A 72,089-nucleotide genomic window follows, 5' to 3' on the forward strand; every position below is an offset into this window, starting at 1 on the left:
TGATATTGCTGTTTTCGATGGGGGCTGGGTTTGGGGAAACTTGAACTTAGTCCTGCTCAACGTCTGTTATCCTGATCAAGAAGGACTTCCCACTCGAATAGGAACTGATCTAGAAAATGAAGTATATGGATTAGGTAATTACACAATTAGCCTTATGATCCTCACTGTTGAATCTGAAACTGCTCCAGTTTTGCCCCATATGTTAGTGTTACCAGTCACAGGTGAATTATGTGTTAGCAAGAAAGGTTCAGTACACTTAGGTCATAGTAAATGCACTACTGTGGTCGAGTTCAGTGACCATGGTAAATCGTCTTTTAAAGCTACCAGTCATTCCTACTTTGTTTGTGGTCATACCGCATACATACGTTTGCCTCCAGATTGGGACGGTACCTGTTACATTGCATTCCTTCTGCCACCTGTTTTCCTAGCTCCTCCTGATTACCATAGAAACACGAATCTAGCACCGAATAGACCCAAAAGAGATATTCCCCTTGTCGACTACACAGAAACGGCATGGGAACAGTACACTGATTTCAATAAAGGATTCTTTTTCTTCCTAGGACCTGTCCAAAACAGTAAATTAATACGCAGATTAACGAGAACACTTGAAGCAGTAGTGAACGAAACTGCCTCCGCTCTAGGTAACCTAACAGAGGAGCAGTCCGCTATACGGACTGTTGTCCTTCAAAATCGTCTTGTGATTGACGTCATCTTGGCAGATAGAGGTGGAGCCTGTAAGGTCATCGGGTCAAGTTGCTGTGTTTTCATTCCACAAAATGCACCATCTGTCTATCAAGCTATCACCCGTTTACATAAAATTGCAAATCAGATACATCAGAATCCAGGCACCTGGACTTGGTCCGGTTGGTTCTGGACTACGTTAACAGCTTGGGGATGGAAGATCTTATCCTTCCTAGGCATTGGTCTTGTTATAGTATTCAGTTGTTGCCTATGCCTGCAGTGTGGGCCAGCGATATGTGGACTGTGTGCCACATCCTGCATTGAGCATTCCAGTTGCCTCTCAAACAGTCAAAGAAAGAAAGACGAACATATAATGTTACAAGAACAAACCGATCGATTTATGAGGATCGATATATCATGAAGGGTCCGTAGGGAACAAGGAGGGAATGAGGTAATATAAATTTTATGGTCATGTTGTGTTCCCTAGCGAGTACCCCACCGACTCCATGTACGAGTTAAAAGTGCATGTAACTTCCCTCCTGTACCAGCTATGAAGACGCAAATACATTTGCGTCCAACGTTAACTTGTCCTCTTTCAGACCCACCATGAATGGGTTTGATGGTCCGTTCCTGAGTATGCTATGCCAACGTCTTTTTGAAGTGTACTCCTACGTTTTTCAGCCTGGCTGAAAGTAGGCCCTGAATCTCTGCCATCGAGCCTCTTTTCTGGCTTCTGACTGCGAGGGCCTCTGCCCAAGCAGCCCCCGTACCCGTGAACTCTGACTTACTTCTAGCGCGGCCCTCCGTGCTCAGCTCAGCCTGCTGCCTGCCAAGATTGACTATAACCTTCGAGTTATCTGTTTTCCTCCCCGAAGATACATTCCAGCCTACTAGCTTCAGTAAACATCCTTCCTCAGCTACAGGGCTAAAGGGCCGACCTGTCTTTATGCAAGTAATTCATAGCCTCTGTTGCCATGCTTCCATGGAAGGCCCCGTGCCCCACGCTTCTCATACAGACACTCAGGCGCTTATACACGCACTCACAGCAAGTATAGAATAGCTTCTGCTCTAGAGACCTTTCTGCCCAGATAGCTTAGTTCCTAAAACATCAGATATCAGATATGATAGAAGCACAAGTTGATCTGACATGCCAGACTTCTGTCTCTTTCCGCCAGTGTAAATGTCAAGTCCCCTGCACCCCGTCTATCACACGTCATGCAGCTGCGCGCGCATCCAAGCTTCCGATTTCTGCTGACATTGCAACATTCTGTTAGCACCACCCCTTGGTGCCACCCACTTACGTCACCTATCAGTGACGTTTTCTAGCACACACGCCTAGTTCACGCCTAGTTTACGCCTCTTGATGATGTACTAGCACCACGTGTATACTGTTATCTTGTCTTCTCTCAGCTGTTACGCCTCTTACATTGAACATTATGATGTAAATCAAGTATATAAGCTATGTATTGTCAATAAACGTGGGCGCGCTCATCTATCCCTTCTGACACCCTGTGTGGTGGTCAGAACATGATATCCTGATTCCTTTATGAGGAATAAAACCCTTAGAAACTCTTGCACCACGGACTCTGTTTTCCTTCATTCCGATTGAGTTATTATTGATTAAGTACTTACCTGCATAGAAATTAAGAGAGTAAATTAATTATTTACATCAACCGTCAGAACCATTGTAAAGCAAATTTAGTGAAAGTAAAACAGATAATAAACTAATACCCAGTATCCACTGGTGATCCCTGTACTAATCATCAGCCTGTAGCAAAAATCACATTCAGCACCAACTGCATCGTACGCCCATAATCTCAACAGACTAATATTGGACCCTAATCTCCTGAGAATCATTACCATTAGGTGCATAGAGCACGGGGTGGAACAAAATCTCACTAGCATGATCAAAATGAGCACGACAACCACATCATCATAAAACCACCTTTAGGGGTACTCAGAACAGGGTGCGTAAATCATACTACTTGAAAAACATTTCATACTACATGACAAACATTTCCTAGCACCACAAAATCGTAATAGGGCCTGAAGCCATGTATCGAGAATGTCAGCTGGCACTAAGTGCTGCGCAGCTGTGAGGCAATGGGGCGAAGTCAAGCGTTTCACTGCTAACTCAATCGGAACTGACCCCACAGATAGAGTGGCCTAAACGGTGCAGCTGGCACTACTTGCTGCACAGCTGTTAGTGCCTAAACGGTGCAGCTGGCACTACTTGCTGCGCAGCTGTAGATGGCCTAAACAGTGCAACTGGCACTACTTTCTGCGTAGCTGTAAATGAGGGAGAGGCCACCAGGTCACTCAAAGTGTCCTTTAAGTAGATCGGACGAAACGTTGTAGCTGCCGCGCTGTTGCTGCACTTGAACTATTGTCCGATGGTAATGGTTTATCAGTAGCACAAGGGCAATGTTAAGAGGAGAGTTCCTGAACCAGATCTGTAGTGATTGTGTGCTATGTATTTAAAATATGGCAATGACATCCGTTACACAACCGTTACGAACCTGCATGCGTTAGCTTTGCAAAGATCTAAAGATACTGTGCCACTCTGATGTTGATGTTGAGGTATTTATATAGCACGCTGTCGCTCCAAGGAGCATCCTGGCGCTGCAACATCATTACTGGTAAATTGATACGTTTTAACTGATTGTAGATTTTTTGTATACAGGGGGATCAGACAAGTGATTTGCAAACTGATTCGGCTGGGCCATAGATCCATGTTTTAAGAGATTTTTTAAAGGTCTGTTCTGATGTAATTGTGCGAAGATGGGCGGGCAGTTTATTCCATGCTTTAGCTCCTAAAACTGCCAAAGATTTTCCTCCCTTTGTGGCAAGTCTGAACTCTGGGACAGTCATCAAATTGGCAGTAGCTGACCTGAGTTCTCTAGTGGGGTGGTTTCTGTGGAACTTGTTGGACTCTGTGGCATACTGTTAAGACCGCTCCGATCCATTAATTCGTTCGGTGTTCCCAATAGAAATATCTGAAAGAAGCCGCTCTGTGACAAAGGAAAAAAACAGCCGGGAGATCATGCCGCCATTTGCCATCTGGCAAATAGACGCTGGCTTGCATTCCGTTTACAAGCTACTCCAATCCCTGGTTGTTGTGTGGGTTCATCCGTGCTTGTCGAGGGTGCTAAGTAGCTACCGCGCTTTAGGCTTCCGGGAGATGCAGAGTCTGCCTGCTTCAACTTTTTCTAGTTGAGGTAAGGGGGGCCCGATTCACAGAATGAATTTAAGACTCAATTTTAAACTTAATACTATTTTAGTATTCACAAAATGCACTTATTACTTTTAGCATTCACAGAATGGACTTACTACTTTTGGTGTTCACAGAAGTTAGTATTTTGTCCTAAATTTGTCTTAAGACAGACTTAAGTTAGTATTTTGTCTTAAGACAAACGTAAGACAACATCCTAACTTCTGTGAATACCAAAAGTAGTAAGTGCATTCTGTGAATACCAAAAGTGTAGTAAGTTTAGGATTGAGTCTTAAGTTCATTCTGTGAATCGGGCCCGGTGTTCTCTGGTGCCCCCTTCCGTCACCTTACGATGGGAAGAGCGGGGTGAAGGATCTTCTACAGAGAATGTCATTTAAAAATTATTCGGTTTTGCACTTCTCTAATACGGGCCTCCAGGGTAATGTGGCATAAAAAAACAAGCACGTCCCGCCCGAAAACGAAAGAAAATCGCACCAGAGCTTATCTTTATGGAGCCATGTCTCTGAAACACATTGCCTCATAAAGAGAAGAAACCTTTCCCAGCAGAAGGAAGGCAGACGAGCCCCCGTCCAAGAGGGCCGTCTGCAAAAAAGAAAAGTCCACGTCACTAAAAGCTCTTTCCCAATGGCTGGCCACCGTTCAGCATAAACGGTGACGCCGGCCAATGGGAAAGAGGGGCGGGGCTTAAAGCCTGTTACTGAAAGCCCTCTAAATCATTATATCTCACCAGCAAGACTGCGCATGTGCACAGCCCATGCCAGCCGAGACCTCAAAAAAGAGGGGGAGGGGTTAAGAGGGTGAAAGCACCAACAGCAGGAGAGGGGGAAAGTAACACTAGGGAGGTGTGGGTGGAGGAGAAGGATGGGAAAAGTACCAGATGGGGCAGAAACACAGATCGGATGGGTGAGGCAGAAGAAAATATAGTACTTCAAACACAGTGTAGGCACTATTTAACTTGAATCAATCTGTGCTTGGGCCATGCTCCACAGAAAGGTAAGGAAGTCATATTGGTGTCTGTGCTGGTCAACTTGGAGGCAGCAAAGTAGAGTGACATGGTAAGCAAAGGGCAGACTCCAAGTCCTTTATCGTAAAGAATAACACAAGAACGCAAGAAGCGCATGTGCTGCCAGAGGCTCGACCTAAATAGAACAATCAGGTCACTTATTTGGTTTATTCTCTGCCACCTTCAACAATGCCACAATTCAACAATTCCAGTAACTAGGTTGATCTCTATTGATTTACAGTCAACTTCTGATCATCTTGATACCAAATACTAGTTGGAAACGAGATGCATCGCTAAATATGCATGGTTGTCTGCTACTGAAAGAGCCCATTCTTAATACCAGTCAATCAATCAATCAATCACGGCATTTGTAAAGCGCGCTACTCACCCCGGAGGGTCTCAAGGCACTGGGGGGAGGGGTAAGTTACTGCTCGAACAGCCAGGTCTTGAGCTGCTTCCTGAAGGAGAGATGGTCTTGGGTTCGCCGTAGATGGATGGGGAGGGAGTTCCAAGTCTTGGCTGCCAGGTAGGAGAAGGATCTTCCTTCGGGGGTGGTTCTGCGGATGCGTGGTACGGTGGCGAGGGTGTGGCTGGTCGATCATAGCTGGCGGGTGGGCGTGTAGAAGGTCAGGCGGTCGTTGAGGTACTTAGGACCCAGGTCGTGGAGAGCCTTGTGTGCGTGGGTGAGGAGTCTGAACGTGATTCTCTTGCTGACGGGGAGCCAGTGCAGGTCTCTCAGGTGTCCGGTGATGTGGCTGTGTCAGGGGATGTCCAGGATGAGTCACGCGGAGGCGTTCTGGATGCGTTAAGGTCTTTTCTGTAGTTTGGCTGTTGTTCCGGCGTAGAGGGTGTTCCCGTAGTCCAGTCGGCTGGTGAAGAGTGCCTGGGTGACTGTCTTCCTGGTTTCAGTGGGGATCCATCTGAAGATCTTGCGGAGCATGCGCAGGGTGTTGAAGCATGAGGATGAGACGGCATTGACTTGTATGGTCATCGACAGGGAGGAGTCCAGGATGAAGCCTAGGTTGCGTGTGTGGTCTGTTGGTTTGGGAGCGGTGCCCAGGGCCGGGGGGCACCAGGAGTCATCCCAGGCGGAGTGTGATGATCCCAGGATGAGGACTTCCGTCTTGTCTGAGTTCAGTTTAAGGTGGCTGTTCTTCATCCAGTCTGCAACGTCTTTCATCCCTTCGTGTAGGTTGGCTCTGGCGGTGGTGGTGGGGTCGTTGGTGAGAGAGAGGATCAGCTGGGTGTCGTCGGCGTAGGAGATGATGTTGAGGTTGTGTTGGCGTGCGATGGCGAGGGGGCTCATGTAGACGTTGAAGAGGGTTAGACTGAGTGAAGATCCTTGTGGTACGCCGCAGATGACTTCGGTGGCCTCGGATCTGAACGGAGGGAGGCGGACTCTCTGGGTCCTTCTGGCGGGGAACGAGATGATCCACTCCAGAGCTTTCTCTCGGATTCCGATGTTGCTGAGGCGCTTCACTAGGGTGCGGTGGCAGACAGTGTCGAATGCCGCAGAGAGGTCCAGGAGAATGAGGGCCGCTGTTTCCCTGTTGTCGATCAGGGTTCTGATGTCGTCGGTGGCTGCGATGAGGGCGGTCTCGGTGCTGTGGTTGGCCCAGAACCCGGACTGCGAGGGGTCGAGGGATTGTTCATCTCGAGGAAGGCGGCAAGCTGTCTGTTGACGGTCTTCTCGATGACTTTGGCCGGAAAAGGAGGGAGCGAGGTCGGTGGGGTCGGCCATTGGTTTCTTCAGGAGGGCGGTCAGCTCGGCGTGCTTCCAGCTCTCCGGGAAGGTGGCGGTGTGGAAGGAGGAGTTGATGATGTCTCGGAGATGGGGTGCGATGATGGCGTCGGCTTTGTTGAAGATGTGGTGTGGGCATGGGTCGGTTGGTGATCCGGAGTGGATGGAGTTCATCGTGCGGGTGGTGTCTTCGGTGCTGATCGGGGTCCAGTTGCAGAGGGTGGTGGTGGCGGACGTCGGTTCGGTGGTAGGGTGCGTGGTCTGTGCGTCGAAGCTGTTGTGTATGTCGGCGATCTTGCGATGGAAGAACGAGGCGAGTGAGTTGCATAGGTCTTGCGAGGGAGTGATGTCATTATTTCCGACGCTGGGGTTGGAGAACTCTTTGACGATGCTGAAGAGTTCCTTGCTGTCGTGGGAGTTGTTGTCCAGTCGTTCTTTGAGTGCCGTCTTCTTTGTTGCGCGGATCAGCTGGTGGTGTTTGCGGGTGGCGTGCTTGAGGGCGGTCCTGTTGTCTGTGGTCTGGTCGAGCCGCCAGGCTTTCTTGAGGGTGTGGCAGTTCTTCTTGGAATCCCTTGAGTGCGTCGGTGAACCAGGGGGTTTTCTTGCTGCCGGGTCTGCTGGGAGGTTTCTTTAGTGGTGCGAGGTCATCGGCGCAGGCGGTCAGCCACTTGGTGAGGTTGCGTGCTGCTTCGTTGGGGTCCGTTGTGCTGGTGGGAGTGTTCTGGTTGACGGAGGCGGTGAGCTGTTCGGCGGTGATCTTGCTCCAGCTTCGGTGGGGAACCTGTTGCGGGTGGTGGTGGGTCGTAGTTCTTCTGAAGCTGAAGTGGACGCAGCTGTGGTCGGTCCAATGGAGTCCGGTGGCGTGGCTGAAGGAGATGTACTTGCTGGATGAGAAGACGGGGTCAAGCGTGTGTCCGGCGTAGTGGGTGGGGGTGTTCACCAGTTGCTTGAGTCCGAGGTTGGCGAGGTTGTCCAGCAGGGCGGTGGTGTTTCGGTCGTTGTTGTTCTCCAGGTGGAAGTTGAGGTCCCCTAGGAGGATGTAGTCGGCGGAGGGAAGGGCGTGCGGGCTGATGAAGTCTGGGATGTCTTTGCTGAATTGCGTGCGTGGTCCCGGTGGTCGGTAGATGAGGGTGCCTCGGAGGGTGGTCTTGGGGTCAGTGTGTATCTGGAAGTGCAGGTGTTCGGCGGCGGTGAAGGTTTCGTCGGAGTTAGTCGAGATGCGGATGGTGTTCTTGTGTACGATGGCGATGGCGATGCCTCCTCCCGTCTGGTTGACGCGGTCCTTCCGGGTGATCTTGCATCCGTCCTTGATGGCTATGGCGATGTCGGGCGCTGAGGAGGCGTTCATCCAGGTTTCGGTGAGGAAAGCGACGTCCGGTGCTGCCGCGTCGAGCAGGTCCCAAAGTTCCACGGCGTGCCTGTGGACGGAGCGGGTGTTGAGCAGGATGCACTTCATCTGGTTGCTGCTGGTGCTCGTCTTGGCCGGGGGGGTGCAGGTCCGGTAGCAGGTGAATCGGCAGGCTTGGCAGGCGAAGGGTACGTGGGTGCGTCTCGGGATTGCTCGGTAGCAGGCAGGGTTTCGGCCTGCATTGAGTGCGTTGAGTGGCAGCGTCGTAGGTTCTTCGGGTGGTCTTGCATCGGCAAGGTCCACGGGTCCTGGCACTGGGCGTGGTCCGGGCGCAGACGGGCTTGCCTTTAGCGCACATTTGGCGCTCGTGTACGCTGCTCATGCACGGGGGTGACAACAGAGGGCAGCCGGGAGGAGGGTCGGCGGCGGGTCGGCCAATGGGCTGTCGGGGGCGGGGCCGCAGGGAGGCAGCGGCGGGAAACTCTGGTGCGGGCGGGCGGCTCAGCGGCGGCTGGGTCGCCCGGGCGAAGGCAGGCAGGCAAAGTTGAGGCAGCAGGAGGAGCGTGGGGGTGACCAGGCCACAGTAGTGGCACAGTACCAGACAACCTTTCTAGTATTAAGATGTTAAACTTAAAAAAAGGTACCTTGAAAAAAGTCAATAACAGTTGCGAAACACGTGTCAGCTGAAATGTGCATAATGCTCGTTCTGAGACGAAGGAATGAACTGGCAAATACTGATAAACTGAGTTTGGATTTGAATTCTTTTCATTCGATAAATGTCTTGGGTCCACTATACTTGAAAAAGTTGCATGCCGTGTTCCCTCCTGGGAATGCAGGCCTGTCTTTTGCTGGCTTAGTAAACCTCTTTTAAAAATTGTCAGGTGATCTTTGTAATGCGACTTCTGGAATTGCTCTACTGATTTTTTATTTTTATATTCCTTTCAACATTAAGAGTAAGCTGAATGCAACATCTTTTTATAACTTTGCCTGCAGTGTTCCTTGAGCTGTTTTTCGTACTTTTCCACCATCCTTTGAAGTGTTTTTCTGACCCCATAGTGAGTATTGTAGCGTCACAAGTAGGGGCCATTCACATCTTTTAATGTGGTTTAAACAAAAGTATTCTTTAATTGAAACTCTTATAGGTATCATGTTTGCAATACTGGTGACGATTCCAGTGTGTTCTCCAGTTCTGAATCCTGGGTTTGGGCTTTCTTCAGGTCAAGCAGCAACGGGGCGTGCATGACCCCTTCATTTTTAGAGGCGTTCACCCAGAAAGCAGCAATTGGCTTTGCAAGACTGAATCGTTCTGCAAGATAACATTTTCTTTCTGTGGCTTGTCCACCTTTAGTCATACTTACAACGTTTTAGCAGTAAATTGAGAGGATTCGGTTGGTAACGTGTTCAATCTTTCCACCTGACCATTTCAGTCTGGGTGGTAAATGCTACCATTTCATGCTTTGTACCTTTTCCTGAGAAATCCCTGCACCATAAATCTAGATAACAGCAGTTTGTTTGCAAATAATTATTCCAACATGCATTCTGTTCAAAACACAGCCTCTATACCGTATTGATGGTTCTGCTCCCGACTATGTGTACCTCTGGCCACTTAAAATAGTCTATTAACAAATGGCGTATGACTCTTTATGGGACAACACTACAAATGGGCCTATTAAATCAATGGTTAATTTTCTCCATGTCCTCACAATCATTACACTATACAGGAGGAAACAGTACAGCTCTTTCTGACTTAACACTTTTCCCTGATCCAATTATCAATCACAACAGCCATACTCTGGATCCTAATGTAGTCTCTACACCTTTCTTTAGCTGTAGGCTTGTCACATTGTCAACAATGATTTGATAGAACAATCAGGTTGTCCCCACATACCAAAACACAGTTCTACGTTAACTATTCTTTAATCTTGAAAAGGACCCTTCTCATTGGGCCAGCCCTCCTCCATCTATTTCATAACTTTTCTCAAAAGTCTACTTACTTCTCCGTCTGCTACTTATTCTGACAGTTCCCCATCTCTGCAAATGCAGTCAGTGGCATTGTGGCTCTACTGGGCCTCTTAGCAGTAACTCTACTTCATATGCCTCGTGGTCTTCCGCCGCTAAAGGCAGTCTTGCTACTCAATCTGCGAAACAACTGTTTTTCTGTGACACATGCTCTATTGCACCCATGATAAGCTTGACTACAAGATGTGCTAACCTAACTGTGAGCAGAGTCCCTCCATTGGGGGACAATATCGTCACTAAAGGTTTGTGATCAGCTTTTATGGCAAATCTTGTCCTCCACAAAAACATGTGGTAAGGCTCAGCATCCCATGTGCAAACCAATAGCTCTCTTTTTTTACCCTAAGTTTTATTATATTGGCCTTTTAACAAGAAAACCCAGTATGTTGGGTTATGTTATGTTAATAAAATGTGTACAGCACACGAATTCCCTCAGGTGTCTTGGCGTTTCCGGTGCAACATATTGTGCTAGGTCCTACTGCTGCTGAAAACGCCAGGTCTTCAACTGTGTCCTGAATTCCAGAAGGAGGAGAATTTTTCTGAGATAGGAGGTGAGGGAATTCCATTCCTTGATGGTGTTGAAGGTAAACCCGCCACCCCCCCCACCCCAAGTTCATCTTTTTGATCCTGACAGACTGCATCAAGTGTGCATTAGCTGAACGCATAGTTCTTTTTGGAGAATACCATCTGAACAAGTCCTCTAATAATTTCGGCCCTTCTTTGTGTAGTGCCTTGTGAGACATGCAGAGCGTCTTAAACTTTCTCCACTGGCAGCCAGTGGAGTTCTTGCAGTGCTGATCTGACAGACCAATATTTCGGTATGTCCAGAATCAGTCTTGCAGCAGCGTTGTACATTTCCTGTAACTTCCTAAGGAGGGTGGATGTACAGTCCATTATAATATTGTCAAGTTTAGACAAGACTAAAGAGGTTACTACTAACTTTTTGCATGGTTTGGGAATGAAAGGGAAAATGTTCCTATTAGTCTTAATCATAAAGAGCGAAGAAGACATAACCTTAGAGACTTGAGCTTTAAAATTAAGCTTTTCATCTATAATAACTCCGAGATTTTTTGCTTTATCTACCTGGGGGGGGAGGGGGCAAGATTATCTGGCCACCAAGCTGGGGACCAAGGAGGAAAGAGGTTTCCAAACATAATCACCTCAGTTTTGCTTGAGGTTAATTTTACGCAATGAGTGCTCATCCAGTGACTTAAGGAGAGCATATAGTCATGAAGTTTTAACAAGTGATTAATGTCCTTATCTATCAGCTGGGTGTCGTCGGCATAGGATGTAGGAATGAAGTTAAAACTTCTTATCAGTATGGTGTAGATCAGCTGCAAGCACCATATAGTCATTGCAAATTTACCTTCTCTTTAATTAGGTTTCATATGGTGGTATCTTGCCCCAGAATGGTCATATCTGCATACAACTTTTCTGTTAGGGCAAAAAATAAAAAAACAAAAAAATAAAAAAAGGAGGGAACAAAACTTCACATACGAGGGGGAAAAACAAAACTTCAGATACGAAAAAAAATCTGGCGGTGCTTGTAAGGTATCGTGGGTGAGACTTCTGAAAAAACTTTGTTTCTTTCTGGGCATAATGCACTGGTGCAAGGAAGACCACTTCTTTCGCATCTGCTGTGATCACTACAGTGTGTCTTCCAAATGTTAGACACCTTTGCTTCTGTAAGCAATTTCCAGTCATCTCGTAAACCAATCCAAACCCACAAATCACTGCATTTAGAGAGGAGCTCTATAACCAGCCTTCTACCCACCCACACCCAGGAGTTTTGTAAGTCATATGGAGCACACCTTTCAAAGATATATAATAATGGTTTCTTTAATCTGACTATATGCATTACATGTTCCATTCACTTAAGGTTTGCATCTTCTACTACCACTGCCTAGATCTGCAAAATGTAATCTTATGCTATAAAATGAGTAAAAAAGAGAATAGATTATCTATTTAACATTAGTCATTTTTAGGTTTTGCCTAGCCAATGCGTACGAAGTACGCATGTGCTAGGAAAAATCCTAATGAGTATAGTATGGGGGATGGGAATCCGCCCCCGTCTTTCATTGGCTAGCTCCATAAATGGAGGCTAGCCATTGGAAGACACGTTGTCCGTCAATGCAGGACCAGATTCGGGGTCGTTCCCGAGAATTTTTGGCTTTTGGCTACGTAACGCTACGTCAGCCAAAAGCCGGGAAAGCCCCCGAATCTGGTCCGGCATTGCCGGCACCTGCCTTCCTGCTCCTGTTAGCGTTGATTGGTTGAGCTGCGTGGACGTCACTGCTGGTCGAGAGCCCCCGCCCATCTCCGCTCAGAGCGATCCGCGAGGGAGCCCACTCCTCGGGAAACTTCGCCGCCCGCCTGCCTGAGCTAGAGACGGGCCGCCGCGCTGCCCGCGGCGACCCGGAAGTGACTAGCCGGCCGGCCAATCCTTGCGCGGCCGACCGGAAGTGCCCGCCCCCAGCAGCCCACGCTTCAAGTAACCGCTCTGGTTCCCGGAAACCTCTGCTGAAAACAAGGAGAAACTGGCTACTCTAGGTATGTCGCTACTTTATTTTAAAATGAAGTTAGACTCTTAAACACAGATTTTAAAATGTGTAATCTTTTTGCTGCCAAGGTAAGGGCCTTTTGCAACACACAAGACTCATATAGTTTAGTGACATGTGTATTTGTATACCGCAGAATTCATTCGGGAGGGTAGTCTGCCGTAGCCAGGATTCCCGATTTCCCTCGATTCTATAATTATATTCTGTCAAAATGTTATCCTCAAAATGTAGCAATCTCTATCAAAGTATTGGTGGTTGGTCGGAGCTCGTGATAGTTAAAAATCTTAAAAGAGCACCAGCGTGTTGATGTCTGTAGATTGTTGGCATTTGTTAGAGAACTTGAGCTTTGCACCACTAATAAATGCGCGTTTGTAGTTGACGTTTTGCATCTACAGAATATATTTCCCCAGTTTCAGGGCAATGTTGTTGAGTGTTCCTCGACTCGTGGAGTTTATTGGAACCAGCCCATGGTAACTTTGTGTCAGAATAGGAGGGGCTATCTGTATTATTGAGATTATGTGAATGTGCTGGTATTTTGGGAATGCTGTTAAGAGGTCCGTACAATTTATTTTATCACATTGGTGAAACAGGATTCCAGACAAGCGAATATTTTTGTAGTTACATTTTACTTGTGTTAATCTACTGTTTATATTACACTTAACCAGGCCTTTTTCCATGCATGCCTCTTAATGATCTAAACAACAACCACATATCAGACGTTGCAGCCCTTCTATTGTGGATGACAGATGCTAGCCTGACCTGCGGCATACCATTCTTCCTGTCCTATCCAGAGCTCACCGTATTAATGAACACATCTTCTGAGGGCCGGTGAAGTAACCTGGATGGCGTGGAGAACAGAGATTTCTTATGTAGCACCATCAACATACAACACCCTGCCTGCATGTAAAGGCTCTGAGGCTGTGTTTTGTGGCTGCTCAGCGGCATATACCACTGTTATCCATGACAAATTGGTGCTTCAGACTTGAGCGTCATTTCTCGCATTCTTCTCTCCCCCACATCTCATTATGGAAGAGGAGAGACTTCACCATTTGGAGCCTAAATGAGGCCTTAGTTATAACAAAGACATGACTGAGAAGCACCTAGAGGACAATCCACTTTCTGTGCAGGATGCCTGCTGGAAATTAAGGTTCCACACCATTATTTCCCGCCCCCCGCCCTGCTCTGCTGGGCCCTGCTGCTGCTCTGCGCCCCGGAGAGCTCCGCGCTGGTAGACTTCTCAGGTAAGACCCTCTCTGCTTCCCAGCCTGTCGTCTCCCAGCCTGCCCTCTCCCAGCCTGTCCTCTCCCAGCCTGTCCTCTCCCAGCCTGCCCTCTCGCAGCCTGCCCTCTCCCAGCCTGCCCTCTCCCAGCCTGTCCTCTCGCAGCCTGTCCTCTCGCAGCCTGTCCTCTCCCAGCCTGTCCTCTCCCAGCCTGCCCTCTCGCAGCCTGCCCTCTCCCAGCCTGTCCTCTCGCAGCCTGTCCTCTCGCAGCCTGTCCTCTCGCAGCCTGTCCTCTAGCAGCCTGGCCTCTCGCAGCCTGGCCTCTCGCAGCCTGCCTACTCCCGGCCTGTCCTCTCCCAGCCTGCCCACTCCCAGCCTGCCCACTCCCAGCCTGCCCACTCCCAGCCTGCCCTCTCCCAGCCTGTCCCCTCCCTGCCCTTTCCCAGCCTGCCCTCTCCCAGCCTGTCCCCGCGCTGGCAGACTTCTCAGGTAAGACCCTCTCTGCTTCCCAGCCTGTCGTCACCCAGCCTGCCCTCTCCCAGCCTGCCCTCTCCCAGCCTGCCCTCTCCCAGCCTGTCCTCTCGCAGCCTGTCCTCTCGCAGCCTGTCCTCTCGCAGCCTGTCCTCTCGCAGCCTGCACACTCCCAGCCTGTCCTCTCGCAGCCTGTCCTCTCGCAGTCTGTCCTCTCGCAGCCTGTCATCTCCCAGCCTGCCCCCTCCCAGCCTGCCCACTCCCAGCCTGCCCTCTCCCAGCCTGTCCCCTCCCTGCCCTTTCCCAGCCTGCCCTCTCCCAGCCTGTCCCCTCCCTGCCCTTTCCCAGCCTGTCCTCTTCCAGCCTGTCCACTTCCAGCCTGCCCTCTCCCAGCCGGTCCCCTCCATGACCTTTCCCAGCCTGTCCTCTCCCAGCTTGTCCACTTCCAGCCTGCCCTCTCCCAACCTGCCCTCTCCCAGCCTATCCCCTCCCTGCCCTCTCCCAGCCTGCCCTCTCCCAGCCTGCCCTCTCCCAGCCTGTCCCCTCCCAGCCTGTCCTCTCCCTGCCTGTTGTCGTGTCCTGGTGACAGCAGGCAGCAGGCAAGAGCGTGCACTGCGTCCCCGAAGTAACAGCCCTAAAGCAAGCAAGAAGTACGACCCCCTCCCACCAATCCCTGTTAGGTAGTGGAAACTGTCCAAACTGGGGTGCAGACAGCCCCGCTCACCTTTCGGCCTGGTACCACTGCACCAGCCGCACTACTTCCCTACTGACCGTTCTCCACTTCAGCCCCGTCTAAATTATAATTCCTGCTTGTGAACCTTTTGCCTGCTTGTGCTTGTTTTCGTGACCCTGTTGCCTGCTTGTGCCTCCGTGTGCCCCTGTTGCCTGCTTGTGCCTCCGTGTGCCCGGTGCCTGCTTGTGCCTCCATTTTCGTGCCCCTGTCGCCTGCTTGTGCCTCAGTTTTCGTGCCCCTGTTGCCTGCTTGTGCCTCAGTTTTCGTGCCCCTGTTGCCTGCTTGTGCCTCCGTGTGCCCCTGTTGCCTGCTTGTGCCTCCGTGTGCCCCTGTTGCCTGCTTGTACCTCCGTGTGCCCCTGTTGCCTGCTTGTACCTCCGTGTGCCCCTGTTGCCTGCTTGTGCCTCCGTGTGCCCCTGTTGCCTGCTTGTGCCTCCGTTTTCGTGCCCCTGTTGCCTGCTTGTGCCTCCGTGTGCCCCTGTTTGCTGCTTGTGCCTCCGTGTGCCCTTGTTGCCTGCTTGTGCTGTGTGGGTGTGTGTGGAAGGCTCTGTGTGGGTGTGTGGGGGGCTTTGTGTGGCTGTGTGTGTGGGGGGCTTTGTGTGGCTGTGTGTGTGGGGGGGCTCTGTGTGGCTGTGTGTGTGGGGCCTCTGTGTGTGTTTGTGTGTGTCATTTGCGAGAGATAAAGCTAGTGGCATTGTAAATGACAATGCCATTTATTTATGTTAAAAAAAACATAAATAAAAATAATGTCAAGAGCAATGCCAATAGCTCTAACTTTAACAAAGGCAAAACCATTGCATTGTAAATGCTTGTTAATATATCCAATTATGTAGCTAAAGAAAATTGGGGTAGTAGTGACCCAGAATAGGGACATATCGTACATCGCACTGATGTTTGTATTTAAGAAAGTTTTAACAGTGGAAAACACTTCGGGGCATATTCTCAAAAACGATAACCATTGCAAAAGTAACTTAATGCAATTTCCAACATCTAAATCTATCGCGGGAAAATGACGCCATGTTAACGCCATATTAACGAAGCATTCTCAACACGGCGGTACCATGTGATAGTCTGCCATGTGATAGTCTCCAGATAACAAGTCAAATGTCTGCGTAAAAATCGCCACTCTGCAAAAATGCGAAACGTGAATGCAAAAAATCCTGCGATTAAGTCAATAGCGGTACAAAAAGCAGCAAAAACCAGTGACATGCCACGTGTCTAGCGGGAAAATGCACTATAAAAGCTACAAAAACAACACATCAGAAACAATCCAAAGTAGGTAGCAACATGGATAAACCCTGACCGAGTGCAGAGGCTGACACAAATCCCACAGGTCCCACAGACCACAAGCAAGGAACAACGGAGTTGGGGAAGGCCAGGGAGAAGAGGGAGAGGAAGACTGGGTTCAGTCCGCAGGCGAGCCAGATCAGCGTCACGGAGGTGACAGAACACTACCATCAACTGACCCCCAATTAGACTACCGGGATTACAGTCAGAGTGTCGAGTGTCGAGGCCAATGGAGAAGGCCAAGAGGCACTGGCATGATGTGAAATTCGAAACCAGGCATAAAGCCGCTGCCAACAGGAAGGCAGCAACGGCGACAGGAGGCGGGAGTCCTGCGCCACAGGAGGAGTTGGAGGAAACAGAGGCCACAGTCAACAGTGTGGAGACAGTGCAAGGAGTCGGGAGTTCGGACACAGCTCAGGAGGACCTGACAGAACATCAACAGGTTGAGTAACGACCAGGGACGGTGGGAGATGGGCCCAATGGCACACATGCGCAACGAAGTGTAGCACACTGCACACCCACAATGACCCACGATCATGTCCATGATTCCTGTGACACACTCCAGCACACACACATAGCAAGAACAGCACACCCCATTGACGACAATGTGGTACAATGCGCAAACATGACTCTGCATAACAGAGGACACAACTGGGTCCGCACACATGGAAATGTACGCATACTTCACATCCGTCATGCAGTCCAAATCCTGCACCTCCCAAACAGTCACAATGTACATTGTCCGACAGTCTGCATGTAAACAAGAACAATGCGCCAACATACATGTCAACACAATCTCAACATACATGTCAACACAATCTCAACATGCATCTCCCCTTCACTTTCCAGAGGGACACACAACACCTCCAGCAGACCACACATCAGGGATGCCGGAGAGGACCACCACACCATCAACACCGACACCCTACAACAGCCCATGGACATCCCACCCAACCCACCAGGACCAAGGCAGCCAAGATACTCAGAGGAAAACACAGACCCTGCAACAGACCACACAGCAGGAAGCATCTGCAAGCACGGCTGGCTCACACTTCACAGAGCCACACTTGGCACCCCAATGCCAGGAGTCAGAACGCCAAAAGGAGGTGGCCGTACAGGGGCGGGTGAGGGCCCGAACAAAAGGAAGGTGAACTAGATCACAGACATGGGTCTCCATTATCCTTCAGGTACCACCTACACCACACAGAAGAGACCCTCACTGCCATTGACACATGCAGATGCACATACCCGCTACTGAACCATGCCCAGGGGCACACAAACATCAGTCACACACCCACGTTGGCACTGCATACGATGGCCCAGTCCACTCCCCTTACAAATTGAGTGGGGCACGACATCTCCAATCTCCAACCCTCTACCTGCGGTGACATGGTTGCATCCGCTGTACACAGCACATAGTAATGTTGTAGGGCTCGGGGCCCTCATACATACAAGACCACAGGGACAAACGCAGCTATCATGTTGAACTGGCTACGGGCACGTGCGCCCGACCCCTTTTATTGGCAGGGCCACATGTCCAGGGATGCCTGTGCTGGTTGTGTGTGGGGTGAGTGTAAGCTAGCCCTCACAGAGTGCATAGTGCAGGCAACAACCTGAACAGTGGACACCAGTGCAAAGGAAACATAGAAACCTGCATAACAGTCAACTGCTGAGCAACATGGAGAGAGCCGGAGTAAGTACTGACATCACCCAACATACAAACAGAAGTGTCAGTGAGTTGCAGTGCACGGAGGTTGGGGCACTAGCGCGGAGTGCGCCCATGTGACGAAAATGACTAGGATTGTGTCACTTCGGGATATTCCTGTTGCAGAACAGTGGGGTGTGTTAGACCAGCATCATCTTCTACATCAACGTCCCAGGTCACCCACACTGCCTGAGGTGACATTGCTGCGCAACCTCTTCACAGCACAAAACTCAATCAGTAATGGTCCATGGGTTGCTAAGCAGGGTAACAGGCAGATGATGGTATCCACGACAGTTGTGAGCAACTCCGTTAGTCTGCCAGTACCACTATTTCGACTCTGGCAGATGCCGATGGTGGCATGTGCCTCCTGCGGTGATGCCACGTCTGGGCAGAACTTGATTGGATGTGTGAGCCATGCTGCACCGCAGCGGAGTCCGGAGGCAGCGGACAGCGCCGGTCCACAGACTCACAGCCACAGTTAGTGGCCCCAGATGCGCATAGGCACCCAGCCACAGGACAGTGACTTGCGGTCCACTGAGGTAGGGCCACGTGAACTGAGCGAGTCCTGGTCGATGTCCAAGGAGAATGTGTCAGAGGGTTGCGGGTGAGAGTGGAATGTGTCCTCCAGGGCATGATGCAGAGCTCTGATGTTATCCAGAAACAGCAAATGAGGGAGTGGAAAGCGACAGCCTCGTTGCCACCACCAATTCTATTTCAGCTGCACGAGGATGATAACTACCCCCCAGTCCATAGACTCAGACGCCATAAATGTTCGACCAGAGTGTCATAAATGTCGGTGAAGAGACGTAGTGGCACCGGGGCTGAGAGGTGATGCAGTCTGTGATAATGCAGGTACACTGTAATGAACTCCGCCATAGCGAAATCAAGACTCTGTTACCTACTGGATCGCAGCGTAGGCCGGAGGCAGTGGTCAGCAGTGGCCCACAGCCACGTTTCATAGGCTCGCGATGCACAGAGTTAGACTCGCCAGGGCAGTTGTCGGTAATGTTCGATCACCTCCATAACCATGATCCTTTTTTCCTCCCAAATGCAACGCGTCATCCTCTTAAGTCTCTCCTTGCGTGCAATGATATGTACTCTGCCTTTGAAAAATCGATGTCCAGTTTCAATTCTGTGACCTACTCGAGCGCAGCGTATGCCGCAGGCAGTAGTCCACATGGGCCCACAGAATCTTGCGTTTGTGATGAACTAATAAGACCTGGTGGCACCACAGCAAAGGGAGTATAGTGATTTCAAGTCAGCCATGAACATGATCCTCTGCCATAGCGTAATCAAGACTCAGTTCCAAATGTGTGACCTACTAGTCCGCGGTGTCAGCCGGTAGAGTATGTAAACAAGAAAGGAGTACTGCGCGCCTTGCTCACGGAGGCCGTGACGGTCATAGCAGGTTGCCAGGGTCACGGGCATCGGGCTTGGAGCATGCACTGGCACGTGGTGGGCCCTCTGGTACCACGCCGGTGTCAGCAGGTGGGCATTGAGGCCTGTGTGCGCAGGGGCCGTTAAGACAGGTTCGGGGGCCAGCATCCCAGGGTGCAGCAGGTGCACAGGATCGTAGGCAACCCCGCTCACAGCAACAGCGTCAGCCTTGTGCCGGGGTGAGAGGCGCCGCCCAGGCAGAGACATGGGGCATTCCGGAAGAGGACCACGCCCAGAGTTACGTGGGTACGCCTTGCCAGCCCACTCCGCTCACGCTTACAGGGGGGAAAGTAACAAGCTACATTTCCGAGGAACTTCCCTACTGGCTTGGGTGACATGAATGTGCCCACTTTTCACTACACTCCAAACACCAGCACTGTGTGTCGACATGGATATGTGTGTGTGGTCTGCATAGTGTAGTCTGGCCAGCACATCCACGCCACACTTGGCATTATGTACATTCACATTCATGGGTCACTTGCTTCCTTCGCACATGCCTGGTCCCCACCTCTTCTGACATTCTGCTATTGTGTGGCTGAGGTGCCATGCAGTTGATGGCTAATGTACATGGCTGGTCCACTTTCCCAAAGTGAGTTATGCTGTCGTGTCTGGTGGGTTTGCATGCTGTATGTGAGCTTATGATGTGCACATTTCCTGTGTTGTGAGCTGCATGATTGTGGAGTTGTATTGTCTGTGCATTTGGTATTGGCCAACTAGCAGTGCATTTCCGTGGGTGCCATCCTGGTAGCGCAGGTTGAAGATGAACTGTTGGAGGTGTATGAATCATGCACACTGCCCGAGTGGTTGGCGGAGATTCCCCAGTGGTCACTAGTTCCTGCACATTGGTGGGATACATGTGCTTATTGTGTGCAGTGTTGCCAGGGGCACAAGTGGGACATGTGTGCAGTCAATTGCCCCCTGACACGTGCAGGAAGCCAGCTGTGGCGTAGATGCCTTGTTTGGTCTCCGGCTGTTCCTGCGCAGTGTGTGGAAAGTATAGATAGTGGGGTACCAAGCTGATGGTGTCATCCTTGACCGTTGTGATGGACTTGGATTGGCCTGGCTGTATGACTCCACCGATTCGGGCGGTTGTTGGTTGGAGGGTACCAGAGGCCAACAGGTGCATCACAGCCAGCAGCTTTGTCAGAAGTGGGAGGTTTGTTGTCCGCTGTGGCCAATGGTGGTCAGAATGCTGAGGTAGGTTGTCCCTTTCAGCCTGTAGTGGGCAATGACGTTCTCTGGTTTTGGGTCTGTAAAGTTGGTGCATTTTCTGGGGTCGCCGTTTTTGTCTGCGCTGCCTCAATGTTGGTCATGTCAATGTTAGATATACATACACAAGGACAAAAAGGTGCTCCAGCAGCCCCAGCACCCTACTACCCAAGGTTGCTCCTGCCCATTAGCGAAAGCTAATGTGTGAAATATGAATATATATATATCGGATCGGTGGTCATGCCTGCACAGACTTGGCATCTGCCGGGGTGAACTTTACAAAGCATCGGCAGTAATTAAGAGACACAAATTATAACGGCTGACATTTTCTTCTTTTTAACAATTACTCTTTTATTATGATTAATGTATAAAATAATAACACAGGATTACGAGTTTGGTGATGTACCTTTATATGCCCGCATTAATCCCATCTTGACAAATGTTTTATGCGATTTCCATGACCGACTAATTCATGCGGTCTACAATTTTTGGTGTTATGAGCAAACGAAAATTTAAGCATTGTGGGTAATATTTATTTTTATTGTTATGCCTTACCTGTATAAGTGCCGATTTTCGGCTGTGGACAGCATTTATATGACGCATTTGGGCCGTTAGTGATACACATATATCATAGTATGTTTTCTATGTTCATACATCAGTCAGGTGTGAAGGGCCTTATTAGTGAAGCATTACAGCATACCAAATTAGATTGACAAAGGCCTCTTGAAGGCTGAAACGAGTCTCTCCTGGTGCTTGGGTTTGAGGACGACAACAACTAAATAAAGCGATGCCGAATCCTGAACTTGTGTCCGTGCTTCCTTCCATTGTGTCGCCGTGGGAGGTGGATTGTTTGGTATATATATATATATATATATATATATATATATATATATATATATATCTATCAAGGGAGCTTGACTCCCGAAACGCGGTGATGTAAATGCTGTAACTTAAATAAACAAGCCTGAAACAACGATACCCGTGAGTGCCGGATGATTTCCATTGAAAAATTGGAGAAGAAATCCTATTTTGAATAAATTATATATATATATATATATATATATATATATATATATATATATATATATATATATATATATATATATATTATATATAACAAATGTCCACTACTGCTTTGGATTAAGTAATTGTTTTGAAGTGCTCTTTGCAGTTCCTATATGTATGTGTGTGTGTATATATATATATATATATATATATATATACACACACACATATATATACACACACACATACATATAGGAACTGCAAAGAGCACTTCAAAACAATTACTTAATCCAAAGCAGTAGTGGACATTTGTTCATATGACAATGTGCTTTAAATCATTCTTGTATTACTATTATATTATTGGAACACAGTTGGTGCATGTGAGTATATACAAGTTCAGACAATCAGTTATAATAGAGAGCACAATCCTGTTTCCATGTTAAAGTTGGTTTATTTCAAAGAAATAGCGCCTCCAGAGAAAATTCAGCCGACATGCGTTTCATCAATCTTGACTTTTACAAGGCTGAAAAAATAAGTACAGGTTGTTGCAAAGCACAAATTGTATATTGCTCAAATCCAATTAGACATGGTAAAATCTTAAATTCTCTTACTGAGAGGCCTCCTCATTCTTTGGAACAAGGTCACGCTAAAGAATAATTAAGTACATAAAGTAAGAGGAGAGAAAATGAGAGAAAAGTGAGATCCATAATAAGACCCTGATGCCCAATCTGGAGTCCTAATGATATGTATAGTATTGGGTGTTCACCCGCGTGTTTGGTGATACATACTTGTCACCCATGTATGGCGGTAAATAATATGTCAACTCAATAGTACACAGGTATCAAAAGCTAAAAAAAAACACCAGGTAAGTAAAACGTCACTGGTGTAATACAGATTCTTCCAAAAACTGTCGCACGCAGTACATGTGGAGGGTTAATCCCACAGCGGCTCTACAAAACGAAACCTCAACTACATACAGGGGGCCGCCGTCTTAAGCAAAGGCAGCAACATCGAAAAAGAACAAGGAAGGCGAGCGAGTCAGGCAGGGCGGGAGGACAAGTGCACCCAACGCAGAGGGCAACAATGGAAAAGGAACACACACACACTACATAGTGGTGTCTTAAAAGCTGGAACAGCCCAGCCCGCATAAAACAAGCATCGAACACCCTCCCCGGACAACACTTCAAGGAGTGTATGCAATACGAAGGGCTGCTTTATGCAGGACACACCCAGTGCCTGAAACGAAACAAAAACGAAACTGCTGTACATACAGAGGGCCGCCATCTTAAGAAGGGTGGACATAAGACAGTGTGCCCGCTCCCAAGACCAGCAAGAATAGGAGCGCTTAGAGGCTGATGCAAAAGGAGGGGGCACGCCGGGTAGAAGGTGAAACAATGAGCTGTATACAGGTACCAAGCCAAGCTGCGTTAGATAACAGATGTGGTGTCAACCAGATCATCGCAAAGGCGTCACGTGCTACAAAAGCGGCAAGTGAAACAGAGTTTGCTACATGGGGAAGTAGATCAAGGGTACCCCAAAGAGCACGCTGGTATAACAACACCTCAAGAGACACGGCGAGTGAGCAACAAAAAACCGCAGGTCGTGGCCCCACAAGGGAAAAAAGGCCAGCCCATAATGCAGAAGGCGGCCAGTAGGTTCGAACTGATACAAGCGTAGAGAGGTCTGTTAACCAATGCAGGGAATGATGGGAAAAAACTGCAGCCACAGAAAAAGATCAAGAATTGGGGGGGGGAGGGGGGAAAGGGACTCCATCACGGACTCACCAATCAAACAAAGAGCAGATCTCAACGTCACACTAGGCATGATCCTGAAAAAAAGCTAGCAGAGGTACATGACCGAGCCAAATCAAGCAAACCACGGATGCCATCCAACTTGAACTAGCTGCGGTCAGAGCTGACATCCATGCTGCAAACAACAGGCTAACAGTGCTGGAGCAGAGAGTCAGCGACAGAGGACAGAGACCAACACACAAACAAAACCATTGCTGCCCTGACAAAGACCACAGCAACACTGATGAGAGAGACGGTGGAGCTCGATGATCGCAACAGAAGGGGCCACATAGAATCCTTAGTGTCCCGGAGGATGAAGACAACCCCGGAAGATGAAGACAAAGCAGGGTCATGCATGGCCATTATTGAAAAGATGATACCCAAGATCACGAACATCAAACTCGACCATCTTTTTGAGCTAAACAAGGCATACAGGATCCCAGCCTTCCAAGCATCAAATAGGACGGGCCCACATCCAATTATGTGCAAACCTCTGCGATCACAACACACAGAGGCTATTTTTGGGGTAGCAAGGAAAAACCTAAATATGCAGTGGAACGGTCATAAGATAATCCTTACTCAGGACTACTCCAAAACCCATAGTTGACATAAGAAAGGGGTTTCCGGCCCAGAGAGACAAACTAAGAAAAGAAAACGTCCTGTTTTCATTTGTGGGCGCCACTAAATTCAAAATTACCAACAAGGGAAGAAGGCACGTCTGTGAGGATCCTAGAGAGCTGGGCAGATACCTACGAGGCCCAACACAACAGGATATGGAGACCACACAACAAGGATCAAGCAAGAGAAGAGAATCGCCGGATCCAAGAGTGGAGTGCGGTGGGGCGCAGCAGGCCATGCCTCAACCAGGACATCATCTGTTTCAACCGCTTCTACCTCAGATCAAAATCCCACCACAGCCCTATCCAAATACAACAAAGCTACCTCAAGACTTTGTGACAAGACACATTAGGAACTTTCTCGCCAGCACTACGGTGCAGAGTACACTCACAAAGGCATGCAGTAGGCCACAAGTTGGATAGAACGAGAACCTATTCGGTTTGCCTATATATCCTTTGCTTTCAATGCAGTCAGTGTGAGGACCACAGGGGGCGCTACAAGGCGGGGTGAGAAATGAGGGGGGGAGCACTATGCAAGATAAGGAAAGTACTTAATAACTGGGTAGCCAATCATTTGTGCAGTAAAAGAGGAAGTAGGAGTATCCTACGAAATTCCTACTAGTATAGAACCATAATACTCTCATGGCGTGCAGAACAGGGATCTTGCCGTCACATGTCCAGCATGCAAGGTACAGGGATGGGGAGGGAGGTGCTCGGGGGAGAGGAAGCTTCGGGGTCGTAGATCATGTTCGTCTTTTTTTGCAAGGTCTGTTTCACTTACCTACTCTGTCACAGTCCATTCTCCCCACCCGTACCTTCACCCTGCTCGTTTCAGTGCCAAATATATAAGCAAGATCTCGGAAAAATGGGGGAGCTGGCTCAGGTTGATAACAAAGGGAGGATTCCTAGGGAGCGCATACGGCGTTTACAGGGAATCACTAGCATTACAAAAGGGCATGTACATAACTTCACACAAGGGAGAGCGAATCCGGCGGCGTACATACACGATAAGATATGGCACATACTAACAGCCCCTCTTTGCTAGCAAATGTGAAAATCTCCCTCAATGTGAAGGGCCTCAACCACCAGGTTAAGAGGTAAAAGATCTAGCCAAGACCAAAGGAGACATCATATTGTTACAAGAAACCAAGATATCTCTTGAGGATGCAACAAGATGGATAGGACAGGTAGCTTGCTCACCGGCGACGGAAGAAAAGAGGAGTTATCATGCTGATAAACAACTCTAAAATATCAATTATAGACCAACATCACGATAAGGCAGGGAGGCTACTAATAGCACAACTGAAGATGGGGGACAAAACCATCCAGGTAGTGAACACATACGCCCCAAATACAGATGACACCGCATTCCGGGAGGGAGTCTTGAGGAGATTGGAAACAAGGCCCCAAAATGATATGACTGTGTTGGCAGGTGATTTTAACTTAGCACTAGACTACACCCTAGACAGACAATCGCAGGCCCACGCTCTCCCCCCAGCCTCACATAAATTTCTGAAGAACATATGTAATAGATTTGACCTGAAGGACCCTTGGCGACTTCAACACCCCGACACCAGAGACTACACATTTTACTCCAACCGACAACTCCTACAGTAGAATAGACTACATCCTAATCTCGGGCTCATATACCCACTTAATAGAACACTCGGAAATAGTGGCTAGAACAATCTCAGACCATTCATGCATCAGCTTACAATTGGCGGGGCGACTCAATGAGAACCTCACCCGCAGGTGGAGGTTCAACAATGAAGTTACGGCAAACCAAGAAGACCAGAGCAGAATAGAACAAGCCATTAAGGACTACATTAGTTACGACTACATGCCAGGTATGGACCCCATGACTCTGTGGGACGCGCTTAAAGCAACGGTCAGGGGGGACACTAATAGACAAAGCCAAATGGAACAAGAAAGCTAAGTTACACCTAGTCCAACTAGAAAAAGAGACCAAAACCCTAGAAGCTACTCACAAGTAGTGACACAAGGAACTATTAAGTCTTAAAAGAACTGACAAAAAAGAAATATGAATACAACAAAATCCAGAGTGAAAGGGCGGGTCTGTGGATAAATAAATACAAAGAGATTAACCTATGCGAGGCAAACAAGGCAGGCAAAGTCTTAACATCATACCTGAAGCACAAAGACAACACACCATCGCATCCATCACTGACTCCGATAACACACACACACTACACACAATGACATCCTAGGTACGTTCGGTGAATTTTACCAGGAACTCTACAAAAGGGACGAAACACTAGACCAGAATGGCTGCAACACATACCTAGACAGACTGGACCTGCCTAAAATAACAAACGATGAAGCAATAACACTAGGAAGGGAGATAAGCACAACCGAAATTGAGATGGCGATTAGGTCTCTTAAAGACAATAAGGCGCCGGGTCCAGACGGATACAAGGCCTCCTTCTATAAAAGCTTTCGTACACACCTACTCCAAACCATGAAAAAAGTTTTCAACCACTGTGAGGGGGAGGGAACAGTGCCAAAGACCACGTCGGAAGTAAATATAATAGTCATCCCGAAAGAAGCCAAAACTACAGGCCCATCTCACTTATCAATATAGACTGCAAAATCTATGCCAAAATCCTAGCAGTAAGACTTAACACAGTACTCCCCAAACTGATTAGCAACGCACAAGTAGGATTCCTGAAGTCATGCATGTCTCATGATAACCCTAGACTCCTGTGCCATGTTATCGAACAATCCTCCAAGTCTGATAAACCGGCGGTGGCAATCACACTAGATGCAGAGAAGGCGATCAACAGAGTGTCCTGGCACTTTCTAGAACAGTGCATACAGGTGTACAACCTGGGATATAAATATACGGGGAGGGTGATGGCATTGTATGCTAACCCCAGTGCGCAGACAGCTATCAACAGGACAGTGTCAGAAAAATGTACCCTATCCCCAGCGCTGTTCCTGCTGGAACCCCTGATCAGGGATATCGTAGCCAGTAGAGATATGCAGGGGGATCACCATCAACGGAGCCACTACCAAGCTTGCAGCTTACGCGGACAACATCCCCATTATCAGAGAGAACCCCACGCCCTCCATCTCTGCCCTAATGGATATCATTGGAACATACTCAACCCATTCCGGTTACAAGCTAAACAGACAAATCCGAATGTATGCCACTCAACATCCACACCACTAGAGAAGCACTAGACAAATCAGGATAAGTTTGGCAACCTGGGTTCATCAAGTATCTAGGGATTCAATTCGGCAAAAACCTCAAATCCACAATCGACCAAAACGTGAAACTTATCTTAGAAAAGATAAAAGAACTCCTGAAATCCTGGTCGCCCAAATTTATCACATGATGGGGGGAGGTTAGACACAATAAAGATGATGGCCACCCCGGTGATCAACTACCTGGCGGGAATGCTTCCACTTACACTCACGGAAGAATTCCATCGCAAAACAGACAAGATGATAAAACAAGTTCATATGGCAAGACAAAAAAACCAAGGATAAGCCTGAAAAAACGAAGATTAGATAAGAAACTAGGAGGGCTAAACCTGGCAGATTTCAGAACATTTCAGATGGCTTTTATAGCGAGACAGGGTGTGTACTGGATCCTGCCGAACCAGGGGTACACGCCGACCTGGCTCAAGATTGAGAAAGCCATACTAAACAATATCAACCCAATAACACTTCACACAGCAAACAAACGGGCACAAAAAGATAGCCCTATACTTAAAAAAATCTAGACACGCCCTGCTTAAAGTAGATCAAAAAATGGAGCACAGTGTTAATAATTCTAACTGGGAATCCCTGAGGGCAAACTAAGTATAGGGGGAAACCCCTAGACATGGACTCATGTAAAAGACTAGGTATCTCACATCCTGCCCAACTAGAAGAAGGGGGAAACCCCTACACCTTGAACATGCTAAAAAAACAACATAACCTTCCAGATATAGAACTCTGCAACTTCCTTAAAATCAGGACAGCCCTAGCCAAATCAAAAATAACAAGACACAACCCCTCAATCATCCAGTATATGGAGAACCTGAACAAAGTGGGCCACCAGGTGTCCCGCATATACAAACTACTCTGACCTAGCTCCTTCAAGCTTAACGATAAGACAACCAGCTTCTGGGAATCACAGCTAGACACCGCACTTAGCGAGCAGGAAAGACACTACGTATGGATGTCCCCATCGAAGAAAATTATCTCCCCGGTGTTAGCTCAGACAAGATTCTGGCTTCTGCACAAGGCCTACTGGACCCCGGTGCAACTAGCGGCCCTGGGTCTGAGGGAAAACGACCGATGCTGGAACTGTGACAAAGAGCAGGGGGACTTAGCACACCTCATCTTCCACTGCACAAAGGTCAAAAAAATTTGGGGAAAAATATTCACCTTCATAAATAAAGCTCTACGGTGCACACTTAAGAGAGTTCAAATCACTCACCACCACTTTCATAGGAGCTGATCTTGACACAACATGACAGACCTCCTAGATTTCCTACTAACGGCAGCAGTCAAAATAGTACTCACCAAATGGAAGGACACCTCCAAAGCCACCTTCAAGGGGTGCCTCAACTGGATGACATTCCTGAGAGGCGCCGACACCACAGCCTTAAGAAACTCACCATGGAGGAAACAGGAGTATGTGGGCATCCTTGGATAAGTTCCTTGACCTCTACGAACCCCCATAAATGCACAAGTCCGAATCAACCGAACGGCTCTTCTCCACACCACGCACTAGCCCGGAGCAGGACACCCCCTTCCCCCCTAATCTCTCCTTTTTTTCTCTTTTCCTCATAGAGTAGATAGGTGACGGGGGCCTGTTTAACAAATATTTTGTCATGAGCCGATTAGCCTGACGTTCACCCCAAAACATAGACACAGGGTATATATGATGTATGAGGATTTGTACTGAATCAGGGACGGTCAAGCCGATGTGCCCCACGTTTAAACTGTACCACCAGCAGCTAAGCCACATGGGCTGTCATCCCTGGAGGGAGATTACAACAGTGATTTCATGTTACATTTCATTTGCTGCAAGTGCAAAAAAAAAAAAAAAAAACAAGAAAAATATATAAAAAAAAGAAAAATCAGATGCCATTTCATGTGAGGGACTTACAGGGTGAGGAGAACATGGGGGCATATTAGCAAGAACCTCATTAAAATTATCGCCGTTTTAGTAACACGAAGCTGCCGCTAAAACGGCGATAACGGGCTTGCTAATATGAATTATAGAATTCCAATAGAAGCCCAGGTTAAATGTCCTGCACATCTAACATGTGCTTCTTTGGGAATTCTATAACTCATATTAGCAAGCCCATTATCCCCGTTTTAGCGGCAGTTTCCTGCCGCTAAAACAGCGATAATTTTGACAAGGTTCTTGCTAATATGCCCCACGGACTTTGAAGAGGAAGATGAATATTCTCAAACTATGAGAGCTTTAGATGATACATTTCAAAGCCAAACTTAATTAGGCTACTGCCTATGAGATCTGCCTTTCATAAAGATCTAGATTGATTGGCAGCGAGTAGCATAATTTAACAAATGGTGTCAGCTGAGTGAGTCCAGTGGCAAAGAATCCTGATGGTAAGATCCGCATGTGTATTTATTGCAAGAATTTTAACAAAGCTGTATGGGTGGATCAATACCCACTTCCCAACATCAATGAAATGATGACCACCATTGGCAAGGGAATAATTCCACTTGTGTTGATGGTCCGTGTGCCTCTGTGGAATCTCTCTGTACCAACGTTCTACTGCAGAGCAGCGTGCATCGCGACTCAGCTAGAGTGGTGGAGGAAAGAGGGACGCTGCGACGTCTATGTGCTTGAAGACAATAAACCTACCTCTGCTGTTTTCCTGTCTGTGTGATTAAATCATAACAATTTAAGAGTGGATTGATCACAAACCTATCACCAGATTAAATTACACCATTCATCAACTCATTTCACACCCTTCACTGCCCCTGAGGAATTATATAGGTCTGGGCAAATGCCATTTAGGCTTGTTTCAGCAGTTTATTTGCCATGACATGTAACATGAAATATTTCTAAGATGGTATCTTGCTATTTGAAACAGTGGACTGAACATGACCAGGTGATAAGGAGAGAGTCGCTCTTTTGTGAGGCAGGTTTGACTGGGCGTGAGTTAGAGTCCGTGTTCTGCACAAAGTATGGGACTTATTAAGAAAGATGGCAAGTGTTAATGGACCTTAAGTTGGGAGAAGGCTTTTGAACAGATTAAAGATAGCATAGTGAATGCTCGGCGTGGCACTGAAGCCATGTTATGTACAACTGGTCAAGTCTACTGCCAGTTTGGAAGGTAAAGACACTGATTTGAGATCAAAAGGGAGGGAGTTGAAAGAGTGGTCCCATTTGTACTCTTAGGAAATGTAAAAATCCTACAGTGTAATTGAAAACTAAGCATTCACCTATTTGTGGACAATTAAACACTTCAGAATTAATTATGGAAATGTTTTGAACTATGGACAGATCATAAACCTTAGTTGAAGATTTTTTTCAAACAAGGAAGCAGTTAGGACAACGACGAGACTAGCCAAGAGTTATCATCTATACTACTATTATAAAGAGAGAACTGTGTCCTTTGAGCCAGGTAAACTCGAAAAGTACACCACCAATCGCAACACCCAATACAGCGTTGGAAAGGGCAGTTGCAGCAGAAGGACATAGGCTATGCAGACGCCCACCATATACATTTAAAAAGTAAAAGAACCATGCCAGAAAAGTAGTCCCTTGTGGGCGTGTCTGCGTTGTGCTGTGGGCTTGTGCTTGGGGGGCGTGACAAATGCTGGGGGCGTGTGGTACTTTCCGCCCTTTGGGCTGGACTGTTCCCATGAGGCACTGGGTCAAGGCTGATTTGCATATTGCCATGTCTGAACTTGGGTGGTGTGGAGTGCAAAAAAACGATGTATTTAGGCCCAGATCTCTGTACTGGGGTGAATGTATGACATTGTACTGCATTCTGTCCATCAACTGTTGTTTTTGCATTTGACACCCCGAGTGGGATGGGTATGCTCAGACATAAGTCCCATGCTCTCCAGACCACTGGAATCAAGTTATCTTAGCTGAAAACGGCTGATAATCAGAAATTGGTCCTAGGATGCTTGAGCCTGGTCCAGGTAAGATATGGCTTGGCAGTTCAGCCTGGAATGTTCCCATGAGATACAGGGTGAAGGTTGATTTGCATATGGCCATGTCTGAACTGGGATGGTGTGGCGTGAAAGAAAAATGATGGATGTAGGTCCAGATCTCTGTATTGGGTTAAATATATGACATTGTTCTGCATTCTGTCCATCAACTGTTGTTTTTATATTCTGCCCTTCATGCCATGTCTTACATCGTGTGCTGGGGAGGTGCACGTTGTGTCAAATATTTCATTGTTTTTTCTTCCTAAGTTCTGTACATTCCAGCTCCGGGTGTCCACCCTGCTCCCTTTAAATACCCCTGCACTCCGTAATCAAAACCCACCCTTACTCCTTAAAATACCCCAACACCCTTAAACACTAAAAATAACCCTGTACCCCAGAACCCAAAACTATATCTGAACCCTTAAAATACCCAAACACCCCAAAACATATACCTCAGTACCCCAAAACATATACCCCTATACCCATACTTGCCTTATCCAAACATTTAAAAAAAAACATGCTTTTATCATTCATGCATTTACAACGAATTTCGTTTTAAATGTATGCGTGGTAAAAGCATATAAAATGTAATGCCACATGTTATAATGACATTGTGGAGTCATGGTACTTTCGTAATGAAAGTATGCGGAGTGATGGTATGCGGAAAGAAAGTTGCGGAATAATGGGTGTTTACCCTCCCCCGTAAGTACATTGGTGGCACGGCGGCTCACATCTCCAGCAACATACTCATATTTTTTCACCACCGATTGGAAAAATGCACAGGTCTCTCTCATTGATGGCCAGCACCGACATACACTTGTAGACACACCTCCCACCACAAGTTCTAGAATTACGAACTTTAGAGATAGGGAGCTACGTTCGAATCTCGGCATCAGCTCAACATCCTGTGATTCCAGACAAATCGCTTTGTCTCCCCATGCCTACCACAAATGAATGTGTTCTTTTGTAATGTAAATTGTGCTCATGCCATGTTGTCAAGCTCGCGCTATATAATATTGCAAGGAAAATAAGGTAGGGAAACTCGAGTTCACACACTACTGGACGCGCACTCTTAAGTGCATCAGCAGTGCACTGTGAATCGGAGCGTTTCACAGGCCTGTCACAGATAAGAAATGCTATCAAAACGAAATCCTACAAAACAATATACTACTGGCCGGCAGCAATTCATACCCGGACAACGTCGGGACGGGCTGCTAGTACTAATATAATACAGAGAAAGCCCAAACCTTTGAGGTGGGTAATCTGAGGAACCACAGCACCAATCACAACACCCAATACAGCGTTGGAAAGGGCAGTTGCAGCAGAAGGACATAGGCTATACAGACGCCCACCATATACATTTAAAAAGTAAAGAACCGTGCCAGCAAAGTAGTCCCTTGTGGGGGTGTCTGCGTTGTGCTGCGGGCTTGTGCTGGAGGGGCGTGACAAATGCTGGGGGCGTGTGGTACGTTCTGCCCTTCGGGCTGGACTGTTCCCATGAGGCACAGGGTCAAGGCTGATTTGCATATGGCTATGTCTGAACTGGGGTGGTGTGGAGTGCAAAAAAACGATGGATTTAGGCCCAGATATCTGTACTGTGGTGATTGTATGACATTGCTCTGCATTCTGTCCATCAACTGTTGTTTTTGCATTTGTTACCCCGAGTGGATTGGGTATGCTCAGACGTGAGTCTATGCTCTCCATACCACTGGAGTCAAGCTATCCTGGTTGAATATGGCTGATAGCCAGAAATCGGGCCTAGGATGCTTGAGTCTGGTTCAGGAATGACATGACATGACATGGCTTGGCAGTTTGGCCTGGAATGTTCCCATGACGCACAGGGTCAAGGCGGAGGTGGTGTGGATTGCAAAAAATATGATGGGTTTAGGCCTAGATCTCTGTATTGGGGTGAATGTATGACATTGTTCTGCATTCTGTCCTTCAACTGTTGTTTTTACATTCTGCACGTTGTGTCAATTATTTCATTGTTTTTTCTTCCCAGGTTCTGTACATTCCAGCTCCGGGTGTCCACCCTGCCCCCTTTAAATACCCCTGCACCCCATAATAAAAACCCACCCTTACTCCTTAAAATACCCCAACACCCTTAAACACTAACCCATCTTAACCCTATAAATATACCCTGTACCCCAAAACCCAAACCTATACCTAAATCCTAAAAATACCCCTGTACCCAAAACCCAAACCTAGCCCTGAACCCTAATATACCCCTGTACCCCAAAACTCAAACCTAGCCCTGAACCCTTAAAATACCCCTGTACCCTAAAACCCAAACCTACCCCTGAACCCTAAAAATACCCCTGCACCCCAAAACCCAAACCTAGCCCTGAACCATAAAAAGAACCCTGTACCCCACAACCCAAACCTACCCCTGAACCCTAAAAATACCCCTGTACCCCAAAACCCAAACCTACCCCTGAACCCTAAAAATACCCCTTTACCCCAAAACCCAAACCTAGCCCTAAACCCTAAAAATACCCCTGTACCCCCGAACCCAAAACTATATCTGAACCCTTAAAATACCCAAACACCCCAAAACATATACCTCAGTACCCCAAAACATATACCCCTATACCCATACTTGCCTTATCCAAACATTTTAAAAAAAACATGCTTTTATCATTCATGCATTTACAATGAATTTTGTTTTAAATGTATGCGTGGTAAAAGCATATAAAATGTAATGCCACGTGTTATAATGGCACTGCGGAGTCATGGTACTTTCGTAATGAAAGTATGCGGAGTGATGGTATGCGGAAAGAAAGTTGCGGAATAATGGGTGTTTACCCTCCCCCGTAAGTACATTGGTGGCACGGCGTCTCACATCTCCAGCAACATACTCATATTTTTTCACCACCAATTGGAAAAATGCACAGGTCTCTCTCATTGATGCCCAGCACCGACATACACTTTTAGACACACCTCCCACCACAAGTTCTAGAATTACGAACTTTAGAGATAGGGAGCTACGTTCGAATCTCGGCATCAGCTCAACATCCTGTGATTCCAGACAAATCGCTTTGTCTCCCCATGCCTACCACAAATGAATGTGTTCTTCTGTAATGTAAATTGTGCTCATGCCATGTTGTCGAGTTCGCGCTATATAATATTGCAAGGAAAATAAGGTAGGGAAACTCGAGTTCACACACTACTGGACGCGCACTCTTAAGTGCATCAGCAGTGCACTGTGAATCGGAGCGTTTCACAGGCCTGTTCCAGATAAGAAATGCTATCAAAACGAAATCCTACCAAACAATATACTACTGGCCGGCAGCAATTCATACCCGGACAACGTCGGGACGGGCTGCTAGTTAGAGATAAAATACATATTGGGGCACAAGAATCTGCCTTGCTTAAGGCAACGATCGGCCACGCAATTGTTTGTTTCCTTGCATTCGGGAGCTATTTGTCTCCCATTAAGCGGCTGCACCATTTTGAAAGGAAAATTTCCTTCATTGTAGATAACTTTAAAAAATAAGATGTTATGCATTTGGTGCCTCACTTTATTTTAACAAATTTTACTTTACCATTAGTTACCCTTAGCAGCAGGAGCTGGACACCCTTTAGAGGGGCAGATTTACAAGCCCTTTGTGGCACTTTTACCCTGCCGCTGCGTCACTTGACGTTGTAAACAAAGCACCACGTTGCGACACATTTACAACGTTATGCATCTAGAGCGATGCGTCACGTTGTAAAGCCCTGCATCACATTATACCTGGGTCAGATATAATGTATGCAGGGTGGTTGTTCCGACGCAAGAAAGCCTTGTAAAAGTGACGCAGTTAAAGCTACAAGATTTCACAGCCAAATTCAACCACTCCACTTTCTTGCTGCAGCTTCTTTTCCAGTCCAGCAAGGAGTGGGGTTAACAAGTCTTTGTCACTTCTACGATGCCACTGCGTCAATAATTTACGCCTGCTTGAAGCAGGGATAAGGAGTGACACAGCACAATTGGAATAGGCATTCTTAAGCATTGCTGGAGTTGCATTGTGCTTGCGACACAACCCCAGCAATGCATTACCTTTACGCCACGGTGCGCCACATTGTAAATGCAACGCATCCATGGTGGTGCAAGTTTTTTTTTGCTGGACGCAATTAAACCGACGTATCTCTACTAAAATGCAGTGTGTCAGTTCCTGCACATCTGCCCCTAAATTTCTTTTTCTCTCCACGTTCTAGTGGTTGGTTTCTGGGGCCTCTGCGCGTGTCTCACCACTCCCCCCTTGACAGGCCCCTGGTCGGCAACTCTTTTATAAGCGTGGCCACAGCGCTTGTAAATGTAAATGTAAATGTATTTGAGCTTATATAGCGCACAGCTACCCGCAGTGGGTGTCCCGGCGCTTGCTTAGGGAACCCGTCCTGGTATTCCCCTGTGAGATAGCCCCTGCAGGGTATCCACAAGGTGAAAGCCAGGCATCCCGCCGCGAGGGGCTGTTGTGGAGATTAAGCAAGCTATTGCCCAGAGTCGCAGAGTGTGAACCCGTGAGTCGAGTAGGCACCGGAGCGAGAATTATCGAGTCTGTGGAATTATTGAGCCCAACCCCCGTCGGGGCGGGGAATTGAACCCTGGTCCAGGGCCGATCTCAGCTTCCGGATCTGCCCCCTCTAACCCCTAAGCCACACTTCTCCACCTCTGTGCCGCTGGCACACCAGTCTGTGCCTGGATCACAACAAGCTTGTTTTAAGACAGAATCCACTTTTACAAATATATACAGGAAAGAAGGTCTTTTCTTAATGCAGCCTGCTGGTAGGTCTCATACTTTGATTACTTTTCATCCAGGGACAGATGATAACATAAAGTGTCCTTACTTCCATTTCTCGCTCAATAGCGTAACAATGCTTGTTAGAATCTATCCCGCTTAAGCGGCACAAGCTTCACCTCTTAGAGCAGAGGTCTTCAAACTGTGGGGCACGCCCCCCGGGGGAGGTGGCGTGGAAACAACTGGGGGGGGGGGGCGCCAACTTCACAGAAAGAATTGCCCTTTACCTCAGTAATTCGGACGTGTGAAGCACGTTTATTGCTGTTTATTTTTGAGAATCATGGCCATCGCAAACAGGACTCTCTGATTGGAGGCAGCAATCAGAGCAAATAATAAGTATGTTATGTTATGTTATGTTATGTTATTTATACACTTCTATAGCGCACGGCCACTCCCTGGAGTATCCCGGCGCTTTGACGAAGACTCCCAACTGAAGATGGGGAGAAAAACATAACACCAAAAGGGCATACAGACATAAAAAACAGCCTCAAAGATTACGGAAAGAGCCAAGTCTTAAGGGCCTTACGGAAAGACAGAAGACTGGAAGTCTGTCTTAAAGAGATTGGAAGATCATTCCATGCATGAGGGGCTAAGCACATTGTGACATTTCTTTAATCAAGCATTAAAGCACAGCAGCATAAAGGCAGGAAATGGCAGTGAATTTCACTTTCAAACAAAATGAAACATTTTTCTGCAGTATAATTTCCTTATTCCCGGTCTTCGCTCTATTTCTATTTTTTTACCACTGCCAGACATAAATTGAGTTTTGCCTCAGGGCACAGCACTTGTACTAACGTTTAACACTCAACAGGTGTTCTCACTATCAGGCAAGCCGATATTCATACACACGCACACAAAGGGCATGCAACAGTTCCATTGCCTGTCCACATACTTGAAACAAGGAAAGGTTCACAAAACTTGAGTGCGTTTAAACACCACTAGAAGGGGAAGGAATATTCGTGACGCTGAATGTAGTATCCAGAAACTTTACCACGCGCTGGCTTTCAGATTGCAGCCACGGAGTCACTCCAATTCTACTAATTCTGGGTCGCACCAAAAGGTACAATTCTTGAGTCACTTCTGTCGACCTTCTCAAGGTCTGGGTGATGCTTTCTTTGCTTAGAAGAGGCAGAGAAAAGGCAGAGGAACACCTTGATACCCAGACAAAAAGGAACCATTAAATAAAAACAAACTGGAGAAAAAATAGGGCGCATTGAGGTCTTACACAAGGCACAACTGCGCCGTGCAAATGCGGACGACCTAGCAACCTTGCACTTTGTTGTCCAGTGGTCTCAGTTTAGCTAACAGCAGTTTAGCGTCTGCAAATCTGCTGTGATGCATTTTCACAGCTTGAGGCAAAATTACATTTGACCATTTGCCATAGTATTTTCCATAATACTGCATTTTCGGGCAATTTGTTGCAGTTTTGCACCCATTCCTATTCATTTGTGATAGTGCTGTCAAGAAGCCTCCTGCCCAGCCTTAATGTAGTTTCAGCCTATTAAACCATAATATTTGCAGGGTATTCCTATACCTAGCTCTAGTCAAGGAGGTCATTTTCGTTACCTGCACCAGGGCTCATGGTATCTATATTGCTTCCACATGATAATAAAAAATAAACTTATACGGCAGTGAGAATTTTAATTGATTGAGCAAAGACCTTGCCCCGAGAATGATGTGGTTGCCAGGTCTGCCATCAATCTGCTTGTTCGCTAGATCAGGCTGCATGATATTATATGTGGAACTGAAAGGTGGGGGTGCATGTACTGACCTTGTGGTGGTTTTCCCCGAAAGAAAGTTTCCCAACAAGGGCGTTTAATGAGTTCCGTGGTTGTGGGCCAGATTTACAACTCACAAATCTTAACATTACAAAACCCTGCTAATGTTGTTTTGCTGTTGTGAAAATTAGTCGTCAGCTGACACCTCGGGGATAAACAGGTTGTCAAAGATGCTCAATCCCAGCTTCCCGAAATTTTTGTGATGGGGAGGCCCGGCCCCCAAAAAATATTGCCAGTGGGGGCTGGCCCTAAAAAAGTTTGAAGACCCCTGTCTTAGAGGCTTCCTCATCAAAGCAAGATCACTAGTTAAATGACTTTATTGTTCAATACGATATAGTGTTTATGACAGAAACATGGTGAAATGCTTCATCAGGATCCGACTTAGTTATAGCCACTCCCTAGGGCTACTCAGTTTATAACCATGATTGCATCGATCGTAGAAAAAGAAATTGCCAACATTCTCAGGAGCCAACTCACTGCTACATGCACGCCTCTTTCCTTTGAACGCGAAGCACTTGCTTTCAAGATAAGGCTAGAAGCGAGAAAAACTTAACGGAATTATTCTATATCATCCTCCGATTGCTAAAGTTCACTGTTTAGATTGTTTAAGTTCTTATTTAGAAACCAGACTAAACACTACAAATTTTACCATTCTTGGTGATTTCAATCATCATCTAGAAAACCTTATCGACAAAGGGGTCAGCCAACTGATTGAGATTATGTCCACTTTTGGTCTTGGTCGAGTACTTAATACCGCAACACATTTAGTAGGGCACACTCTGTAGGAAGGTGGATATCTGACTATGGTTGCCCCCAACTTTTTGCCTGGTGTTTTGCTGGTTTTTCGACTTAGTTGACCTGGGACCATGCTATTCAGGACCCCAGGACCACTGCTCTCTCTGTAAAACTGATTCCACGTACCTTAGGTACATATCTAATTGGATACTGAGTCACCTTATCAGTCCCTGTACAGTGTACCTTAGGTACCCAGGGCATAGGTGCACCCAGGGGCTGCATGTATTATGCCACCCCTGGCTGGCCATCCAAATCTGACACAACTGGCTGCACGACAGCTGGGGCAAGGTGGTGTAATCACCCTTTGCTTTAGACATAGTATCCCTATATCTAACCCTAAAATGGACACATATATTCCTATCAGCCACTCCTATGGCAGGCCTAATCAATCCTGAAGGCAGAGTGCTTGGAATTATGTGAGATGGTGCTCTGGCAAGAGCTGAGCCCGTTTGCAGCTTGCGGAACCAAGTCCTAATAGCTGTTCCATGATAACGCGTACCAATCATGGGTTCACACTCTGCAACTCTGGGCATTAAGCTTGCTTAATCTCCACAACGGCCCCCCGCGGCGGGATGCCTGGCTTTCACCTTGGGGATGCCCTATAGGGGCTATCTCACAGGGAAAAACCAGGACGGGTTCCCAAGGCAAGCGCGGAGATACCCCTTCGGCGGTCGATTCTGGCGCTATATAAGAAATATAATAATAATAATAATAATAATAATATACTCTTAAGTGCCTTATAATCCTTGCGGTTATTTGCCAACTTTGGTATCGCTTTATCAAAACATGTCGAGTAAGGTGTCATACGAATTGGAATACTAACCCCTCGCCAATTCTGGCGACGGGGTTAGCATTCCACCCTCCTAGAGGGACACGACATGTATGTAACTGTGAACCCCGGTTAAAGTTAACTCGAGCCTCAGCATCACAAAATGGATGCTGCCACCGCAGACACAAGTCTGACCTGCTGCTGGGAGTCCTTCAAGCGAGGAGAGCTCGGACAAAGGGTTTCCTGTCAGGGGCGGTGTTAGCACCATCCCAGACAGGACGTTGTGTATCCCAGGTAGGCAGGGCTGAAAGGAAGGTGACTGCAAGTGGCACCCCGGTGCTCACTGTGCATATGCCGGCTCAAACCAGTTCCAGGGGCACCCCAGCCCCTGAGCTGGGGAGAGACCGGACAAAGGAGAGGGGTGTAACCACCCCCCTATTGGTCCCACCCATGCGCAGGACCTAGTCGCGTGCCAGCCCCTTTTCTTAGGATAAAGGTAGGAGCGGGCCCCCTTCCCAAATTAGATAATCTTGAATCTTGAACTACTTTCCACGAAAGGAACTCTTGACTTTCTCTGAAGACTCTCCCTTGTGGCTAAGGAGTAGCCACCCTGCACCCGCAGGCACCACCTAAGCATCGCGGTTTGCTGCGCGCCCATCCTCCGGATCAAGACTGACCAGCTCGACGAGACCCGGATTCCCTGGCATCTCTGACCTCTACCTGCATCATCAGCCCAGCTGAGATTCGTGGGTGTGACGAGACCTGAGGGACCGGCCATCTTCAAAACCTGCACGATGCTTAACCAGCGCGACCGCCGAGGGATCCTCGAGTGAGTGCACTGGGGTTTGAGAAGCCCCAACCCAGAGCAGCTCCAGCACCGAAGTGCAGCCCCCCAGCATCCACGCGATCTGCGTGGGGCCCTTCTGCTCTTTGCTGCTTACCGCGTTGTCCGGTCACTTGCCCGTTGGCTAGTGGCCCTCCTGACGACGTACCACGACGGTTTCACCGCTGGTCTGGTTGCTTTAGACTGGCCCTTGCTCCCTCCCAAAAGAGGAGCACCCCGGACCCTCCTGGTCCACTCCAGACGCCATCTTGACTCCACCGCGTGGGCTTGCCTTTGCCAAGGCTTGTTGCTCCAATCCTGGTTCCAGCATCGCCGACAGCAGACACCCTCGTGGGACAGCTCGCACCTCCAGCCTGGTCACCGACAACGCCTCCTGGCCCGTGTGACTGCAGAGTCCAGCGTCGCCCACTCACCTGATCGCTGTGACCTCATCCGGTGCCATCCTGGTGCCCACACAATCACTGGCTAGTGATTAAGAACTGAGTCCCCTCTGCTTTCAGGTCGTCTCCATCACCGATGCAGGCTTGGATCACACCGAACATCTTCACTGGTCGCCTGCCAGCAACAACTTCTTTCAGGCTCCATAGACTACAACGAGGATTCCCGACATCTTTTGAACCCTATGCAGCCGCAGCCCCTGGGCTAGGTAACCCGAGCATTTCGGTGCTCCAAAGCAGGTTCACTATCCAAGTGTCCAGATCCTTTTTCGTTTTAAGACTACCTAGTCTGATTCGTCCAGAAACAGTAACTTTTGAAATACTAGCCTCCATAGACTTTATCCCGCATCCCGCGTGAGAGTGCACACTCTGCACCCGATCTCCCTAGGCCTCCTGCTCCTAACCTTAGAGTTTAGTAGTGTAGTCCTAGTGATCCTGAAGCCTCTGGATCGAGTTATTAATAAAGATCCCTTTATTTTTATAACAACTTGTGTGGTGTCCTTTCACTTGGTGTTCAAGGGGTATATGTGATGGTAAAACAGCTGGCTTAACACGCCCTCTAGAGTTTAGCCTAAAGACTGCTTTTGTCCACGCTACTAGGATAGCTGGTCTATAAGGTTGACTTACAACCAATCATCAATAAGGGTCGTTTGGTATGATACACAGTGATCACTAGAATAGTGAGCACTATATATCAGGCCAACTTCTCACACACTCTAGATGGGATTTTTACTGATCTAGCTTTCCTGCTAGTTCAGCAGGCTCTTCCACTTGTTTGGTCTGATCACCATGCCATTCTTTTCAATATGTTGCTGCCTGGTCTGACCCTTTTCTCATCTTCTACCCCTGCAACACACCCTTGGCACAAAGTAGATGCGGCCAGCCTTGTTAATACTCTATCCACTTCTGTACCTACCTTGGCAACTGACCCCAAAACAATGGCAGTAAACTACCACAGCTGGGTAGCTAACACCATAAATACTCTTGTTCCTGCCAAAATATCTACCAGCAACCTTAATACTCCTTCTGAACCCCGGTATTTGCCCAGTTCAAAGGAACAAAAAAAGTCTGCCTTAGTCTTGAGCGTAAGTGGAGACTTAATTTAAAAGATGATAAAGCAATATATAAGAAAGCTCTCAAACTATGTGAATTCATGATCATTGAAAACAAACCCTCCCACTTTTCAGGAAAAATAGCAAAAACCCTTCAAAAGAATTAATTAAAACAGTCAAAATGCTGTTAAACGTTGCTCAGAGGAAGACTATCAATGCCAGGGAATACTTTCTGCGATGTTCTAGCTAACATATTTCAAATCAAAGTACTTTGGGGCAGATTTACACAAGCCCTTTGCAACACTTGCGCGACACTCCGGCGGCGTAAACAATGCAGCCAATTTACAACTCAACGCATCTAGGAAGATGAGTCACGTTGTAAAGCCCCGAGTCACATTATACCTGTGTCACGTATAATGTATGCAGGGTTAGCGTTCCCATGCAGGAAAGCCTCATGAAAGTGACGCAGTGAAATCTTGTAGCAGGCATAAGGAGTGACAGTACAATAAGTATAGGCCTCAAAATGCAGTGCTGGAGTTGCGTCATGCTTGCGTCACGACTCCAGCAATGCACGACTTTTGGGCCAACAGATGCTTCTGAGTTTCCGACAATACTTCTGCCGCATTGTAAATACAGCGCATCCATGGTGGCGCAAGGGTGGTGCAGGCTGGCGCAGGGAAACTGACGCATCTCTACAGATGCTTCAGTTTCTTGTAAATCTGCCCCTTCGCGTTTTTAGGGCTCGCCTGCTGATGCGCATAGCGCATAGCTGGCGAAGCTCTATAGTGGCTTATCCAGGGTTTAACCAAGCACGATTCCACTGGCGATTCCTTGTTTCCACTTTCACGTCTAACCTTTCCAACCCATCTAGTAACCACAACAGTTATCCGGCAACGGATAGACAACACTTTTTTTTTTTTTACTAGTTCTCTCCTTTATACCAGGAGTAAGGTCACAATCCTGTCACCCAGTGCTAAATCAGGCTCACCAGATGATGCTTGTCCTCCCAAAGTATTGCATCTTGCAACCAATGTTATCTCAGCACATTACAACCATTATTTATTATTAAATATTTGACGCAGGAATTTTTCCTGATCCTTGGAAGAAAGCAGCTATTTTTCAATTAATAAAAAAAGGCCACTCTTCCAGCCTCAGATTCCACAAACTACTGCCCTATATCTCGCCTGCTAGCAAAAATCTTAGACAAAGCCCATAATTAGGAACTATCGGTTTTCATTAACGAAAATGGCCTCCAAAATTACTCACAATTTGGGTTTTGGAGCCAGCATAGCACTGAAACTGCACTCCTAGAGGCTGCTCAGAGCATAAGATTCGTCATCGACAAGGGAAGCAACGCTGCCTTGATACTTTTAGATCTTTTGGTGGCATTTGATACCGTCAACCACCATATTCTAATAAATCGTTTTTAGGAGCTACACTTCAGACATGGCTCTTTACTGACATCCTTCCTTGCAGACAGGGAACAATATGTTACTCTAGACACCTTTGCCTCCAAATCTTGGAACTCTCTCTGGGGGGCGTCATTGTGCCTTATTCACAATTCACTTATTCACTGATATCAAAGTCCGGGGAAGTGCCATTCATGCCGAGTTACGCCCTCTCTCTCCTCAGAGGGCAGCTCCATCACCCGTGTCTGGCTTTGGTTGAATTTGGATTGTCTGGCATCACCCTTTCCCATCCTTTCATATGGGGCACCCTAAGCGGGGAGGTGTCCAGCCACTCAACAGCAACCAGATAGGCGCAGTACCAATGTCAACGGAGAATTAGCAATTGCCCCAGGGCAGCAGTGAAAGCCAAGTCAGCACTCGCACAACTGCACTCAGTTGGATCAAGGCATCACCTAGGCCGTTGCAGAAATTTACATTGGAAGTCCAGGGCAGTATTCGGACCATGCCATGTCCTGACTTCCCAAAGGGGCACAAGCAGGTCTAGGATAGCTCCCTTGTACAAGAGACAGAGCACCGTAGTCCTGGGTATTTGCTGTAGATTTTTTACTGTACAGTCCCAAGTGAGTCAGGGGCCCGCATCCTGTTAGGGTGAGCTATGCCAGGTGGGCTATGCCTGATACGTCTAGACCCTGCTGCACACCGGTAATTGGGGGCACGAGCAGATGGACAAGTATCTCACAGCAGCACCCAGATCTGTCCAGGGACTGGACGAATCAAACACAGTTGTGCAGGCACAGCCAAAAGAAGTGCTGTCCGAATAGTATATGCGTCAATGCATCCTGATGAGGGGGTGCAAGAGATGGTTCAAGCGCCTCTGTCATATCTCCTGCCACCTCTAAGCAGCCAACGCTCTCTCCACTGATTAGGGTCACTCACCCCATGGGGTCCACACCATCCAGGAACTACAGGCTTCACCATGGGAAGCTCCCTTAGACACAGTGCTGAATTTAGTACGGCAGGACACCACCATGATCAGGTGTACATCTGGGGCAGTGTCCACGATCCCAGGCCAATATTGCAACCGCAGTCTGGGCTTGCAAGCAGCTACTAGGCGCATGGACGTCCACTCCTTTGTAGAGCAAGCCTGGCCAACCACTGCTCACTGGGGTTGTCCAGGCAGGGGGCAGCCGCCCAGGCCGAGTCCAAAGGCCAGGTGCCACAGTGTTGACGGGACCACCAGAGTTCATGGCAGTAGTAGCGGCCCGGGCCCGAGTCTCACCGCGCTGTGACCACCTCAAAGAACTCATTCAGCAAATAGGGCAATAGTTAGAAGCAGCCTGTCACTATGGATTTGCAGGATGAAGTCAGGGGTTCGCTATATTCCTGGTAAACACAGATAAATTGCAGATTATCCTATCCGGCCAACAGAGCCTCAGATGAGTGCACCCATCTTGCGGCCGGGCTCTCTAGCTCCCCTCCCAAGCACAATTATCTACAGTATCATTGTCACTGGTTCCAGGATATTTATCCCTTGAGAGGGTTAAGCCTAGCGGAGACCCTGACCTTTCTGGTGGCTCTCCAGAAGGGTAAGTCCAGGGAAGAGGAGAAGGGTAGGGCGTTGGAGAGGGATGAGTTCAGATCAACTCGCCTAGAAGAAGAGGCAAAGGAGGAGGAAGAATCAGGAGCAGTTGTCCCAACAGAAAAAAAAGAGTGAGTAAAGGGTAAGGCAGGAAAAGGGAAATTGGAGAAAGGAAAGGTTAGAAAAATACATTGTGCAAATGTATATGGAAGGCCTGGATAATGTGGAATTATTTGTGAGCTTTGAGATCCCTTGTAGAGCGTCTTCTTTAAATGATGTACCTAAGGTAGCCACCTTAATGAATCACTAGTTCATAGAAGGTGGATGAATGCCTGTAGCTGATCAGATGATCTATGAGCGAATGAAGGAAGATCCAAACCAACAGGTCAGTTTGAAACCAGCTCAGTACCATCAGCAATTCAAGTACAGCAAGAAAACAGATGGTATTCCGCTTGAGATATGAATTCATGGTGTATTGCATGACAGAAATGAGTGGAAGAAAGATGGAGGTTGGAGATTTTCATGCCTTAACCAGTTGATGTGACTAGGTTCATCAATGAGGAATAGGCAACATCTGTCAGACTTGACAGAGAGGTTAGGAGAGGCTTTCAGTGTTGGATCATATGTCTAACAAGATTTACAAAGGGCTAGAGCAGAATCTCTTTAAGCTGCAGAGGAACACTCAACAGACTGGTTCTAATCCGGATGGGAATGATCAGGGAGATTCCCTAGGGTCCAAAGAAGGCAATAACCAGAAAGGGAATTGGGTTCAAAGTCAAGGACCACAAGGAGAAGGGAGGACAGGAAGGTCCTTCCAAGCCCAATGCAATTACTTGTTATAAGTGTCACAAAGAGTGATGTTACTAAACAGTCTGTCAGGTGAAAGACCCTGTACCAGCTGCACTCATAATAGCAAGCATGTTGACTGTGAGTGAATGGACCTTAGTGGGCCCTGTTGCACTCAACCTGTTAATAATGGACATTTGGGAAAGGGATCCGCATGCCATTAAAAACTTCCATCTAAATACCATGGGGTTTGTTTTGGGATCTAGTATCGATGGGAGGGAAGTTCCTGCGTTGAGGGGAGGATGGGGAGGGGGGGGGGACATAGGTGCTTGCAGAACTGTTTTTGAGAGGAAGTACATCAAATACATGCATGGAAATTCTTCCCTGGTACCGATGTGCGCAACATGGCGTACAGGACTGTTCAAATTGAGATCAAAGTCAAGGGCATGATGGCCATGGTTGATCTCAGGGTGAGAAGCAAAATGCGGAATACCTCTTGGACAATTACTTTATTCAGGAGATGAGAAAAAAGTACCTTTGGTGCCACTGCTTGTTCGGGGTCTCTTTTGACCTCCACCCCCCTCATCTTCAGGCAACAAGTACATCTTGGTGATGTGGTGGAACAGGACACCAGGTATCCCAATATGGTACCTCCGAGGAGCACAACTCCAAAGGTGGTAGCAAGGGCATTTCTGTGGATCTTTTATAGGGCTGGATTTTCTAAGACACTGAGGAGCATATTTACAACCTGAGTTGCATCGCACTTGGACCACGCCAGGTGGTGGAAGAGAAATGAAAGTCCTAAATCAGATGTATTAAGCTACGCACGGCCACTTTGCATGGCCCAGAGTGGCTCCATAAAACCACAGTGAAGCAACGCAGTGCAAATCGCGGGGTTGCCTTACTCTGCCCAGGGAAGGCATTCCTGCACACCGCCCAGGTTTTTTGATGCATTCCCAGATTTACTAGATCTGGTAAACCTTGGAGTGCGCTAAAAAGATAAGCCTTCCCAGGGGAGGGACAATTAGAAATTTGTATTTCTCCTTGCTACTTCCTCCTACCATGTGCAACATTCTACCTCCCATAGAAAGATGTGTATGCCTCCCAGGATTCTTTTTGTCCAGGAAGATACCCCTTCCAGCACAAAAACAATCGAACATGCAAATGAGGCACCCATTCACCATGGTGTAAGGATGCCTGCATTAGTCCTAGGTTGGCAAAAGGGCACCAGCGCAGGGGAAAAGGCAGGAATGTCTCAGACCTAAATACGGCGCATTCCTATTCCTACACTTTCTCTGTCATGCAGAGCAGTGCAGCAAAGTGACTTGCTGCACTGCGTGCCAAGTTCGTACATAGGCCCTTGATTTCTGACCATGGAGCTAGCTAGATTTTTTCTATCTGAAAAATGTTCAGCCTTTACAAATTTATCAAACCATCAGAAATTAATAAAACATTGATTATAGTAAAACAGCAGTTAAAAACTCAGTTCTAAAATTACCACCAGACTTGCCCTTAATTCCATAATATTTGATACCATAATAGCTTGGCACACAAAAGTACAGAGAAATACCAGATTGTGTGACATTCATCCCTATTTTAATTTCCATCTGGCCTACACCTTTACACAACATTTTCCCATTATGTCCGAAATTTGGAATTGTACCTCTTCTGAGTACATATAGATGTTTGCATTACTTTACTTTTTAGCTTTCCATTGGTTAAATTGAAGGATTTGATGTTGGGGTGTCCACTGTTGCAATATTAGGAAACATGATGCAAGCATGCATTAGCGGTTAACATTTTTTTGATCCAAGCTGTTCATCAATGGATAATCCAGAAAAATTTATTGAGGATGACATGATAAAGTAATGTGATGCGACGGTATATTTTTCCCCAAAAAATATTTCCAACTTCGAGTAGGACCATATGATATGTGACCAGTTGTCCTCCGACTGATTTACTTCCAGAAACATTAACTGAAAATGAATATTATTTTTAAAAGCTAGAGTTCTACAAATAGCATTTAGTAAAGAACAAGGAGATCTTAAGAATATTGACATTCAGTTTGATTTTAGCCCTTGTTTTCCCTGCATCTTATTTAAAAAGAAAAAAAACATCTTAGTTGTTCAAATTAATTGCTCATCCTTGTATCAAATTACTCTCTATAAGTAGCTGTTTATCTATTGCGATGCCTTCAAGATGATTTGAGACACGAAATAAAAAAAAACGCCTAAACGACTGACCTTTTTATTTCATTGCCCATGGCAGTTTTATATTTTATCAATTGTAAAAAAATCTTTGATATTATATTCCTGAACCATCTAACTCATTAATTCATTATAGAAAACCTTAAGAGTACAGTGCATATTTTAAATGCAAGAGGAAGAATGTGCAAAACTCACAAGCTAATCTTGCAGCACGTCTCACAGGGCTAAACCCTCTTCTGATTTGGGTTCATATAATCTGTTTAATAGCAGCCATGATGCTTTATTGGCCCAGATCAATGCAGAAAACATTCCCTCAATTTCTTGAATTTAAAATACACTGAAGTGCTGCATAAAATAATTAATCTGTGGTAAAATCAACATTCTAATTAAAGCTACTCTGCCTATAATTGAAAGAGGAAGAGGATTACATCTTATAATGATTTGATTTTATGAATTAGAGATTTATAACTAACTCGAAGATCATCTATCTACATTAGTAGTCATTTATATCGCCAAACATAATTTTGCTCCATTGTAAATAAGCACCTGCTTTTTATTATTCAACTGTCTATAGTGCAGTTACAACACAGAATCTCAATATTCTGTTTATTAATGTCATACCCTCCTAGGACATTTGCTGTATATATAGTGGCATATTTATGGGATTTGTCACGCAGTGCAGCAAAGCGCTGCACTGCAAGGCAGGGAAAGGGCAGTAATGGGCCATATTTACAATACGGCACATTCCTGCCTTTTCTCCTGAGCTGGTGCTGTTTTGGGTGTCTAGCGCCAGCACAGGCACCCGTGCACCATGGTGCAAGGCTGCCCGTTTTACATGCAGGATTGTTCTTGTGCACGAAAAGGAACCTAGAAAGAGAAAGTAATGAGGAGAAGTAAAGCTATTTCTCCTCGTTGCACCTCTCCTGGGAAGGCGTATCTTTTTGTTGTCGTATTGCAAGCTCGACCAGTTCTGGTAAAGCTCAGAATGTGTCAAAAACCATATGAGTTGCGTGGGAGCCGTCAACCTCAGGTTCTTGAAAACACAGTCCTGGGAAGACGGAATAGGGTTTTTAACAATGGTTGAAATACCTCATATTGTACGAATATCTGTGGTCAACACCAGTATGTTATTGCAATGTCTTTAATATTGCAACAAAGAAAAACAACCACCAGCCAACACGTGTTTCGTCACATAAGGGAAGTAAATAACCTGTGACTTCTTCAGGGCTGTGTGGCGGTGCAGGAGAATATTGCGCCGGTGATAATTCCAACCCGGCAAGGGGAGTACAATGAGGACCAAACAAAAAAAAAAAAAAGGGGTCCAAGTCAGAATTCCTGATAGGAGAGGGAGGAGGCCCAATATGGCAATCACCTCCGAGTTTGTGTGTAAAAAGGGCAGTTTGGCCACTAATTACGTGCAGTCCTCAATGGGAGTGTAACACGGCCTGAATCGATGTGTAGATGAGACGGTTGAGGAAACTAGGATATTAAACCATAGGAAATATTAAACCGTAGGAAATGTGCTCAGGTTAGTCCAGTGTCTCGGAGAGGGTATTAGGCGGGTGCTCACACATTTACGGGGTTTACAGGGTATTTCCCCCTGACCTGGCAGAACCATGCATAATCTGAGCATAGTAAACACCACGCAAACTAGTCTGAGCGCCAATCTTCTCGTCTTTACTAAAAATCCTACACTGACATAGAACCTCAGGTTCTCCATGCACCAGCAGTTACCACAGCCAACACTCCCCTGCAGCAATTGTTTTTAGATTTTTAGGGGGTGGAGGGGAAACATTCACAGTTCGCACTATCCCTTTGCAAAGGGCCGGGAGCTGCCCAGCACTTTGTGCACCCAAGTATCCATGCCTGCTACTGGGGCAATGCAGGATCCTCTAATGCAGTTATTGGCACTGGCCATAAGCAGACCCGGTCTAGTCTTTGCCCTGCAACCATGCTAGTTCTGGGCCATGGGAAAGCTGGGCCCACCATCTTTGATGAAGCAGCCCGGCCACCAAGAGCTGCTTCCCCGGGTCACATCTCCAATGGCCCAAATCAGGCACAATTGGTGATTTTGAGGGCCAGGATCTCCCACCAGTGTTTCGGATTAACAATATCACTGCTATGTTGTTAGCCACTCATCACACCCTCCTCCCCCAGCCCCCCTCCCGGCTTTAGAAGGCTTGTTAGGGCAGCAAAAGCTTGCTCCTAACAAGTATTGGTGGTTATGTTGCCAGACTATGCTCCCTACTCCCCCTATGATAGTTTACTTTAGGGCAAGGAGACGAGGGAAGACAAAAGCATTTCGGATTATTAACGGAGGAGGAAAAGAAAAAAAACCCTTGGTGAACTGAAGAAAAAACCTGGTTCGCAACATTTCAGTTGAGGAAACTAAGCCTAACAATTCACATGAAGCAGTCACAAAAAGCACATGAACCAGCTGATAATCGCAGTTCGTCAGTAATATCAATACAGGTCTACTACACTGTAGACGCCTTTCCTGCATCTTGCAGAATTGTATTTACATTATAAAGTCCTGCAAAGGTAGTCCTAGTACAGGAGCCCATTTGACAAGGGTAAAGTAAAAAACACATCGCTAACGTAGCTTGCCTTATCATTTGCAGTGGGATCAACAGTGTGAATTTGGTGGTGTCGTGTTCTAATCTAGGACCCCGATCAATACTGAGACCTTATGCCACTATACGGCTATAATCCATTCATACCCCTATAATGGCATAAACGATCAAGAGCGATATTTCAGAAACTCGTCTCTGGCCTAAAACGAACAGAGCCACATTTCAGAATCTCTTCCTCTGCAGCTCATTACAGCAGATGACATAGCAGAAGCCACTATCTTAGATTCCTAGATTACACTCCGAGTTCTTCTACAAGATAAAACTCAGCAACCTGGGAAAGCCCCGCTTGCTATGTTTTGATTAGTAATAGAAATCTAATGAGCACCGAGAGACAATCACTTCCTAGTGACATCTTTATTGACGTTATTTGTCCAAAAACTTACGTCAAACAAGGCACCTTTCAGGTATAAATATTACCAACGTTGCCTTAAGCAAACGCTGCGACGACATCGATGATAGCGATGGTGTGGTGAATACAGGAGCAGAACAGCTGTCCCTTGCAGAGCCCAGCAGATGCAAGCAGCCCACGGACGCTGCCCCTCCTCCTCCTTGACGCGCTGAGAGAGACGCTGTCTTTTCTCTTGCCGAGAAAATCCAGCTCCGGCGTTTCCAGTCTACTCTTGCGAGTGACTGGGATATCGAGTCCTGAAAGGAGATACAAGACCTCCAACATTCTATTTCAGAGGTATGGTGTTGACTAAACCCTTAGAGAGAATTCTTGAAGCAAACCTTGCCAAAAGCAACTTAACTAAAACTGCTACTTACTTACTCCCTCCCAAGTATTAGGCTTAGGTCAGGTACACTGGGGTAGGTGTAGTTAGAAGCACCAGTTGAGTACGTTAGCCTAATGTATATGTGAATGTATATATTTTATTCATTTTAACCATTGCATGGCTAAGAAACCATATCAATGCTTTTACAGTATTATTTCGCAATCCTCATTTTACTGTACGCACTTTTTATAATAACTAGTCTTGCAATTATGGCAATTCATTTCTCTTGCACGTGAAGAAAGACTGTTCAATAAATAATACCTTTTTATTGAAAACGCCCGGCTCTCTATTCTCTGCATCTTGGTGAAAGTAATCTGCACAACTGACTGAGTAAAATAACTGTCTATTGTTTCACACGACTCTAGAGATTGACTCTTATTCTAAGGAGCAAAGTTGTCATGTTTATGCGGTTGTTGGAAAACTGAATCCCTTCTTGTCTGAGCCAGGGGAGCTGATCACTTCCTATTCAGTCAAGAAAGTTTCCAGTGACCTCTGAGCTAGTTGGTAACAAACCCAATTAAGTTTAGCATAGTCAGTAGAGACCTGGAGGACCGCACTTCTACGTCTATACTACGGTTTATTTTATTCCAATGCGCAGGGCCTATAGGGAAAATAGGAACTACACTACATGGCGCCCAACGTTTGGTAAGGCGATAAAACTAACGCAAGACGTTAGAGTAACTCAGTCGTGCATTTTTCACACAGACCCCTTACTACCGTAAATACTCCAATAGACATCTGGAGTGGGTGAAAGGTTAAAATCCGCCCGAACTTAGTAGGAAGAGATTCCTATGTAAAGCTCTGGTTTATTCAACGTTGAAGGATACAGTGTTCCAAAATATTGTGCACCTAATCTTTGTCTCCTTGGAGACCTGCTCTGCAAAACCTTTCTGACAATAAAATGTCAGACACTGAAAACGGAACCGTTGATGCCGCAGTAAATGCGACTCAGCAGGGTCCCGGTGAAATTACTGAACCGGGTGCAATAATCATCCCGGTCAACATAAGAAAAACTATAACGTCAAAACTTATAGAAAATGGACTGACCACACAAGGTGGCACAGTCATCTTCGTGATAGAGGCACACGAATATCGGCAGACAGAGGTATTCTATTCTTGGATAACATTTCCAGCGGCAAACACCGCAACACACGAGTTCCACTATTACAAAATAGGGGATCCACCGGAAGAGTACGCTCCTTTCGAGGAGATTGAAATCCCATTAAAATACCAAGAGCATTTGCTCTGGTTTAAAGGCGCCCTAAAACACAACGATCATATTACCAGGCTCGGTCCACTAGGTAGACCAGGAGGAACGTGGCCGGTTCTAGCCAGCTACATACCACATCCGGACATTTCAAAAATGTCTAGTGAAGAACTCTTAGTTAAAATAAGAGAATTAAAAAAGGCATATAGAGAGTTAGTTCAATTAGCAATGGAGGATAAAGCGATCCGCCAGAAATTGAAGGAAACAGATATAACAGATCAACCAATTGAGCTTGCCAGAATTATAGAAAAATGTTATGAAGAACTAGGTAGAGACAGCTTGGGTGGAAAACCAGTAAAACCCCAACTGCTCGAAAATCCTGAAAAATTATTTATTAAAAATAATTCAAACACTCCTAAAAAGAGCTGGGATGGAAATAAACAATCCACTCCCAAGGAAAAAGTTTTCCAGTCCAGAGGAAGGTCTCCTCGACGGAGGGAAAGAACTCCGACCCGAGAATACCAGTCTCCCCAGAGGGAGCCCTCTGAGAAAAGATACAACCTTATAAATAGGGATAATTTGAAAAAACCTGATAGATATCAAAGTATTGATACACGTCCCTCTCGATCTTTTTCGCAGAAATCGGAAAGAAGAGGACGGTCAGACCCAGGAGAGCACACCAAGTCCAAAGACAAGGAACCTGCTTAAAGTAAAAAATCTCAATTTCCAAGAAAGAAGGTAGCCAGTATTAGAGTAATCGAACATGCCGAGAATACTGAGGACAAAACGGGGAGTGGGCACAGACAATGTTAGACAGTGCAGCAGAAATCACCATAGCTCGCAAGATCCTGATGAGTCATCTGGAGACAGTGGACACGAATGAATACATTCAAGTAGAAACTGCCGACACCAGAGTTAGCGAGCCCCATAAGATATACGAAATAACACTGCGTATAGAGGGAGATAAGACTAGGAAAATAAGGGGTCTATTTTGGGATAAACTCTCAAAAGGCTATGACATCCTGTTAGCTGAAAAAGACTGGCCCCCAGAGTTTGTCAGGGAGTGCCCTCGTGGCGAAGAAATGATTATGCCTGCCTTCTCGAATCACATTCCGATTCACACTAAATATATATATGCAAGGAAATGGGCAGTGGCCCAGGCACCATCATTATATAAAAATCATGTAGGATGGGATGAGGACTCTCCTCCTCTCAAAATCCAGTTAAAAAGTCAACCGACTGCACAAAGGCAGTATCCAATTAAGCAAGAAGCTAAAAAACAAGTCAAGGAGATTTTAGATCAACTTGAATACCAGGGGGTGATTGAAACATGCACCTCTAAAATGACCAATCCTTTGTTTCCGTTCTCCAAACCGGACGATTCATATCGTCTAGTTTTGGACTACAGACACCTTAATGCATGTTGCAAAACATTTGAAGTACAAAATTCGCATAGTGCTGCACTAATGAATAATATAGTTCGTAAAAAATATAAAACGACATTAGACATATCAAATGGCTTCTTTTGTCAAAATATTGCACCGGAAAGCAGGTACTTGACCGCTTTCTCAGTAATGGGGTCACAGAAAAATTTCTGTAGGCTCCCACAGGGATTCAAGAACAGCCCAGGACTATTCTCAGCCAGAGTAACAGAGTTACTACAAATGTATGATGATGAGGCATTATCTTATGTAGACGACGACTTGGAGACTCACTTGAAAAGAGTGAACACCATTATACTTGGGTTCGCAGCAGAGGGTTACAAAAGTTTAAAAAGTCTCGAATTGCCCATCTGACAGTATTATTTTTAGGATACGAATTATCAAGTGAAGGAAAAAGCCTAGCGGACAACTTCTTAGAGAAGTGCGCTGTACTCAAAGCACCAAAGACGCTGAAGAACTTACAATCGATTCTAGGCTTCCTGAATTTCGGAAGAACTTGCATTCTAAATTATGCGGAGAGGGTTAAACCTCTATGAACTAATTAAACCTGATTTTAAACCAATCACTTGGACTCAAAAACACACAGAAATTTTGAGATCACTGCAAACAGACATGTTAGCAAAAACAAAATTAGATACACGTGGCAACACACGCAATCTTGTAATCATCAGGAAGATGCGGATTCACGTACCTGACCTCTAATGAGGGAGAAACGGTACCAATAGCTTACAAATCACACTTGTACACACAAGCAGAAAAAACATTCAGTCCCACAGAAAATACTGTGAAAGCAGTAGAAACTGCATTAGCGAATGAACGAGAACTAGCACATGGCAAAAGGATCAATGTCCTTACAGCGGAATCCGCCTTCGAGGCGCTATTCAGCCCAGTAAACCTGCCTACAGTTTCACTGGATCCGAAATGGATAGTGTGTAAATTCTCTTGGCGCGGAAGATGTGAAATACTATTTCGCCCCGCAACTGAAAAAACTGAATGATCTAACATATGAACAAGAATATCCTCTGCCAATCGAAATTCTGCCTCTCCAACAATACTCCTGTATAATCTATACAGACAGATATGTACAGCATTTCAACGTAGAGAACAAATCCTACGATGCAGCCTGCGCGATTGTTAAAGGTCGCTGGTTGCGCGGTAAATTCAGACCAAAAATAACAAAAACTGAATCCGTAAGAAACTGTTCGGCTCAGGGAGCTGAAATCAGATCTTTAAAGATGGAGCTTGAAAATGCAGAACGTGAATTCCCGACACTAATCGTGTGCGATTCTCATTTCTGCGTCAACTCTTACAATAATAAGTTAGAGCTGGATTATGAAATGATTACAAAGATGACACAGGTGCCACAATCAAGCATAAAATGCTTTGGAAACAGGTAGTTCTTTTAAAGAAAGAACTACAAAAGACTAACGTGATACACACTCTGAGTCATCAACGTGATGGCGTTCACGTTGCAGGGAATTCATTGGCTATTACAGCCACAGCGGAAGCAACTAAACCGGCTTCCGTAGCCACAAAAAAGCGTTCAGAAAACTACATAGACGGGGAAACCATGCTGGCAGTAAAAACGTCCTTAAAAGGCGACTGTGCAGCACTACCCGTGAACTATCCACTCAATTATGCATACGTAATTGATGCAAACTCCGTTCCTTTTGCTCGAATCCCTGGAGTGGGGGATAGGGTAATTCCAAACATGAACAGGATAATCTTTTTAATAGCAGACGCACACATGAGATTGGGTCCGAGGCACAAAAAGATCAAGGAATCTCTGACTGAATTACAATCAGAATACTGGTGGCCGGGGATGAGCGTGCATTATCAAATATATGTGAACTGTCCCGACTGTGACAGGGATCGCAGTAATGAACCGGTCATGTCTGCCAGTTACCGTTTATAGACAGGGTAATGCTGTCTACATGCCATCCAGCATCCTATTAATCATTAAGACTAAATTCACTTAAAAAATGTGGCCCCAGCGCTCAGCTGACGCCAAAACTGTTATAAAAGATCTGCAAATCTTTATCGGCACATACGCAATTGCCATGTTCCATTCTGACCAGGGTCCTGCTTTCAGCTCTCGAGCTTATAAGGAGGCCATGGCCAGCATGGGCGTTGGGTTGCGATACTCTTGTCCATCACACCCCGAAGGGAACAGTGTAGTGGAAAGAAAAAACCGGGACATAAAGCAATCTATGACAGCGAAGGTATTAGGTTCGGGTGATGGGTGGGTCAAACATTTAATAAGTGTCCAACTTAGTCTAAACAATTTGCCAAGAAATTCTCTAAAAGGTTTCAGCCCATACAAACTATTGTTCGGAACTAGAATGTACATTCAGGACTTAGCTAGTCGGGTATCAGTGGTAGAAGATAAGAATAAAGACTTTGACATCAAAGATCGTTTGGCTGTTTTACAGGTCTTGAATGAAACAAGAAAATCCATAAGCAACATAAAGTTAAAGCAACAGCCAACTACCACTGAAGAGGCACCACCGGCCCCAGCAAGGCCTGTCTGGATTCTAAAGATTGGGGATCTAGTCAGAGAAAAAATACGGTGAAGAAGGAATTTGGGCCTTCTTACAGAAAAGCAGTACCTGTCTTGGCAATCAACGGAACAAGATCAGTAGTACTACCGCCCCTTGCTGGTAAAAAGGAGAACAGAGTTGTATCAATCGAACATGGTAAAACCACAAGCATGTGGCCTATAATCAACAGTAGGCCCAGTGGACTCCCGAGAAACAACAGAATACCCAAACTTACAACAATTCAAGAGGTTCAAACTGAAAGACTAATCACATTTGATAAACCTGCAGTGCACAGAGAGGGACTATGCAATAATGCCATGGAACTCGTGCCTCTTGAAACACAGATTGAAACAGTTCGTCATGAAACACCAGTCTACAATGACGTGGCATCAGAATGTGCTACCGAAAGACAAATTGAGAAAACAATTCCAACAATTGACAGAACTGCCTCTGGCTACTTCATCAATTTCGACAACTTTTCTGAAGATCAAAGCAACCCAGAAGTGATGCCAGAAACAAAGACTATTAAAGAAAAAGCAACAGAACTCTTTCATCAAATCATATATCTGGATGCACCATTGATTGAGCATTGGATTATTTCAGGGGTATTTATACTCCAACTATGCCTAATTTTAGTTTTAATTTTAGGAAATTTTATTACAGTTCAATAGACACAGGAAGTCAGAACATCAACTTAGTCCTAAAACCACACAGATCATCCCACGTGAAGAAAAGAGAACTATCAACAGTAAATGTCACAGCCATTCCAATACCCGGCGGGGTAGTATGGGACAAAACTGACTATGAAGTATATGGTACGGTTGAAATCGTGAAATATCCTCACCAGTTCAAGGTTTCCTTAAGTGACTTTGTAAAACCAAGTACATTTTCTGATGATTGGGATTTTGAAAGTATTAATAATATGATGTCTGATTTAGTGTTGTCAGCGAGATTTACAGAACATGATTTACAAGGTTCGTCTAGTTATGAACAGATGTACTGCTTCTCACATTATGGAGATCATTACTTACATAAATCTGCACAACCTAGAAATGTTTTTAAATATAACCAATGGGAACATTGTGCTACTCCACCTAAAAGCAGTTCTAAAAGATTCTATGAGAAATTCCAGTACTTCTCAGGGTTCAACACAAGTGATGCAGAAACGTTTTATTATAAACTGTTAGATAAAACCGGGTTGAAAACAATGCTGACAAATACTAAGTTGATATATTCAGAAGCATTTTATGAAAAAATGACGACATTTGGTTTTGATTTTTGGAAAAATAACATTGAAACAAAAACAATCTGGGGTACAAAAGATTGGCAGGTACAAGGCCTAGAAGCATTATTTCGAGCCTGCATGATCCCGGAACAAATAATGTTCTTCTTCTTATTATTATTATATTTCTTATATAGCGCCAGAATCGACCCCCGAAGGGGTATCTCCGCACTTGCCTTGGGAACCCGTCCTGGTTTTTCCCTGTGAGATAGCCCCTACAGGGCATCCCCAAGGTGAAAGCCAGGCATCCCGCCGCGGGGGGGCCGTTGTGGAGATTAAGCAAGCTTAATGCACAGAGTTGCAGAGTGTGAACCCATGATTAGGTCAGGCACCGAAGCGAGAATTATCGAGTCCGTGGACATTTGAGCTCAACACCCTGCCGCGTCGGGAATCGAACCCTGGTCCCGGGTCTGACCTCTGCTTCAGGGTCTGCCTGCTCTAACCAGTGAGCCACACTTCTTAAATGACACAATCCACCAAACAACCTGTCTTGGCCTAGCTAAGATTAAAGACCTTAACAAACCGTCTATTCCGAAACCAATACCAGATAATGCAACTACAGATATTGAAATAGACGTATCTAAAATTTTACATCTGAACAGAACACATCCTGATTGGAAAAAGTGGTTAATCTGGCCTACTGACACGAACAACTGTCAAGATAGATTCCTGAATAAAACACAGGGGTTAACAATATCCAGACCAGACCCTACATACTCCCAGAGACAACATCCAGGGATAGTAACAACATACAGTGTAGGGAAACTCTGCCTCGAATGGCTAGAAAGATCCACACTGGCAGAAATTAAGCAACACTTATATTTACTTAAAGATGGTGCTGATTTGCATGATTTCATTCTGGGACCACGCAAACAGCGTCAAAAGCGTTTCATAGCGACCAGTATATATGCGGCTTACAACGAGGCTTGGAAAGTAACACAAATTGAAACAGCTGAAAAAATACGAGAAATTGATCGTATTAATTTGGAAAAATCACTTTCTGTTGTGGACAATGGGTTAATGACTCTGTCCTCCAGAATATATTCACTGGACAGTATTGTATCATCTGCCATAGATATAATAGATAAAGACTTGCTAATGTTACAGCATGGCCAGTCACAATTGCGTTCTATTGTACAGTTAGGTTGGACGCTGCAAAATCTTCGTTCAGGCTATGTGCCTTGGCGTTTAATCAACACGTCGTCATTGTTTTCCATCTTTAACCTTACTGATAAACAAATCAGCTTGGCACAGAAAGGAGCAGACTATACAATCCCGAGCATCGAAAAACTTGAGAGATTACCATTGACAATGTCAGAAAGTCCTGTCATTGAATGGATAATACACGGGATTATCACAATTCCGATAACAACTTTCCGATTTAAAAATTGCCTTGAATACAAACCGACTGGCCAGTATGAACGTTTGGGTAAAGGGTACATTAAGTCAGCATGGAAATTACCATACACACACACATGCTATAGTGACCGCAACAAAAATGTATTTCTTAGTGGTGAAAACTGCAAACATTCACTAAGCGGTATACTTTTGTGCCAGGGTATTAATTTACACGGAGCCTGTGAAGAAAATTCAAACAACCTTTCATGCCACCAACATGTCACACCTGCTGGGGGCGTGGCTAGCAGCCAACGATGGCGGCCGCAGCTTAGGGAGGCTCCCGGGTAAAGGCGGCTTTCCGCATCAATCCGTACAATTATCCTGATCTACTCCGGCTACAAAGGGGGTACCGGACCCAGAGACCGTGCAGCGAACGTCTCCAGAACTTTCCGGTGCGGCGAAAGTCCGAACCAGCACTTTACCGCTGGCCGGCGACGGAGGAAGAGCCGGGCCTACACGCGACCAAGAGACCGCAGAGCCACAGTTTGGGCGACCCAGCCGGAAGCGGCCTGAAGCCGGGGCCGAGGGACCGGAAGTGTCGGCTCATCAATTGCTTCCTTCCGAAGACCCGCGGAATCTCTCCGCAGCGACCAAAACTCGTGAGCCCACTCTACAATCACCTGTTGACCCTCGCCGGGCGTACTAAGCGCTGCCAGAGACTCAGAAGACGACAAGTCCTCTAGGCTCGTCGCCGCCATTACCCGGCGAAGAAGACCGGGAAAATCACTGTGCCGCCCACTCTACAATCACCTGTTGACCCTCGCCGGGCGTACTAAGCGCTGCCAGAGACTCAGAAGACGACAAGTCCTCTAGGCTCGTCGCCGCCATTACCCGGCGAAGAAGACCGGGAAAATCACTGTGCCGCCTCAACAAGAACTGCACCATGTCGCACAGAGGCCCCAAAAACACAACAACCCAGGCCAAGCTGGATAAATTTGCGTACGACAGGCGCTCACCCTCACAGGAACAGCGCAAAACCGTTGGAGGGAAAATCGCGGAGGCCGAGGTGGTGAGGAAAGCCACACTGGACGATGTCCTGGCGGCGCTGGCGCAGGTACAAGAGACTGTGGGGGCCACGGCGACTGAAGTCACCTTAATCAGGGCGGATCTGCAGAAGATGAACGAACGGGTCAAGCAAGTCGAAGTGGTCACGAAATCGCTGGTCGAAGATGTGTCCGAACTGCAGATTGCTATGGAACGCCTGCAAACGGACAACAAACTACTCAGGGACAAACTGGACGACCAGGAAGGTCGCTCACGACGCAATAATGTCCGTATTCTAGGCGTTCCGGAATCGGAAGACACCGGGGCCCTAGACCTGTATGTGGAAGATCTGGTAAAGACTCGACTCCAGCCTAAAGGCCTGTCAAACTTTTACTCGGTCGAAAGAGCCCACCGTGTTCCGGGAGGGAAACCCAGGACCGGGGGCCCACCGCGACCAATACTGGCGAGGTTGTTCAATTTCCGAGACAGGGACGCCATTTTGCAGGCTGCAAGAGTGGCGCCGACCATTCAAATCCAGAACTCCAAAATCGCTTTCTTCCCGGACTACACAGCGGAGGTGTCGAGGAAGAGGAGAACATTCCTGGAAGTCAAGAAAACCCTACGGGAGAAAGAGCTACCCTACTCAATGATATTCCTGGCCAAGCTACGGGTGGTAGCGGACAAAAAAGTTTGGATTTTCGATTCTCCCGACACGGCCCGGGATTGGCTGGAAGGTTGGCACACCGTTGGACGACAGCGCAGGACGAACAGACCGGAGCCGGATCGCAGAGGAGGCAGCAGAAATGGCTCGCAGGCATTTGGGCGTGTGGAGGGCGCAGAACGCTCGCCTTCCCATGGATTTGAAGGGGGAGGCGAAAATGAGTGACTCCGTCGGCGGCCATTGAACTGACCGAGCTCGCCAATCACCGGCCAAACTTTGTGTTTCACAGCTGCACGTTGACTCTGGCCTGGCAACCCCAAGAGCCTACAGGGGAGCCGCCAACCCGGGGAGACGCTCTCCCCCTTAAACGCAAGTACTCTGGTTTTGGGATGGGTAAAGCACTCTGCTCAGTTGGGGTGGCGGGCAGTTGAAGGTCCGTTAAGCAGGGGGGCAGGGAGGGGGGACTGTTTTGAATGGTTTCTGTTAGGAATGTGCACAAAGGGTCGAGGACATTGTTTCAGGGCTTATGGAAATCGGAAGACATTGTTGAGAACAGACAGTGACACTATGCCCCCATGAAGATTCTGAACGCCTCGCTGCGCGACGACGCAGCCGATAGACCAGTCTCATCTCTGGGGCGCTACAGCGTGTGTCTCATACTCCCCGATGGCTAACAATACTGTACAGGCAGGGGGATTGAACCCCGCTGATGCACAATGCCCACCACGGACCTTGATGTCCTGGAATGTGAGAGGCCTGGGGGACAAGGTAAAACGGGGATTGGTTCTAACTGCTATTAAACGCCTGCGGCCTACTGTGGCCCCTACTGCAAGAAACACACCTGGTGGGAGGGGCTACTAAAGCCTTGGATAGGCGAGGTTACAAAATGTGGGCACACTCTGCATTCACGTCCGGCTCCAGGGGGTCCGGCATTCTCGTGCAGAAAAACTCACGATTCCTGCCCCTGTCCACCAAAACTGACGACCAGGGCTGTTTTGCGACCGTGCAGGGACAATGGGAGGGGAAACTCTTCAATCTATGGTCAGTGTATGTTCCACCGGCTTTGCACTCAGTCCACCTCCCGAGACTAGGGGACTTCCTCTTAACTCTCCCCGAGGGTGAGATAATTCTGGGGGGGGACTTCAATGCTGTCTTAGACCCACAACTGGATAAATACCCCGCTCCAAACCAGACTGGGGGGGAAACATATTTCCGACGATTCATCACGGCCATGGGCCTGACAGACATTTGGAGACACCTACACCCGGGCATGCAGCAATACACTTTTCATTCCACGGTGCACGGAAGCCTGTCCCGCATAGATTACTTCCTGTCACTAGGGGAGGCCCTTTGCCATGTGGACACCTCGGTGATTCACCCCAGAGGTATTTCTGACCTCTCACCGCTCACACTAACACTTTCCCTACAGACGAGAGCACGTAGGCGCATTTACCCCATGCACGCATCTTATCTTAAGGTCCCACAGGTTCGAAAGGCACTCAAGCACGCCACAAAACACTACTTCCTTGAAAACGCACAGTCAGTGCGTTCCCCGGCAACGCTTTGGGAGGCCTATAAAACAGTTCTGCGGGGCCAAGCCATTAACACCATAACCGGGCATAAAAGACAGCAATCGCAAGATCTGGCCGACCTGGAGATCGCTTTGCGGGAACGGACCGAGGCTCATGAATCCCACCCTTCTCCCTCTACCCTGCACGCACTCACTCTCCAGCAACAGCTTTACAATGACCACCTTCGGTCGGTAGTTAAGGGTCACATCACCGACACTCAGAACAGGGTCTACGAAGTGGGGGACAAGGCGGGGAAGATGCTGGCGTGGCTCGATAAGTGTGAGGGCAGCTCCAGGGGGATCCAACGTCTAAAAGACGAGCAGGGGATGCCACACACTGATCCGAGACGTATAACAGAACTACTTGCGACCTATTTTGAGCAAGTGTACACCCCGACACGTCAGATTACACCTGAGGATGCCAGGGCACTCCTGGCGCCGATTGAGGTCCAGACCCTATCACCAGAGGTATCGAGCGACTTGGAGGCGGACATTACAGCCGACGAAATTCAGATGGCCATTATGGCACTGAACCCGGGCAAGGCGTCAGGACCGAACGGGATACCGGTAGAATGGTATCAGGCGATGCCGGACACCCTCAGCACACACTTGTTGGGGATGTTCAAGGACTGTCTGGAGGGGGGCTCCCTTCCGCTAGACCAGCGTGTGGCGACTATTGTGACAATCCCCAAACCGGGTAAGCCACCGGAAGATTGCTCCTCATATCGACCCATTTCCCTCTTGAACGCGGAAGTGAAAATCCTGGCCAAGCTCCTGGCACAGAGGATCCTGCCCCATCTGTCCTCGATTATACACCCGGATCAGTCTGGGTTTATGCCGCACAGGAACACAGCTCTGAATTTGCGGCGACTGCATGGTGTCCTGGCCAGATCTGATGATATCAACGCGCCGGCGGTGATCCTGGCGCTTGATGCCAAGATGGCATTTGACCTGGTGGAGTGGGAGTACCTCTTCGAAACGTTGAAGCGTATGGGGTTTGGGCCTCGCTTTCTGGCGTGGGTCAGACTGCTGTACACGGCCCCAGTGGCCCACATAGTGGCGAATGGCCATATTTCCCGCACTTTCCCGCTGGGGAGGGGCACACGACAGGGTTGCCCTCTATCACCACTACTGTTTGCCATCTCGCTAGAGCCCCTGGCGACTCTCATACGAGCCTCTCCCCTCCTCAAAGGTATACCGGGGACCGGGGGTTGGGAAGACCGCCTGTCCCTATACGCAGATGACATGCTGCTGTATCTAACAGAACCCGAGGAAGGGATACCGGCCCTCTTGCGCATTTGCGACACGTACGGCAGGATCTCCGGCTACACGCTAAACTGGTCTCTGGCTCGTGGATTCTCTGGACACTCTCCTACCCAAAAAGAAACAACTTACGAGGGGGAAGAGAGTGGGCTCTGCACCTTGGTATTTGTCGGAATTGAGAACCCTGAGGAAGGGATGCAAGAGGCTAGAGCGGTCCTGGAGGAGAGACTGGAGTGAGGCGAGTCGTAAAGAATATCGTGCGGCCCGGAGCAGGTATAAATCCGCTATTCGGGTGGCAAAATCAGGATTCTTTGAGGAGCGTATAGGCTCTGCGGCCAACTCTTCCAAAGAGTCATTCAGGGTCATTAAGGAGCTACTGAATGCCCCCGAACCTCAGGTTTTCCACGAGGACCCTTGCAAAAAATGCACAGAACTGGCCTCGTTTTTTAAAAGCAAAAATTGACAACATATTGGCTTCCCTTCCTCGGCTAGGTGAGGTCCCTTCCTTGGAGGATAATTCCAGCTCTCAACTTAAGTTGCAATCGGTGGAGCTGGCCTCCCTTGGTCCGGTCACTAAGGAGGAAGTTTTGGAGGTTCTGAGGTCTATGAAGAGCGGCTCCCCGAAAGACCCAGCACCTATTAAATATCTAAAACAGGTGTCATCTACAATCGGCGGCCCTGTGACGGACCTGATAAACCTGTCTCTCGCCCATGGGGTAGTCCCCCCCAGTTGGAAAGGGGCGGTGGTTAAGGCCCTTTTGAAAAAGCCTAACCTCGATCCCGCCAACTTTCGGCCTATCTCCTTGCTGCCGGGTATCAGTAAGGTGGCTGAGAAGCTGGTGAACAGCCGCCTTTCGGACTTCTTGGAAGCCAATTCCCTCCTGGGCGACTCTCAAACGGGTTTTCGCCCCGGTCAGGGGACTGACACCGCCCTGCTGGCGGTCGTGGAGAACGCGAGGAGCATGCTGGATTCGGGGGGATCAGTGGCAGTGATCCTCCTGGACCTCAGCGCTGCTTTTGACACCGTGGACCATCAGGTGCTTCTCCAACGGCTGTCGGGGGTGGGGGTCACGGGTCTGGCCCTCAAATGGTTCGCTTCCTTCCTGGAAGGTCGTACATTTGAGGTGTGGGAAGGCCAGGAAAAATCATCTTCAACCCCTCTCCAGTGTGGTGTGCCACAGGGCTCTTCACTGAGCCCTACCTTATTCAACGTTTACATGGCCTCCCTGGAGAGTGTGGTACTGCCGCTGGGTATTAAAATCATCAGTTATGCTGATGATACTCAGTTGGTGGTAGGCCTCTCCCAGTCGGCGCATCATCCCGACCGGCTGCACACGTGTCTTGAAAAGATCTACACGTGGATGTGCAGCTCAGCCCTAAAGTTAAATGGCTCCAAGACGGAATTGATGCTGCTGGGGAACTCTTCTCCATCTCTGTCCCCCAGCAGCTGGCCAGACTGTCTGGGACCGGCACCCCCCCCCCCAAGCAGGAGATCAAGAGCCTGGGGGTATGGCTGGAGCAGGACCTATCGTTTAAAACCCATGCCAAAAAGACTGCTGGCGTGTGCTTTGGCCTGCTCCGCTCAGCCCAGAAGATTCTGCCTCTGCTCCCAGTGGCCACTCGAAGGCTTCTCATCCAGGGACTTATCATCTCGCGGCTGGATTTCAGCAATGCGCTATTCCTGGGTGCACCCGAATCTACCCTGAACAAGCTGCAGCAAGTGCAGAACGCGGCTGCCAGGCTTTTGACGGGTTTCCCTAGGCGTCAATCTGCCCGCCCGGCGTTGAGGGCACTGCACTGGCTCCCTGTGAGGGACAGGGTGAAATTCAAGTCACTTTGCATTGCCCACAAAGTTCTGCTCGGGGTAGGTCCACCTATTCTGGAGGAGATGGTCCAGCCTTACAAGGCTCCTCGTTCTCTTCGCTCTGACCATCAACATCTCCTTCAGGTTGGCAGGGTGAAAAAGGCAAGAACCGGTGGCAGAAGGTTTTCAATAAATGTGGCCTCCTTGTGGAACTCACTGCCCCTACAACTGCGCTCGGAAGCTAGTCTTCTTCGGTTCCGTAAACTTTTAAAAACTTTTTTGTTCACCGTTTAATCCCTGCATTCTTTTAGTAGTGTTATGTTCTGGTAAGCGCTGGGATGCCTATTGGTAACCAGGCGCTATACAAAACTCAGAATAATAATAATAATAAGTCGGAGTTATACGTCTTACGAGGTCTGGCTCCGACTCTCGACGATACTTGCCCACTACGACTGGCGGGATCATCCTTCAAATACCTAGGCATATACGTTACTAAGGACTCGACAGAATTCACAGACAAAAATCTAAAGCCGCCCTTAGAAAGGCTCAAACGCGATGTTGAGTTCTGGTCCGGCCTGCCGCTAACACTCCTGGGTCGGGCAGCACTTTACAAGATGATGGCGCTGCCGCGCTTTTTATATGTCCTTGAGAATTCACCCTACCCTATGCCTCCCAAGTTCTTTCAGAAGGTAGCAGCACTGGTCTCCAAACTACTATGGGGCGCCCTTCCGGCAAGAGTGGCACAATCCAAATTACGCAGGGACTGGTACAGCGGAGGCATTGCGCTACCAGACCTAAAACTGTACTACTGGGCAGCACACCTCAAACCCATTAATCAATGGATCCACGCACCACATACCGAGCCGGCATTTCATTCAGACAGGGTACAGTTGGGCGCGGAAGGTCTGCTGGGTCCGCTGTACGATCGCCGCAAAATACGGACTCTGGTCGGCCCCACCAAATTAACTGTGCAGATATGGCACGCTGCGACGGCAGCACTAGGCTGGAAAGGGACAATCACTAAGATGACGCCACTGTGGGACTCCCGCGCACTGGGCAACCTGAGGAACACCAAAGGGTTCACACAATGGGACACGATAGGTATCTCCACGGTGGGCGATCTGTGGGAGAGGAATGAGGTGATCCCCTTTGCCCGCTTGAAAGAACTCTATGAGCTCAACGACAGGGAACTCTATAGGTACATTCAGGTCCGCCATGCCCTGCTTGCGGCCATCCCAGCCGACACACCACTGCCAGAATCCTCACCCCTGGAGGATCGCCTACTCACAGATTGCATGATAGAGCGGGCGACGTCCCTCATTTATCGTAAATTACTTAACAACTCCCCCGAACCCACATCACACCTAAAAGAGAAATGGGAAGGGGAGATTGATGACATGGATGAACATGAATGGAATGAGGCACTTGGGTCCCCCAAAGAAGTAGGCATCTCAGCACGCATGCGACTGGTGCAATTTAAGATCCTGCACAGAGTTTATTATACAAGGACAATGCTACACCGCATACACAGAGCGCCGCATCCATACTGTCTATGAGGGTGCGGGGAGGAGGGCACGGTCTTTCACACCATATGGGACTGCCCCAAGATCCAGGAATATTGGAAACAAATACTCCGTACACTCTCACAGACGCTAGATCACTCTATACTACCCAACCCGAGAAGGTGCTTGCTTAACATCTGGGAGCCCACTGACTTGTCTCGTTATGAACAACTCTGGGTCACAGCAGGGCTAATGGTAGCGAAACGTGATATAGCGCAGCGCTGGGGGGCGGTAGACCTCCCAACAAAATCTCAGTGGTGCCTGAACATGGGTCGTGTGATGTTAACCGAACGGGCAGTGTACTCCAACCGAGCCTGTCCGGGGAAATGGAATAAGATATGGCTGAAATGGAACGAATATAGAGGGGACATCTGCGAACCCTTACGGGAGGATGATCAGGATGATTCCGATGATGAGGTTGAGGAAAGGTAATTTAGACGGGAGGAAGGAGAGGGATGGAGGCCTTGATTGTGGCGGGAGGCCTCTTACTGGAACCTAAACTGAGGACTCGAGGGGGGGGGGCATATGTGGGACGCAGAGGCATGCATGTATTGAGCGGGGATGCAGGATCTCCATGCTCCCAAGGAACATCTGTAACCTGAAATGCACTGATTCGTGCCGGACCGTATTGTCATTCCTACCTGTTGATGTTATGTGTTTGATATTTTTTAAAAAAAAAACGAAAAAACTCCATCAAAACCTCACTTCCTGCATTGAATAATTGCTTAACAGGCACTTTGATTTTTTCAGTACGTCTCATCATGACTTCAATGTAACTATGACCTTAATATCCGTGTTACTGAAAACATTGTATGCAATGATCCTTTGATAGCGGCCGGCCCGCAGGGTTGTAGGCACTCCGCTGTGTACTATGCAAAGTGCAATAAAGGTTTTGGAAAAGAAAAAAAAAAAAAAAAAAAAACATGTCACACCTGCAACGCAGATAGAGCCTTTCTTTAAGCAACTCTCGAACGGGAGTTACATTCTAATAACGGATCACAGCTGTTGTGGCCTTTTGCCAGGGAAAGCATATCTCGTACAAGTAACTCCCATGGTCAAATGCTGTATGCAAGCATTGTTTCCAAACGGCCCTGGAGACTCCGAGACTCCCATAAGGCCTTGCTTGAATGTCTCTTCTATACGAATTGATACTTTAAGCAGAATGAAGTCTGTGCTTTTGCAGACAACAGTGCCCATCACGTCATCAAAAGAGACGCATGATCTCCAAGTTGCAAGGACAACATCAGAGATTCATGACCGTTTATCAACAAATTGCCCCGTGCATTTCACAGAAATGCTTAGCCAAATTCTAAATATGTCAAGTGCCATAGGCATCCCAGGCGTATTTAAGACCATTTTTACGGGACTGTTAACACCATTCAAAGCAATTCTAGGAATCATTCCTAATTTTGTCCATTCAGTCTTTGGCGGCAGACCCCTGATTTTGGGACTTGTGGCAGGCATTTTATTTTTGACCCTCCTGCTCCGATATGGCAAGCCAAAACACAGACATGACTCCGGCAGGGATGGAAGAAACGATCCTAGCAATACGCTACCGGGACCGCATAACTAGAGTCCTTGGCTTGGCCAGGCTGAGAGATCTGAACATGACCTGGTTTCTTTCATTCAGACCTATTTGGCAGACCTGCATCTTACCTGTGCTTCGATGTATGCTATGCGGAGAAGAATGCATGTTAGACACCTGTCTTGCACTCCCATCAGCAGTACCAATGGATATCGATACTTTGTTAAGTCCTGTAACGGCTCACACATTGTGTTGTCCCCAGCGGCTACCAATCCTGATGACGGCATTCGTTGAGACTCCTGTGCTACGACTAGGTGGTGACAGTGGAGCGAGAAATAAAAGCAACATCACCTGAATTCGGCCTTCAGTTTTGATCAACAAAAACTACTGAAAAGCGTTGGAACTCTATTCCCCCGTTCACCAAGAATTTTTTTTTGAATTGAACTATGTTCCAAAATATTTACCTTTTTCTGGCACAAATTCTTTGCTTAAAGTAGAACTATTCATAAATAACAGAACTTCTATTTTTAGGTAAATCTAGAGACATAATAACTTTACATCAGCCTCTAGCACATGTTACAGCAATTGCATTTCTATGTGATGAAATTATCTCGCCCTTCTTTTCTGTATAAAGAGATATTTCATGTGTAATTTTTTTTCGCAAAACCGTTCAACTGTTTACATATGCTATAATTTTGTAATGATTTCTATGCTTAAAGACGTACAGTACCTGTATTTTCATGTATTTCAAAATACGCCATTTCAAATGCAAATGTGTATTTTGGGGTGGGCAATGTTACACATGCATCTTATTGCTTTAGTTTAGTAATTTGACAGGTGCAGAAAGAGGGGCCACGAAAGAATCAGCAACAGGTAAATCTACCTCCATTACCTAGAGCTCCTAGACCTAATTATAGAAATCAGGCCCCACCGAATGAGAGGGTTGAAGTATGGGAAGGACAGAATGAGAGAAATCAGGCAACCTCACAGTTCCTATTAAATGATACATTCCTCTGTGATGAACAATACTGACGGGGCCTTAGGGGGGAGGAAGGGGAGTGCGTGCTTGGCGCATCCCTACCGGTAGACCAGTCAGGGCCATACATTGAAGGAAAGGTTGAAGGAAATGATGTCACCTTTCTGTTGGACACTGGTGCTACCCGTTCAACTGTAAGAACAGCGGACGTTCCTAACCTACCCCTCTCGGGAGAAGCAATCCAAGTTGTGGGCGTATCAAACCAGATAATTAGCACTCCTGTAACTGAACCCCTGGAGATTTCCATAGGAAATTTCAAAGAAATGCACAGGTTTGTGGTTTGTGATTCCAGCCCAGTAAATTTACTGGGACGGGATTTGTTATGCAAAATGAACTGTACCATCTTTTGCACGCCAAGAGGTGTTGAAATTCAGACCCCAGATGAGGATGGTCTGTACAAGCTAATGCTGTTAAGACCTGATACCGAAGCCAAGCCCATAACAATTCTTGATTTGCCTGAAGAACTCCAGCAAAGGGTGATACCGGAAGTATGGGATTTTACCGGGAAAGATGTAGGGTTAATGGCAAATAATAATAATAGCCATCAAACCTAATGCCACCTACCCGAAAACAAAACAGTATAAAATGAGTGCAGAAGTGAAAGCTGGAGTTGCACTTGAAATAAACAGATTATTGGAGGCAGACATAATTCAAGAGGTGTTGAGCAGTCCTTGTAACTCGCCCATAATTGGAATTAAAAAGCCTAGTGGGAAGTACCGGGTAGTGCAGGACTTGCGAAAGGTAAACCAGATTGTTGTACCTTGTTGTCCCATTGTGCCAAACCCTGCTGTGATTTTGTATCAGATTCCCTGGAATGCGGAGTGGTTCACTGTCATAGACTTGTGTCATGCATTCTTTTTCATCCCATTGCATCCAGAAAGCAAATTTCTTTTCTCTTTTGAATTTGACAGTCATATCTATGTCTGGAATCGTGTCCCCCAGGGGTACACAGAAAGCCCCTCCATCTTTAATCAGATCTTAAAAAGATGTCTTGAATCTTTAGTTCTACCAAAGAAGTCTGTCCTGGTCCAGTACATAGACGACCTTTTGGTGGCGTCTAAAAGTCAAAGCGACTGTGTTACTGATACCATTGCTCTGCTGAATCACCTGGGCAGAGGTGGACACAAAGTATCTCCTGACAAATTACAGTTTTGTAAGAATTCAGTAAAATATCTAGGACACCAGATCGAGAAAGGTATCAGAAGAGTCACCTCAGAGAGAATCAGAATAATTCGGGATATGGAACTGCCCAGAACCCAGAATGACGTTAGAATGTTCCTCGGAGTTGTGGGATACTGCAGACAGTGGATTGTGGGATTTGCTGTACTTGCCAAACCTCTGATAAAAATGACAAAGAAAGGGGCAGACGATCCCGTCACCTGGGATGATGAAAGCATGACAGCCTGGATAAAATTGCGAAACTGTCTGTGCTCTGCTCCTGCATTGGGAATGCCTGATTATTCCAAGAACTTTGAGTTATTCTGTGATACACGAGACAATTGTGCACTCTCAGTCCTGACCCAAGAGCATGGTCTGACTAGACGTCCTGTGGCCTACTTTTCAGCCACGCTGGACCCAGTAGCTGCTGGGCTTCCGGGGTGTCTGAAGGCAGTAGCTGCCACATGCACAAGTCTGGAACAGAGTGAGAACATTGTCATGGGACATCCTGTAACGGTTTATGTTCCACATTCAGTTGTGATCCTGCTAACCCGAACCAAAACTCAATATCTCACTCCTAGTCGGCTGACTAAGTATGAGAGAATCCTCATTGGTGCAGAAAATGTAATAATTTCCAGATGCAACATCCTGAACCCGGCAACGCTACTGCTCCTTGGCCAAGATACAGGGGTGGAAGGTGAATTTGAACATAATTGCATTGATCTGACTGAGTTTAGTACTAAACCTCGTCCTGACATAAAAGAAATGGCCCTTATCAATGCTGACATAGTGATGTTTGTGGATGGCTCTTGCCTGAGGCATGAGGATGGTGGACTGAGTGCTGCCTATGCTGTAGTCACTCTGGAAACCACCCTAGAAGCATCATATTTGAGTGAAGTCAAATCTGCTCAAGTGGCCGAGCTCATAGCATTGGCCAGAGCTTGCAAACATGGGAAAGGCAAACGAGTAACCGTATATACTGACAGTCAATATGGTTACGGGGTTGACTTCGGCCAACTATGGCTGCAAAGAGAATTCATGACTTCCTCAGGTACCCCCATCAGAAATGGAAAGGTGGTGCAAAACCTATTGGAAGCAATCCAATTTCCCAGAGAATTGGCAGTGGTCAAATGTGCTGCTCACCAATCTGGAAAGGATGAAGTGGCAGCCGGAAACAGGTATGCTGACCAAGTTGCCCAGTACTGTGCACGATACAAAATGTCCCTAAAAATCCAATTATGGGGCGGAAACAGCTGCCAACTTATGGTGTTTGAGAATGTATCTTCCTGGAAGGAACTGAGAGAGTTGCAACAGGCAGCAACCGAAGGGGAAAAACTAAGATGGGAGACTGAGGAATGTCGACTCAGAGAAAGGGATGGTATCATGGTGAATAAAGATGGTATGCCTGTGTTGCCAGACTGTATGACTGACCCAATGGTTCGGATGATTCATGGAGACACTCATATTGGAAGGGACGGAATGTGCCGTGTGTTTGATAAAGTGTTCTACAATTCAAAGTTCAGGAATATCGCGGATAAGTTCTGCCAGAGGTGCCTGGTGTGTCAGCAGTTCAATGCAGGAAAGAGGACTGTGGTAGAGCAAAGTACTATTGG

Source organism: Lissotriton vulgaris, chromosome 1_1 (assembly GCF_964263255.1).
Source record: "Lissotriton vulgaris chromosome 1_1, aLisVul1.2, whole genome shotgun sequence".
Taxonomy (NCBI): domain Eukaryota; kingdom Metazoa; phylum Chordata; class Amphibia; order Caudata; family Salamandridae; genus Lissotriton; species Lissotriton vulgaris.